Raw genomic sequence first — 64,596 nt, 5'->3', positions numbered from 1 at the left:
TATCAAATACTCTCAGAAATATACTAGGTTAAAGCACGTAAAGAATGTAGAAGCGCACGTTTTATAACCCCAAACAGAACCAGTTTAGTCTCCCTCCTTTTCATCAATCCGTAGTCATCTTATATCTTCGTTATTACGAATTAACGTTAACTGGGCAAGTATTGTCAAAATAAACAATTATGGGGATATTGGATCTCTCTGTTTGGTACGTCCTTTTAGCTCAAAAAATCAAAAGCTTTTCCATTATTAATAATACAACTATTAGAATTAGTAAGGAGTGTTTTGATAAATCTAGCAAAACCATCTCCAAAGCCGGACAAAAGATGTAAGAACAGCAAAGATGTTATGAAACAGAAGTTATGCTCAACGGAATCGAAGTCTTTCTGAAAATCTGCTGCAAGAAGAATATATAGAGATTACTTAATGGAAAATGCGCGCGTACGGTTTTTATGCACGAGTTGAGAAGTATCAGAAAACGAACGAGTGAGCGTAGTGAACGAGTGAGTTTTCTGATACGCATTAACGAGTGCATAAAAACCGTACGCGCGCATTTTCCATTCTGTAATTCATTTATCTCATAGATACTGAGATTTCAACGATCAAAACTTCTAACAATAAAACTAATATAGTTGTTGGTCTACAGGCCAGGCGACCATATTGACTGATAAGCTTATCGACTAAAAACGAACAATCAAAAACTTGGACACTACTGCACTAAAAAAAGGGTTTTAATAAATAAACTGAATTTAATTTTGTTTTATATTACATATAGTTTACAAATTCAAGTCAGAAAGTTTGACAATTGAAATAAATCTGGTCATTTTTTAAGACACAAAAACAGCATGCATGTTTACAGAATGAAATATAAAAATCTTGAAATATTTAAGTTAACTGACAATTTGAATAAAAAATTGCATACTGTGGCTACCTTAGTGATAGAAATTACTAATCATCAGAATCACTTTGAATTCTTATTCTTTTCCGCTACTTTGGAGGGTTTTCGTAGAGCGGAGTAAGTGGTAGTGACTGATTTACAGCGTTTATTGTAACTGAAAATTGTCCTCCATGAATTACGGCGTTTGAAAACAATGCCATTGCAGCTCGTTGTCCAGAGTCCATGACAGGAGAAATTTCTTAAACATTTGAAGTTGATGTGTTTGTAGTTTGGGTGAATGGAGTGACACTAGTACACGTAGTACTAATATTTGTGAGCATATGGGACATTTCCATCTGCTGTCTTTTACTTAGATGACTGTAATTCTCAATACCTTTTAGGTTTTTATGCCCAGACAGTTGAGCAATTTGAGTTGGCCCTTCTACTCTTCTTAGGCCAAAATGAAGAGAGTTATTGAGCCAAACGGTGTTCAAAATCGTTTCTGGACTTGATAAACCAAGCTGTCCTTTGTCGTATAATATCTTAATTTCGTCATCTGTAATGGCGACGGAAGCGTTAGGTTTGTTTCCCTTCCCTAGTTTCTTTAGCTGTTTCTGCTTGGAGGATAGTGTTTTTCGCGTTTTTTCAAACACAAGATCATTGATAATGCTGTTTGGATAGGACTTTGATTTAAGATGTCTTCAAAACTAGACAACATCCCTCGTAGCGACGACGGTTCGTACTCTTGGCCTTCTTTGGTTCGTACACACACGAAAAACTCACTGAGAAGTTCATTCAGCTCGGCAGGAGGAATGTCGGCTATCTCGCTGCGAGTTTCACCTTTAGTTTGAAGAAACTTGGTTAACAAGGAAACATCTCTTGTCGTCTTTTTCACAGTATTTGTATTTTCTTGTTCTTGAATAAACGACTCTACTGAATTGTCGAGTGACACAAATCTGGAGCTTTCTGCAGCCATTTTTGCTCAAGTTGCAAAGGCGCCAGTTTGTTGACACAGTGAGGCTTCGTCGATCTTATTTCTGATCGGACGAACGGTAATTTTTCACTAGTGAAAATACATCGTTCGTCCAATCAGAAATGTGAACGGTATTTTTTCACTAGTGAAAAACATCGTTCGCCTTTCTCATTTGGCTAAATTCAGCACACGAACGAGAATTTACTAAAGTAGATTTCCGTGTGTAAATCTCAGTATCTATGAGATAAATGAACGATCATCACTTCTTTCTAAATAATCAAAAACATCCGCTATTAATCTATAAATCTAAATCGAACACTGGTTAATTCAGGCCCTGATGAACCATATATAGAAAGGCCATATAGCTTAATTTTGACATAATTATGGATTTATGGATTTGACTACGTTCGATTTGAGCCCACGAAAAGCGTGCGCTCAAAAACCGCTGAATGATCTACAAGATTTTATTGAAAAACCATGTACGTTTTGGCAAAACCCTAAAAATTTCCACGGGACTCTAAGCTTATTCGAAAAAAAATTCTAAACATCTACGCAAAAATATAGAATTTTGTAGGAAATGCGGGCGCATGCTCTTTCCGTTTTGTTTTTGGCGATCAAAAGAATAAACGGAAAGTATGCACGCGCACAAGTTGATGAAGCACGAGAATGGGGTAAGGCGAAATTTAAACTGCATCCGGTTACTAAAAATAGCCCAACTGGTAAACTATTCATAGTCAACTTGAATATGTAAATTATGTCCCAGAGGAGTTGTTAATATGTATTCTCACGGACTTTATACTAATACAAAAGGAAAAGGACGCCATAAATTAATCACTCTCATTAAACCACCAACGAAGGATTGTATGTTTTTTGACCCACCCACCCGCGCACGAGCAAGACGGGTTCATCCACATTCTGTCCCATTTGTTGCTCCCCAGCCAGGATTTGTTCCAGGCCAGAGTTGCCTTTGCATACGGGCCTTAATATTAACAATAGATGTGGAAGAATATTGCACTTTCGCATGTTCAGTTCACGTACAAGAAAAGCAGTTTCGTTCGCCTCCTATCGACAAACCAAAGAAGACTTTCTTTCAATAGTGTTATATTTTTATTTATTTATTTCTATAGATAATTTAATTCAATATTGAATGAAATCAAAACATTTGCATTAATAAATCTGACTCAGTTCGTTCTTGTCAAGTTTAACTGAATGTCAATTACAACTTTATTTTTCGAAAACGTTTGTCGCTCGTAATTTCCACATCTTTTTCACACATAAAAACAGTTTAAACTGGTGAAATAGAATCTCAAAATCTAGTAAGTTTAGTTTTTAAGCTTCTCGAAGAATAGTTAAACACGCTTATATGAAAGGAATATACAATCTCTTTATGAATAGTGATAAAGAAATTATTTTCTAAACTGACACTTTTTTTTTTCGTTCAGGCTCTCGCAAATTTGAGTAGTTTAGCGAGTTATGCCTAGGGGGCAAGAGATCGATTTCAGGACGACTCTCAAGAGCACACACGTAGTTACATATTTCAACAAATAGGCTACAGGTATTTGTACAATATTACTTAAACTGATGAAATGCTTAGCTTAGATCGTGTAATTAAGATCACTTTGGGAAAAACATTAATTGCTTAAAACATGTGATTTTGCAAAGAATGGTGTTATTTTTATGTTCGACTTCCGGTTACAGCCATACCTGTAATGCTATATTTTGTCATATTTTGAGGTCATGTAACACGAAAACGAGAATGATGACCCTCCTTTTTTATTGCATATTTGAAACGTACGTGGTGCAATGAACGACTACACAAAGTTCGGGGGAAATGACATTTCTTGTATTTCAAGGGAATCACCTTAATGAAGTTTACAAATATCCACCAAACCAGTATTGAATCGTACTCTCGCCATTCGCGCTTCCTCGAGTCGCTGGGTTAAAATCAAAGCACGTCGCGCCAAAATTGTTTTCATTCTTTACTGATCCAGTGGTAGCATCATATTTACAGAGGTTCCTAGAACTGTCGGTGTGGAAAAAAAACACATCATTTTGCCAGAATGGCACTGTGATATCTTTTCCCTTGATGCCTCGGATGTCAATGTATTCTACAGTCTTACAGACTCCAGCCCCAGTAAAACTCAAGATGTCTATACTTGAAATCTTGGCTCTCAAGTAGTCTCGATAATCGACACCATGAACAGGAAAACTTGACGTCACTCTGACATATGTTGATTGGTTTGAAATGACTTCCATCCGTTCAGGACCTAAACGATAGTTTTCCCAGTTTGGATTATGAGCCTGCTTTGTTTTGTCTCTGGTAAAAGAAACCGAACAGAATGCCTTTTCCCGTCTGTTCTTGTGGGCATACGAGAGGATGAGAGTCCATGCAGAACCAGGCTCTGAGCTGAGATCGCACCAGACTTTATATTGATTACCATTTTTGGAGCGTGTAATGGTGTAGACACCGTCTTCGTTGGCTCCCATTCGAAGGTAATCAAGGCAAGACTTGGCATCCTGGAAGATAACACATTACAAGCCTAATTTAATCATTACTTGATGTCAGTGTAATATATGTGATATTATGTCCTGTAAATTGAAAAAAACGCTTTCGAGTTGGAAGGTTAAATCATTAGAGCTAAGACAAAAGGGATTATGGGTATTCAATATCTTGGACATTTTGGAGAGTGGATCTTCATAAGAACACATGCATGAAGAGTTTGTTCGGTATCCTAAATGGATGATAATTGTAGAGCTGCAAAACAGCAAAAAGCATAATATTGGTTTTATTAGTTGTATTCCCAGAATACCCTTCGGTCTTAACTTCGATGTTTTAACCTTTTGAACCCTATACTTCTTTTTCAATTTGGTTTAGTTATAGTTAATTTGAAATATACCCGCGATATGTCTAAGGAAAAAGTATTACAACCTTGCAAAGAACTTGAATAGTACAGAAGGTACAGAGTAGAAGGAGGTTTTGATTGTTGTGTCCACTAAACAGTCCCAAGATGCACTGCAATGCGAACTCCACACTTTTTTCGCGTAACCTCGGAATGGCTAATAATAAGCAATTATTGGATGAGGTTGAGCATGATATCGTAAATTATCAAGACCGAGGCTGTGTTATCTGCCGAAGCCGAGGTCTTGATAATTTACGATATCATTGGAAAAAATTGCCCATACGTTTGGAATATTTGCTCTTTTTTGTCTTTTTCCTTCTTTCCCAAAACAAAAAGTTGTTCTTAAAAGTAAGGTTATATAGCACAAGTAAACTGCGTGACAAAACATCCTAAATGACCCGTAAATCTTCTTTTCTTTCGCTAACTACCGTAGTTAGCATGTTTTCGAGGGTACGAAACCTAAGAAACCATAAGAGGCGAATGTACTGTATAGGCCAACAGATAGCATGAGCTTATAAAATCAGCAAAAATACGGTTCTAAATTTTAACAAATTCCTATGAATTATATACCAAAATGTTTAGGAAAGCCCGGGGTTTTCAAATCCACTTCTGTGTTTTTTTGTTTTGTTTTTTTTTTTTTTTTGACAGGTTCTGTTTTATTTCAAAGAGGAAACGATATTCTAGCTTGACCTCGGTTATGTCATGAATTTTCTCTTGTAAAATACATCCAATGGCGTACATTCAACTCAAAAAGTACGGTGGTTTTTCTCAATAGAATTCAATCTAAACCATATAATACAGTCCGTGAATAGTTGAAATAACTGAATCCACTTCTGTGCTTTGTCTACATAGTCATTATTTTGAGATAAGATCCAAAAACCGTGTTTTTCAGACATAGTTTGTATGGGCTCATGTGAGGGATTTTTTTCATGATGCGATAACCGAATTCAAGAATTGCTTTATTATACATTTTGTATGCTGGAAAAAAAATGACATGAACTTTAAATTATAGAGACAAGAATTATGAACGCCATGATGTCGCGTGAAAAACGCAAAATTTTAAAATCAGAATTGATTTAAAATCAAGAATTATTCATAAAATACATGAAAATAAGTTAACGATTCCTTAAATAATTTTTTTTGTACATAATTCTGGAAATAAATACACATAATAAATAAAAACAAAGCTACCTCAGCGTGACCTTGAATGAACTTGACATGATAAATGTATTATCTGTAGGAAAAACTACAGATAATACATTTATCATGTCGAGTTCACACGATATCAGGGATTGGCTGAGGGCTCTCGAACAATCCGAATTGAGATACTTACTAAAATGTATAATAATTAGTAATTATTGGACGACGATGAGGAAAATATCGTGAATCGTTAGTGGTGAGTGAGCAATTGCCGTCGATGCCGAAGGAAAACGCCTATGATTGCTTATGATGCCAATACCAATGGTAAAGTAAAGAATGCACAAATAAAAAAAAACCACTTTGAAATTCAATTTCTTCTTTCGTCTTCAATTTTTCGCTTTATTTGATCAACGACTACTTCCCCACCCCGTGGCATTTCCCCCAACGGGACTTACAATCATAGGTGTATTACTTTCTCAAATTCACCACCTGTGCGGCCGACATACAAAATCAAATACTCAAGACCCATTCCCAAGGTATCCCAGTGCAACCTGCCACAGGGTCTAGTTTAGTCTTGATTTGTCCTAAATCTCCAGATTTTCGATTTCAATTAAAGACATCCGAGGTAAATTTCACTAAACTTGATATTGTATTGGATTATCTATAGTTATCTTTGTTTTTTTTTAAGTAAAAGAGATTCAAAGCCTAAGACTGTCGGCCTTGGAAAACTTTGTTGAAGAATCTTCCAAGAACAAAACTAGCCCCTGGGGGTGGTGGTGATTTGTGTACAAAATTCCTAAGTGGGAGAGTATACTCGTGCAAAAAAAAACACAAAAAAAAAACAAAACAAAAAAAAACCAAAAAAAAACAATGTGGTGCTTTTTTGATTCGATTTCACTGCATGGTTTTTATTATGGGAGAAATTGAATATTATTTTTACTTTTCAGTTTCATTCAAATTGTTCTCCCTGTGATTTCCGTATCGGGAGCTCCGCTTTTAGGCAGTGCCTAAATACATATATTACAATTCGCGCTTCCCATCATCCCGACAACAAGCAACCGTCAAATATTGTACTCATACCAGTGACGTTTTTAAATCTATTAAATTCACCTCTGTTTGTGCATCATAGTAGTGGATGTACAGAGCATCGTCCTGATAAGATCCTGGGTCGGATTTTCTGGTAGCATTGTTCAGCTCACAGACATCCTTTTCACCAGCCCCTTTTGGTTTGTAGTTGTACGACAAGCACTGGGCATTGCTTGTACATAGAAAACTACAATCAACTGGCGATACCACGTGATGGCTTGATATCACGTGACCATTTAATACTTTACCTAAAAAGGATTAATACAGACTAGTCAATTGCCCGTGAATAAATTCGCTTTTTTAAATTTTGAGAAATACGCTAATCTTTTGTTGTGTGCACTCTGTCATGTCTTCAGGGTGAAGCATAAAATTATCGTGATTTATATGTGCAGACAACTGCCAATTTGCCTTAAAGATTAATAGATACATGTATGAGAAAACTTATACAAGATTTCTTTTAAGTTTTTTAATTCAGTATGTATATTTTTCAAGTTAGGTTAAATGAATGTCAAATTTGTTAAGAAACGACCTCATTGGCTAGAATTTGACAGAAAGTGACGGCAGTTGACGGTTTAACACTTGAAGGGGTTGCTGCAAGTCATTTCAAGTCGCTCGGTAGTCTGACGTTTGCCGTGTGTTTTCTTGTTCAAACTTCAGCATTAATTTCTTAAATAACATAACTTTTGTGACAAAGCCAAGATCCATCTTGATTGGTGTCAAATGGATCGGAGGAGCTCCAGATAATCGGATGGAGAAGTTGTTATATCAAAACAGTCAGTTTTCCTTTGGCCATGCGGGCTTTGTTGAACAGGTTTGTTTATGAAAGTGATACTTTTTTCGAATTCTGTCAAGGAATGGGGAACTGAATAAGCCTGAAGCGAGATGACATTTAACCCCCGACTCTATATCATATTAGTTTTTAAAATTCTAAAAATAAAATACTAAAATACTAACATACTATTTTTAGTAACAAAATGGCGGCTTCATGAATCATATCAGAAATGAACAAGATTTACATTTTTGAACTCCTTATGTGCAGTTCTTTCAAATGCGATAGTTAGAATTTTCCATTGAGGAGTATTTCGATTTTCCGTTAAAATTGATGACGTCATTTTCCCGCCAAAAATGTCAAAATTTAAAAAAGTAAAACGACAGAGTTGTGAGATTTGTTAGGCTATTTAACGTTACCAAGTTTCAAGAAATTTTAATGAAATACAAAAAAGTTTTGCCTAAATGAAACATTTTTTAGCCCTTCTAGCCCGACGTGAAAGTACCTTTGTTTCGAAACTACCGTCACTAGCGTATTTGCGGGTGTATAAATTGAGTCTACAGGTACGACTTCTAAACTCACAAAATCATTGAAGATTTTCTTTAAATAGTAACTCTTGTTCACAAATAGACATATGAAGACTAATTATTTGTTTTCAATATCTAATTGTTCAAACAGAATGCATTAGGAAGGTTTAATAGTGTTGAGAAACACTAAAGATCGAATGATTCGCGAAGTTGCGGCCGCCATGTTTTTTCATGTCACATGGCTTTGGGGTCATTCCCAGTCCATTTTACCGAGAATTTTGTTCAGATCGTATTTAGAATGTTTCTCCTTGGCGTTCTTTTGAAAAAAAGTTAAGAAATTTGCTTAGTTTTTGATCTTATTGTTGATATTTTTACTTCAACTTTCGTTTACGTGTTTGTTTATACTGAAGCCAAACGTTTAGACACAAACATATTTTCAATAGGTGTGATATCGCCCCTAATCGAAAACAAAAGTAATTTGCAAAAACCTCAGTATACCGGAACACCCGCTAAACCGGAAATGTTTATCGGTCCCCGCACTGTCCGGTATGAAGGTTTTTTTTTTGTTTTTTGTTTTTTTTGTTTTTTTGTTTTTTTGTAGTCAAATATGGATCAAGAAGTGTTTTTCAAAAATTCAGGTGTGTGTTTTTAAGGAAGCAATCGCATGTTGTTGCTTTTTTGTTGTTGTTATTGTTGTTTTGTTTTGTTTTGTTTTGTTTTGTTTTGCTTTGCTTTGCTTTGCTTTGCTTTGCTTTGTTTTGTTTTGTTTTGTTTTGCTTTGCTTTGCTTTGCTTTGCTTTGCTTTGTTTTGTTTTGTTTTGTTTTGTTTTGTTTAATTTTGTTTTGTTTTGTTTTGTTTTGTTTTGTTTTGTTTTGTTTTGTTTTGTTTTGTTTTGTTTTGTTTTGTTTTGTTTTGTTTTGTTTTGTTTTGTTTTGTTTTGTTTTGTTTTTTGTTTGTTTGTTTGTTTGTTTGTTTGTTTTGATAAGCATTTTTTTGGATGAATCGACAAATCAAAGACTCTCAAAACTTTTAAAACAGTTCTATAGATAAGCTTAATTGATTTTACTGCTGTAGGAAATATTACACGGAGAGCATATTAATAGCTCTTATTAACCGAGTGCGAGGTCCGTACGGTAAGTTATGGACCGAGTTTTTTTCCACTGCCTTATGGCCCAAGCGCGTAGCGCGCGGGCCATAAAAAAGTGGAAAAAACGAGGATCCATAACTTACGGTACGGACCGAGCAAACGAGGTTAATAAGATATTTATTATATGGCAAGGCATTGAGATCAAAAAGAGGTGAAGCAACAAAAAGTAAAGTTGACAGCGCATGTCAAACGATAACTGCATTGGAAGGGCTTCCTGTACTACCAAAAGTCATGTAGTGTTTTAGTCGCTCAAAAGGCGAAGTTTTAGTTTACTTTGAAAGAATTTAGCTAAAATTTAAAGTTTTCTGAAATACTAGTTAACAAAAGTGAGGCTTTATTTTGCAAAACATATAAATGCAAAGCAAAAAGGGCATCAAAAGAAAACCTCAAGAACTCAACATGAAATTGAGAAGAAAACTGCCGTACTTCAAACTTCAAGATATTCACAACCAAGATAAAAAATACTACAGCCTTCCGCTTGTAGACCTGCCTTTTATTGAGAAAAAAACTCAAAAACTGTCTCCAGAAATGAATTGAGAAGCTTTGGAAAATTACGGCTGGCTGAACATGGATAGTTTTCGTCAATTTTCAACGTTTTGACTGTTTGAAGCAGGCCGCCATATGCACAATGGCTGAAGCCATAAAGAAGGCACACTTTCGACTCAATTAAAAAAGGTACTGCCAACTCTCCTGTCTAAAAATACATTCAAATTCAAGTGGGGGTGAAATATTACTGAAATATGGAAACACTTCAAGAGCGGATGAGCCTAGAAAACTGCTTAAAACGTTTACGAAAGAAACTACTGGCTTCTTCAGTAGTATAGGGGATGGGGGTTCCAGCGCAACGACCACCGGAGGATTACCCGTCTAAAGTACCCCCCTCGATTCGTACCGCGATTACCCGCATCCCGTGTTTATGTAAAATATGTTAGTCTATATATGGAGTGCGAAGATTGTAAAGAGTTTGTTTATGATTTCTGTGTAAAGTGCTTGAAACCCAAGTTTGTACCTACTAAGCCAAATAAGTATATTTGTTGTGGTAAAAAAATGCAAATAGAAGACGACACGTCAGCACAGTGTTATGAATGTGGTAAGAATATTCGTAATGCCGTACCAAATGCTACCAAAGAGCAATATTATGCCAATGGAGGTCGTAAGAAGACCCCATACAAGAGAATAAAATACTTTAGGGACTGGATGAGTCATATCCAAGGTTATCGACCGGTATATTTAGACAACGAAGTAAAGAAGAAAATCATAGACCATTTAGAAGAGCCAACCCCACAAAGTCTACGGAAAACGTTGAAAAAATTAAAGCTAGGGAAATATTACAAAGCTATTCCTTATCTTTTATCTGAAATTACCGGTAAGTCTATTCCCGAGGTTTCTGATATGACAAAAGCCGAGTGGATGTTTTGTCGGCTGGATAAGGATATTCCTTATTACCCTGACGTAATTTACGAAATATTTCACAAAATAGACCCCAACCACCCCCTGTTAGGATGGATTCCGAGGCGACAATAACATATTACGCGTAATTCATACGATGAATTTATATTACGCGTAATAATTTGCTAAATAAGGTTATGCAAATAATTTATATTACGCGTAATAATTCGCCAAATAGTAGTATAGGGGATGGGGGTTCCAGCGCAACGACCACCGGAGGATTACCCGTCTAAAGTACCCCCCTCGATTCGTACCGCGATTACCCGCATCCCGTGTTTATGTAAAATATGTTAGTCTATATATGGAGTGCGAAGATTGTAAAGAGTTTGTTTATGATTTCTGTGTAAAGTGCTTGAAACCCAAGTTTGTACCTACTAAGCCAAATAAGTATATTTGTTGTGGTAAAAAAATGCAAATAGAAGACGACACGTCAGCACAGTGTTATGAATGTGGTAAGAATATTCGTAATGCCGTACCAAATGCTACCAAAGAGCAATATTATGCCAATGGAGGTCGTAAGAAGACCCCATACAAGAGAATAAAATACTTTAGGGACTGGATGAGTCATATCCAAGGTTATCGACCGGTATATTTAGACAACGAAGTAAAGAAGAAAATCATAGACCATTTAGAAGAGCCAACCCCACAAAGTCTACGGAAGACATTGAAAAAATTAAAACTAGGGAAATATTACAAAGCTATTCCCTATCTTTTGTCTGAAATTACCGGTAAGTCTATTCCTGAGGTTTCTGATATGACAAAAGCCGAGTGGATGTTTTGTCGGCTGGATAAGGATATTCCTTATTACCCTGACGTAATTTACGAAATATTTTACAAAATTGACCCCAACCACCCCCTGTTAGGATGGATTCCGAGGCGACAATAACATATTACGTGTATTTATATTACGCGTAATAATTTGCCAAATAAGGTTATGTAAATAATTCATATTACGCGTAATAATTCGCCAAATAATTCATATTACGCGTAATAATTCGCCAAATAATTCGTATTACGCGTAATAATTCGCCAAATAATTCGTATTACGCGTAATAATTCACTGAAATTATATTACGCGTAATAATTCACTGAATTTATATTACGCGTAATTTCTAGACTGACGTTCGATATGTAAACGAAATCCTGTCACGCTCTTTTCAAAGTAAATATTTACTGAGCAAGCTTTCTTTGAAGCTCTTCTTTTGCCTCCTGGTAGATCTTTTTGCGAGATTCCTCGGAAAGATCTTTTACGACTGTTTTTTTATTCCTTATGTCCGTCTTTAATTTCTCGTATTTGTCTTCTTCGGCCAGAATAAGCGAGAATTCTACGTCGTCTATCTTTCTGTCACGCAAAGCCTTTGAGACAAGATCGGTAATTGTATTTACTTTAGCCCTTGACAGAGCTATTGTCGTGTCATGCTTGGATATTTTGCTTGACAACTGTTTCATAATACCCGTAGCAACAACCGAAATAATACCACAAGCTGCCCCAACGCCGGCCAAAGGAACTCCAACGATTATTCCCGGCCCAGTAAGCGAAGTAGCAACGCCAGAGCCCGTTAACGCAACAGATATGGATCCTGAAGTTATCGCAATCTTATGTAGCGTACTCCGGGCTCTAACGTACTTTTTTCTAACTTTTTCATAGTGTTTTGCCTGCCCTTCCAAGTAAGCCAGGATTAAGTTCGCTTTATTCAGACGAAAGTTTTCGGCGTTTAGTTCATTAGGTGTAGTATAAGGAACATCTGGGTATAACTGAGGTGCTGATGGTATAACATCCATTATATATACTAATGTACGACGCTTTTGGGGATGATATTGAGGAGCAGCCACATCATGACAACCGGGATTACTGGAATTGGAGAGCATTTAGGAAGATGTTTCCGCATGCAGACCCTAGTAAGTTCGAAAGAAGACCCGATGGGATTTACTATAACGGCGAAAGAATGTACAGCAATACAGACTTGGAGCCGCATGAGGAGAGGAAAAAGGCACAGCATTTGTCAATAACGAAGGAGGCACCCGTGCATAAAGCACCCAATTTTCCTAGAAACTTATTGTTAACTACGGAAGATTACCCATTTTACGATGCTGAAGGTGGTGTAAACGACTTTGAAACGATGGTAACGTTCCTGAAGATTTCAGTGGGTAGGCAATCATTTGATGTAGTAGTAAGAAATATCTATGGGGATACGATGTTAAAGCATACGTCGGGTAAAGAGGCCAGGGAATGGTTAGCAGGACCCAATATGCGATATTGGCCGCAGCAGTTAAACTTTGCTGTCTGGGCCGCCACTAAGGGTTGTGGCGTTGCCGCGGACATGTTTCACATTCCAATTATGCAGTTTCACGTTGCCTTTACGGTAAGGAGGTTGTTGAAGGAGCTTAACGCACCCCTACCAGGAGATAAGGCATTTAATCCAATGAATAATCGATATAACGCCGCAGCCCTAGAAAGGTTAATTAATGAGTTCAAACCACAGCAAAGAGATTTTCGTTACAAAGAGGGTAAGACGCATGGCCTTGGCATCGTTTACGTTTGGGGTGCCAACGGTGAGAAGCCGGCCGATTATGGGCATCAGGAATACCCAAGTAATGAGTTAGAGTTCGGTGATATGGGTGGTGATAAGAGCTATAATTCATTAATTACCAGAATCCAATCGAACTACCTCGGCACTTGGGATCCATTCGTGTTGATGAAAGGAAAAGGTTTAAGGAACCTAGCCAGGATTAACCGTAGCATAGAAGCATTCGTGTACTGCATTCTAGGGGCGCAGGTAAATACCTGCAGCCCCATCGTTGGATCCCAAGGTGCTTCGCGGGAAACGCAAGAAGAATTCCTAACTTTATTTGAGTCTGCAATAATAGAAAATGACATATCTAAATCGGTGCAGAGATATCAATTAGCGGTGCAGCAGTCTAAAGTGCGACTGGATTACGCTTTGTCGCCTGGTTGTTGGTTAATGCCAAGTAATTTGGTCATCAAACACCCATTCCGTTGTGGGTTATAACAACAAGCTGCAGCGAGCTACTAAGGATATGAAGTTTGGGGTGAATGACGTGAACTCTGACACTCTTAGGAACATTCCTCACTTCGTAGAGAAGCCAAAAAAGGAACACGCAGAAAAACCTGCAGGGAAACCAAAAAACGTAATCAAGAAGAAGGTCCTGCCTACGATACCTGAGGAATATGACCATAACTTATTAAAAGCCGGCTTAGCCGCCGCAGGCGTTGGTCTGAGCTATTATATATGGCGATGAACAACCCCTACGTAGCTGGAGTAGATTGTGTTTATACGACTTACACAGGCGAGAAAAAATACAACCAGGCATCTTGGGTTGATGTCACGGGCATGTCCGTGAATTTGAACTACTCAGGAAAGAAGTTAATCCTTTGTAGTATTTGCATTGGTACGAGCAGCCATGCCAACGTGGGCTTCAGGTTCCTGGATGAGAATGGCATACTGCAGCCTATGCGCGTAAAAGATAATAACAGGGAACCTGCGCATTTCTCCGTAGAGCCCAACCCCAGCAGCCTTGAAAATCATTCCGTTTGGACTTTCCACATGGTTGCTGATTGCCATGGGAAGGTAAAGTTACAGATAAGAGTAGACGATACGGGAAAGGTTACGGTAAATAGCATAGAGGATCAAAGAGATTATGCTTATAATCACAAGACCATTAGCACTCTTACGGTGGTGAGCCTCTAGAAGGGAATTTATTCACTACCCCTTCTAACGAAGGGGACTTGTTCCCTGTAATATATGAACCCACACGCGAAGGAAGATTGGTTTTTTCATTACCTGGAGGAAAAGGAATACACAGGTGATGAGTGGTACAACACCGGCTTACAGGTAAGCGTTGGGGGGCTAGGGCTGATTATGTGTACTATTAGCGTTAACGGGTGGTATAGCTGTAATGCTGGGTTTAGGATTGTTGATGAAAACGACTGTCCATTACTACCCTACAGAAAAAAAGATAATAAAAGGCATTTGACTCATTTCACGTTTGAGCTCACGTCGACGAGCGGGGAGAATCTAACGTCGGTGACTTTTCACATGGTAGTCAATTGTCAATACGCGAGGCTTCAAGTGCGCCCCAGCGATGTCGCTAACAGTAAAAAAGGTATTGTTGTGATTAATGCTGTTTGGGATGACGGCCCAACGGATGCTGTTTGGAATCATAAGCCCATTAGCACCATGAGTGTGCTGCCGCTAGTTCCGCATTATCAAGGCGGCGCGAATACTATCTTTACTTATCCCCAGTCGAGAACACCTCGGATGCCCGACGACGATAAGCCACCAGTAATATATAAAGACAAGATTAAGCCTTCATCTTCTTCAGGAGTACCACTCCAATAGCGACAACCAAGATCCAAATGTTATTCCCTACAAACTTCAACAGTTCGCCGCCGGCCCTAAGTGCCAAGGAAACAACTGAACCCAGCAGCCCAGGAAGACCGGCTGCCATCTTTTTTCCCAAGTCCGTCAGCCCACTGCCTAATTTCTTTACGCCCGCGCCCGTAGCCTTAAGCGTGGATAGGATGACTCCTACTACGCTCGAAATAGCAACCGCAAATGCCAGCGGAATACCATACTTTAAAAGGGCTCTTTTTACCTTTTCCTTGGTGGTAAGCCCCAATTTTTTTTCCAGGTTGTCCTTTTGCGCCTGTAATTCCGCGACTCTTTCCTGAAGGGTTTCTACTTCCCTTTGGGCTGCCTCCCTTTCTTCTTCGGGACGAGTTTGGTCATTGATTATTTCCTGCTGCCGCTCTATTTGCCCCTCCAGGTCTTCAATAGCCTGATCTCTTTGTCGGATTCGTTCCTCCGCCACTGCCTTGTCCAGCATTACTTGCCTTTCTCTGTCAACAGACTCCATTAATTCTTGTCCTAAGCGCTGTAGTTCCGTGTCTTTCCCCGCCGCTTCATTTACCGCAGTCTGTAACCTTTTTACCACACCGCTTTTTTCATCCAGCAACTTAGTCACCCTAGCTCTAAAGTCTGCAATTTCGGCGGCATGACTCTCAGAGGTTAATCTACTTTCTTTCATGAATTCATCTTCCAATTCTTCTATGCGCCCCTGTAATGCTTGGTTTTCCTCCTGGAAGGCTTCGAATTGACTATCGATGCCGTCCCCCTTCTTGGCTGCTTCGTCGAGTTGTCGCCTAAGGTCGTCGATGGTTGCCTGGTTTTCCTGCATTTCCTTTTGACGTGCTTCCTTTTCAGCTCTTACCTTTTGCAAGTAACTCACCAAGCCTCCAGTCGCGTCACTATTTTTGGGAAGTTCTTCGAGTTCTTTGCTCTTTTCCTTTTCAGTGGTTTCTAATTGTTGAATTTTTTCTCGCTGATTACTAAGTAATGCATTCATAGATTCAAGGCTTTCTTTAGCACTTGGCATCTTGACGCTTTTAAGAAATTCTTCTTGAACCCTCGCAGTTTCTTTTTTGCTTAGAACAGACAACATTGTTAGGTTAGGATTTCCCAATGCTACCGTTATTTCTTTCGAAAGAGCGTTGTTAAGTAAGGTAGACTCCTTTCTTTGATAAAAGTCATACCATTTTTGTCTATTTGCGTATCGAACTTGGATTTGACCTTTATCTCCCACTCCGAACTCTAAGAGAGCTAAATTTACGCTAGGATATCGCTGCCTTACGGTGTTGATGACTTCTTTTGACATTTCGGTTCTTACACCCAAGTCTTCCATTTGCAGATACACTGGGATGGGTTCGTGGGGGTTCTTAGACATAAATTTATCTCTTAAGGAACGCATAGCATCGCGGGCCCTGTCACCATATTTGCGTCTTAGCTTATCAAAGAGACCTCGGGAGTCTACGTTGTCATCGGGAAGCAAAGACTCGTATTCTTCGTCGTTAATGTCTACTTGACCTTCTTCGGTGGTGGGGTCAAAATCCGTTCCTTCTACTTCCATTATATATGATAAGCTCAAAGTTAAATCCTAACGTATTACCTAAGCAGGTCGGTGGACTGAAAGCAGAACGCACCTTTCACCGGGTCACCTTTACCCCCAGCAGCGCTAAGCCAGGGGAAACCCTGTACGTAGGCGTGCCCCGCCTAACGGATAACCTAGTGTTGGTTCCTGGCACCCTGGCGCTAAGGTTTGATTTGGCGGTGCAACCTACCACCGCAGATGAAAGGATTATCGTTAACAACGTGGGTCGCAACATCGTTTCAAAGATGCGAGTAAAGTTCGCCGGGGAATCCCTCTTAGACTTAAACAACTATGACCTGTACACCACCTACAAAGATCTGTGGCTGACTGCATTCGAAAGGACACAAAAAATAGAGCAGGGTATCGGTAGCGTAATATTACGTAAGGTTAGGACTCCCACCAAGACACAACCTACCGATTCTGGCGACGCAACTGACGTGGCAGATGCAAAGGCCATCAAGACAGCCTATGGTACTAAATACGTAATACCATTGGACTTTGAGGCTATTACCAGCCACGGGGTTTATTATCCTAGACAGTTGAGTGAGTTGCAGTTTGAAGTGACCTTAGCCAACATGACTAACATCATTGGCGGGTTAAGCACTGCGTTGTCGGGAAGTATTCATCCATACGCCATTACCAACCTGGAATTGCAGTATGAAACCATACACTCCGAAGATCTAGCACGTAGCGCTGGCATGGAATACAGCGCTGGAAAGGCTTTCTTGTACGACCACGCGGTAATGTACAAAACCTTTAGTTTCCTGGATAAGACAGACGCGGTAATTACTCAGAGCATTAATTTACCACGTCGTAGTCTTACGGGGCTGATGTTGGTATTTATTAAGCCTTATGAAGCCGGTAAGCGCGACTCTGAAGCCTTTCATAACCCCGGCATCACCAACGTCGGGATTAGCATCAATGGAGTTCCAAATAAGGTGTATTCGCAGGGAATGAAGCCCTCAGACATCTACAGGGAAATAAAAAGAAAGTTTGGGGATCAAGTTGCACCCGGTGAGTTCTTTACCGATAAGTATGCACTGTGGATTGACATGCGAACCACCAACGACGAGGATTTACATGGGCAGGGATTGCGTCTGGTAAATACCCAGGACGGCATTACCCTGGAAATCAAGCGTGACTTAAACGCTAGCGCAGGCGACTCAGACAAGATCAACGCATACATCTTCGTCGTGTCTGACGCGCAACTGAGCGTAGAAATGAATCAGCTAAAGAGCATTGCGTATTGATTCGCGCGCTGCGCTCCCTCATCCAAGAAAGGATAAAAATATCCCTTACGTATATAATGCTTCGCGTATTCGAAAACAACAACACCAAACTGCAATGCATAGTGCAAGGCGATAAACTTTACTTCAAAGCGAAGTCCGTGGCGTTGGCGTTGGGTTACGTAAATTCCAGAAAAGCGGCGTCTGATCACGTCTCAGAGGAAAACAAGGTAACTTTGAGGTCTATAAAGGGTGTAAATCTGACTGACACCCTTAATGCGCAACCACATTCCGTTTACATCACTGAAATGGGTCTTTATGAGTTAATATTCGGATCTGAAAAGTCCGTAGCTAAGGAGTTCAGAAAATGGGTGTTAGGTGACGTTCTCCCTACCCTCAGGAAAACAGGTAAGTATGAAATAGAGCGGCGCTTTGACAGTCCTAACAAGTTGGTATTCAAAATAGAAAATGAATTTGACCTGCATAAGAAGGTCGTAAACTACATACGTCGATTCCACCCTATCCTACTGCTCGCACCAGGTCTTGGAGAACTACAGGACTCGGCTAGCAAAAGAATAGTATGTTGGCAGAAAGGTTACCAGGCGGGGCAACCCGACATCTTAGTTCTCAATGCACATAAAAAGTATAATGGGTTATGCCTGGAGTTGAAGACGCCTAAGGGTAACGGCGTATTATCCTCAAAACAAGAGGCGTTACTCACACAATACGAGGCAAATGGTTACCTAACCATGGTGTGTAATGATTACGACCTTATATGCAGGGAGATCGACTATTACGCGGAAGGCATTCGTGTACCTTGTCCTTGGTGTGTTAAGGCTTTTAAGACGCAGGAGGCGTTAAGGACTCACCAAAGAATATTTCATAGATATAATGATAGTTGAACAGACACACTGGCGTGAATTAGTTCAAGGTCGTACATACAAAATAAAAAATTACGTCGTTTTCGAAGACATCAGCCGTTTAAGACTGGTCTTGGAATGCGACGGTAAAGAGTGCACGCTATGGGCACCGGACTGCGTGAGGTACGTCCTTCAAGGTGAGGAATTCACGCACATACGCAGCTATGGTAAGGTCAGCGGTCGATGGAAGTTCGACGTTGAAAGGAAGGTAGATGCTAATCCTCTTTGTGATTAGAAGTGATTAAACATTGGTCTGCTACGGCGGACCTCATTTTTTCTGTCATGTGGTAAACGGATATGGTAATTAAGGCACCACCTATGAACGCTGCGATTTGAGGTATCATATATCTTTATCATTTTTCCAAGCCTTTCGTACCGCCAGGTAATGGTCTAAAGGTCGTGGTCCGTCGTATAGATAGCACCAAATATGTTGTCCACTCCGTTGACAGCCGCAGCGATCGCAAATAGCCTCCCAGTGTTCCCTGTCCTCCCATTTAACGCCCTCAACATCGTCAAAGCCTACAAAGGTTTGGTCAATTTCCTTCTTACGCTTTGTCAGCACCCGGGAGGTTTCAAGGGGGCAACAGCGTTCGGCTATGTCACCGTGGGTTTCGCAGGCAATACCTTCGAGGTGGTAACGGCGGCAGCGGTACTTATGCCAGTTCTCTTCAAAGAAGGGCTCATCACAGCGGCGGCAGCAGTTCTTAAGACAGACCCTGTTGTCGCGGTGATATTGTAAGGCTTGGAGGGTGGACAGCTCTCGACCGCAGTCACCGCAAAGGGTGCTTACGGTCTTTTGACAAACCTTTTTGGAAAGATGGTATTGCAGTCGCTGCTTACTGCTGAAAGATTTATTACATTGCATGCACTCCATTATACATACCTTATTTTTTATTGTTATTTTGTTAAACCCTGCAAGAGGGTTTTAGGATAGGGTCTATTATTTCTTGTTGTTTTGTTAAATGCCTGCGAGAAGGTCTTAACAATAATTATTAAGACTCTTTTGAAACCTCTTATCTTACTTTAACAAATTAACAATAAATAAGAAGACCTTATTTGAAACCACCTTGCAGATCCTCTTTGTAGGTGTCAGCTAAAGTTCGCTGTGCTTTAGGATCCGCGGGACACCAATGCCCAACAAAGGATTCTTCGGGGAATACCTTATTACAATGAAGGCAGGTGTATTCTTTACACGGTTTGGGTATCGGTGTTTTAGGAGGGGTAATGCAGTCGGCAGGTAGTTCACACGTAATACAGTCCATATATCTATGGAGGATATCGCACGAAGTCCTTAACGGACTCCTTAGCCCACGTTGCCATCGTTATCAGCGCGCCAAACCGTTCCGCGCGCTTCAGACCGCACATTTCATCGTACAACTCCTGCACGCGCTCCTTTAACCGATCGATCTCCTCCCTTTGCATTTCTATGGTGTCTCTTTTATCTTTTGCGTCGGTGGCAATCCTTCTAACTGCGTCCACTGGGTCCATCGTATATATAATGGATCCGAACCATATTCCCTGCAATGCTCTGATAGTAGGACCCACCGGCTGCGGAAAGACCCAGTTCGTCGTGGAGCAGCTATTAGGGTCCTTTAGATACCGCTTCGACTACATCGTGCTGCTTTGCCCCACCTACGTGAATAACCGCACCTGGACGGGTATAGGAGTGAACGATGACGACTTCTTTGTGGACATCTTAGACCCTAATGAGTTATCCGGTCATTTGAAGTTCTGGCACAAGCAATTCCCTAAAGATACACAGACGCTCCTCATATTGGATGACATTGCCTGTGGGGATGACGTAAAAAGACGCACCTCCGAATTAGTGAAGCTCGCCTTTAGCGGCAGACATGACAATATCAGCGTTTGGTTGCTCTCGCAGCAGCTTACCAGCGTCTCTAAGCCCTTCAGGGAAAACATAGGCTCCCTGGTTGTATTTTATACTCCGAGTCGGAGTGACCTGGAAACCATCTTAAGCGACTACGGCGGTGAGATAAGCAAGGAACAGTTGCATGAATACATGCGGCATTTAAAAACGCACCAACATTCCAAGATGATCTTCTCTTTGAGGTTTCCGTATTCCATAAAGATCTCCGATCTTTAACTCCTAATGTATATGGACATTGAGCAGCTCTTAAATGAAGTCCCCACGCAGCTAGATGAAAGTAACCTCAAGGAACAACTTAACATCCTTGTGTCTTCTGGGAAGTGCAAAGAAATGATTGGTAAGGAACTTACCCATGAGCAGGTTAATAAGTTGTCGGAAGAGGAAGTCAAGAAATTCCATAAGAGGTACGAGGCCGCCCTTGCAAGTAAGACCACGGACGCCGTAGCAGACTCCGCTATCCGACTTGCCACTAAATTGCTTGGACTTGCGCTGCCCATAGACGACGTGGAGCAACTGCGGAAGGACATTAGTGAGGACTATGTCATATCCCAAGAACTTAAGATAACCTGCGGGTGGTTGTCTTTGAAGTGCGGTAAGTTAATGGCAGTCGCCTCTGCGGCACTTCACGTAGCTCAGCATGTCGACTTGAAGGAGGTACTGGTGTCTTGGAAGGACTTCAAGAAGGACAGAGACGTTGAAAAGGTCTTCCAGGCGGCACTTGCCGAGGTACCTGATCAAGTCGCCTCAAGTCCTCCTTAAGTACTTACCCAAGTCATCCTCAAGTACCTAGTTAAGTCATCCTTAAGTACTTAGTCAAGTCGTTGTCAAGTCACCTCAAGTACTTAGTCAAGTCATTGCCAAGTCATTGTCAAGTCGTCATCAAGTTACTTGTCAAGTCCTTCAAGTCCTTAGATATAAATGAGTGAACCAGAGTTGAAGGTAGAGCAGCCCCAAGAGGAGCAGAAGATTACCAAGGCTAAATCTCCAGGCAGAGTTGCTGCCGGAAAGAAGCTCGCGGAGATGAATAAAAAGAACAAAGCAAAGAAAGAAGAAAAGGTGGAGGAAAGAGAAGAGGAATCCTTTATCAATCCTGGGTACGTCATTGGCGCGTTAGGAGTAATCATAGCAGCAGGTAGCCTTTACTTACAATGGCGGGCAGCAAAGCCAAAAGTAAAATTGGAACCAGCACATTACGCACCTGTGGAGCCGGCTGTTAGAAAAAGTAAGATCCCTGAAATGGAATAACCTTCTCGCTTTGTAATATAATGTCGACCGCGTTGCTGAAAACTGTTGAAGAAGCAGCTATTATTACTTCTATTGTTGCGGGTATTGGTTGGGTAGGTAAGAAAGTACTCAAAGAAGACTTTACTGAAGACCCAAGCAAGAGCTTCGCTAATTTTGCTAAGATGACCGCTGCCGTAGGCGGGGCTATCATGCTAAAGGATTACCTACGAAAGGAAAAGTACCTACCTAACATATAATGGTTAGCTTAGTCGCAGGCGGAGTTATTGCAGCTTTAGCATTTACAGGGGCTAATTATGGTGGTAGATATCTGGATAGATTAGTTAGCGGTGATAAAAACGCAGAATCTAACGCCGAAAGGAAAAGACACGACTTAGCGCTGGAGAAATATCAAAGGGACGTGGAGGCTTGGAATAAGAAGAGACAAGCCTACAGGGATTGGTTGGACAAGAACTACCAAGACAAAATGCAGGCGGATAAGAACTTCGAAAACACAGACTACGCCTTCAAACTTTATGCGCAAGCGCATCCCACAGTGGCGTTAAAGAAGCCTGACTTTAAGAATTACTACCAGCCTTCTAAGAAACAAAAAGATAGTGAGTTGGTCTTCGTAGGAGTCGCAGGGCTGGCGGGAGGCGTAGCTTTGGCGTATCTAATATAATGATCGTCTTTTTGGAAAGCAACAAGAATAACTTTACCACTTATCTGAATCCTCCCATCCGCGCGGAAAGGGTCCGGCTGGTTAGTTGTTCTTTGTACAATTCTTGGTATAATTTAATTAATGGCTTTGTCATCGGAACTTCCGGCACCAAACCAAAAATACCAGATTCCCATTACACCCCCATAACACTGGCTAAGGAGCTAGCAAAGCATGGATATACTCTTACCACAGGATTACCCCATGAAATGAAATTCAAGAAAAATAGTGGGAGCGCTAATTTAAAGGACAGTTCATTGGTAGAACTCCTAGGTCTTACTAGTACCACGATCAATGGTCAACTTGACGTGAAATGGAAAGTCGCATCCTCTTACGAAGTCTATTGCGACTTGGTTCATAGTTACAACAATGGAGAAAAGTCTTCTCTTATGTCCAAATTCCTACCTAAGGGTAATCCATTTGACCTGGTAGAATACACTCCCATTTCTTTAAGCTATGATTTGTCTAATTTGGTAGAAAGCATAAACATCACCATTAAGGTGGACGGAAAGACGCTGGATTTCAACGGACGCAATATCAATCTCGTCCTGGAATTCATATAATGGGTCGAACTGAGGACAAACTTAAAAGGATTTACTATGGGCCGGAAGGCTATTGGAGAGGAGCGTCAGCTATCAAGAAACTCGCGACCGCGGCCAGGGTATCAGAAGAAACGGCTAAGAACTGGCTAAGAAAACAAACCCTCTGGCAGGTCTATCTTCCCGTGCCCAAGTACATTCCCAGGCCCAGCTTCACCGTAAATACCCCCAATGAAGTTCATCAGGCGGATTTGCTTTTCTTACCGCACGACAAGGTGCGAAGAAAGACCTATAGATACGCTTTGACCGTAGTTGATATCGCAAGCAGATACAAGGACGCCGAACCCATAACCAGCAAGGATTCTGGGGAAGTCGCAGAAGCCCTAGATAGGATTTATAAGCGCGTCTTGAAATGGCCTAAGCTGCTGCAAGTGGATGCGGGGACAGAGTTCATGGGCGTGGTTACCAAAACCCTGAAAGACCACAGCACCAAAATTAGGAGAGCCGAGGCAGAGTACCACAGGGGTCAGAGCATCGTTGAAAGATTCAATAAAACCCTGGCTGAGCGTCTCTTTGGGTACCAGTATTGGAAAGAGCTGGAAGATCCCTCCAAACGCAACAGGGAATGGACTCAGAGGCTCCCCCAGGTCGTCGCGGCTTTGAACAACGAGGCGGCCAGGGCTACGGGAATGAAACCCAAGGATGCCATAAAAAAGAAACACGTGGAACACAAATCCTTCGTCAGAAGTTCGAGGGCGGTCTTCCCCCATGAAAAAAGATTAGGTAATGTCACGGTTCGATATCTCTATGAGCCGGGTGAATTAGAAGGAGGATCCAAAAGAGCTACGGATCCTAATTGGTCTTTTGAAACTTACCAGATCCGAAGTGCGATAGCTAAGAAGGGTCAACCCATCTTATATTATCTTCATGATGGTCCCACGCGTGGGTTCGTCAAAGAAGAACTGCTTATCGTGTGATGTCCGAATGCTATCGTATGGATACCATCATCGCACATCCACCTCTTACCGTCAAATGCAGACAGTGACACCTTCTCCTGTGTAACGTTGTGTATTTGATGTCCGTAGCTGCGCAGGCTGTTCATTTTATGTCGCTGTTCCTTACGCGTACGCAGGACCTTTAAGTATGAATCGTGGGTTATGTCCTTCTTAACCACGTATTTTTTTACGCCTTTAGCTTTCTTTTCTACACCGTCCAGCTTTAGCACGCTGTACATCTTGGGTTTCAGACCCACGTATTCCACGATGGGTTTTCCTTTCATCTCGTCCTTCATTTTCCCGATTACTTTCTTGTTTTTAGGGGAGTAAAGAAAGTGGTCGCGTGGGTAATCGCTGGTGTCGTATTCATCAATGTCGGGAACACAGTCTTCGTAAATGTCTTCCGTCTGCACCTCTAGTATCAAGGAATCGGTGTCGGTGTATAAGAGGCGACACTTATCACCGTATTTCGGTTTTAGCTTGTCGTAGTAAAACTCATACATGAGCAGCTTTGATAGGTCTAACACTGTAAACCCCGTGTATACGGGTTTATCCAGGAATAAATTCGCTTTCTTCATGTGAATCACGTAGAAGTTTAACATTTCTACGTATCTAACGAATCCAGGCTGTGATACGTATGCTTCTGCTTCCTCTCTGGTGCTGGCTATCTTTATGCTTACGCGCTTGCGGATGTTCTCCATTGTCTTTCCGAACACGCTATTGTTCATCAGTTTAAACAGGTTCTTTTCGAAGTCATTCTTTGCCTGTGTACGCTTTTGCGTGTTAAAGTCAATGTAGGAGCGCATCCATGGTTCCTGCGTGAACTTCAAAACGCGATGGATCTTCTTCACGCGTAAGCCGTGGCGCACATAGAACTGCAGGTTGCGGTAATGCACCACATACTTCTTCTTATCCATCAGGTTCATAGTTAGTTTCCTGTACGGTTTGTAACCAGGGCACATTTCCCTCTGCAACGGACTTAGCTGCTTAAATGGTATCTCTATCGCTTCTGGTGCTAAGGGGAACTCATTGTGTTCGTCGTGCAAGTGCTCTGGGTACTCCAGATCCACCTCCAGCACGTAACCTTTGTCGTCTTCTTTACCTACATTTAGGTAAAACTCTATGGGCTTTATGTTGTCCCATTCGAAGTCGCGTACAGGTAAGTACTGTGACATTGCCCAACCGTAGAGGTTGTTTGCGTCTAAGTAGAAGATGTATGTGGTTGGCTTCTCCGGGTCATACTCCACCGTGGGATTGTTCGCTTTTGCGTATCGTCTGCTGGGTCCGCAAACACCGCCGCGGATACCGTCTTCCATAAAGCGGTACATGTCGTATTCCGTTAGGAAATCCAGTTGCGCGTTTGTCTTCTTTAGCAGCGCACTCCAACTAAGCCCAGGAGCCGTGTAGAAGTTCGCTGGATCCAACCCGTAGTATTCCATTGCCATCTTTCGAAAGCTTTGGAAAACATCTGCGAGCAGCACTACGTCTGAACGTAGGTAGATGTCGTGGTATTCTCCCATATTCTCACAGGAGTACTTTTTCCACACATCTAACGCATGCTGGTACTCCTCGTCCTTTATACCGGACTCGTTTAGGGTGCTGTAGAATCTCTCTTTGGGTGGTAGGGGTTCTTCGAATCGCTCCCAGGAATCCATGTATTCGTATGGGTAGACTCCTTTACTTTCCGCGCCGTATTGACTGGAAATGGGGAACTCCGTGTTGTATTTAACCAAGTTTGCTAAGGAGTCCGCCATGAACTGCTGCGAGTCTAAGAACTTCAGCTTGCCTACGGTTACGGACATGTACCTTTCTTTGTTGTTGGGTATGCACTTTACTTCGGAGCCGTCTGTTCCTTGTAGTAGCAAATGGGAGTCGTAACCCCTTAAATTGTGAAAGAATACGGGTATTTCCATTTCTGGGTCTACTTTGAAGTTTATATTGCATTTCCAATGAGCCGCACCTCTGTATTTACCCGTGATGTGGCAGTGATCTCTAACCTTATCCACATAGAAATCCTCAACGAATGCTTTGTGGCAGTGAATGCAATGCGTGGAGGGCTTTCCCGGCTTTTCCCCCTTCTTAGCATACTTCCCGCATTTAAAATGAGCTTCTCCTAAATACTTTCCATCTTCATCCCACGCTTTCTTGGCTCGTCTTCCAAACTGGAGAAGCGTATGTTGACAAATGTGGCATTTCTTTGCCTTGGTAAAAGCCTCCTGGTTCTCTTTGGTAAATACCATCTTCTTTGGGTGTCTTAATTGTTCTCTTATCTCTTCCTCCTCTTCTCGCAATGCTTCTAGGAACTCATTAGCTGCGTTCTTACCTCGGTAAATTACAGGAGGGTCGGCCTTACCATCTGATCTGACTACTATGTAACCAAAGGAGCAGATCTCGTGTAATCCCACCTTATCCGTGGCACCACTTTTCTGCTCTTCCTTAGTTATCAACGCTTCAAAGTCTGCATATATCACGTAAGGCACATGCATCTGCTTTTGATGGTCTGAGTAGGATAGGTTCTTATCTGTAGGCATCTGGATCCGTTGCGCCACTTCTTCGACTCCGCGACATATTTCGTCGTGATCCTTTAGAGCTTTAACGCTGGTAAAGGATAATAAGCAGCAATCGCAGAAGTATTTCTTACCTTTGTGTTTGGTGTGTCTGTAAAATAGTCTGCTAATATGTTTAACCCACGAATAATGTCCGCCGTGGTAGAAAAGGTGTATTCGTTCTCCTTTACTCTTTGACAACACTAGTGGTACTATCGTTTGGTCTCTGACTCCGTAAACGTTAATGGCTAGGTCATTTTCCTGCTCAAATATCGGTATGTCTATCAACTGCATTGGGAACTCTACGCCATCCCACTCCAAATCATCTGTTGGGTACTTGCTTGGTCTACATGGATCCTTATCTACTGGATACAGTGCGGATCGTATTGCCCACATAAAGCATCCGTTGTCATCATTTTTTACGTTGACTATGGCTTTCTTCCTTTCTACCCACGTTGGTAGGGGCACGTAACTTCCTCCTCGTATTGGCACGTACCTTGCCATGCTAACCTCCATACCTTCTACCTCCTCCACTGTCCAACCTGATCCTTCTTTCGTGTAGTTAGACAGCGACTCCATTATTGCTTCTAAGGCTTCGCTGAGTGACCTATCCAGATTCGTGGACTCTAATATCACTAACGACTTTGATCGCAGCATTGCTGTCGTCGTTACCTCATCTTTTGACAAACTTACTTCTACCATTATACTAGATTTCAGGGCTCCTAATTCTTCTATGCCTTTTCGAAGCGTTCTCTTGACCTTCCTTTCTGACTGACGCCAAAACTGTCTAACGTCAATCTCACCGTTACCGGGTATTAACACCGTTTCGAAATTGCTTTGGGATTCCATCTATATAATAGGAAATATCTTATACCTAATTCCAGACCCTTTTCAGATCGTCGTAGTCATACTCACAATCCTGACAATGCCAAAACAATTTAACCTTAGTCTCAAACTTCTTACCACATCCACAATTATAGCTGCTCATACATTTCGTCTTCATCTTCAAATGCTTCTTCAAGTCCACTTCTTTCTTAAAAGTTCTCTTACAATCTTCGCACTCCATATATAGACTAACATATTTTACATAAAGACGGGATGCGGGTAATCGCGGTACGAATCGAGGGGGGTACTTTAGACGGGTAATCCTTCGGTGGTCGTTGCGCTGGAACCCCCATCCCCTATACTACTCCAAATAATTCGTATTACGCGTAATAATTCGCCAAATAATTCATATTACGCGTAATAATTCACTGAATTCATATTACGCGTAATAATTCACTGAATTTATATTACGCGTAATTTCTAGACTGACGTTCGATATGTAAATAGAATCCCGTCACGCTCTTTTCAAAGCCGATGTTTACTGAGCAAGCTTTCTTTGAAGCTCTTCTTTTGCCTCCTGGTAGATCTTTTTGCGAGATTCCTCGGAAAGATCTTTTACGACTGTTTTTTTATTCCTTATGTCCGACTTTAATTTCTCGTATTTGTCTTCTTCGGTCAGAATAAGCGAGAATTCTACGTCGTCTATCTTTCTGTCACGCAAAGCCTTTGAGACAAGGTCAGTGATAGTATTTACTTTAGCCCTTGACAGAGCTATTGTCGTGTCATGCTTGGATATTTTGCTTGACAACTGTTTCATAATGCCCGTAGCAACAGCAGAAATAATACCACAGGCTGCCCCAACGCCGGCCAAAGGAACTCCAACAATTATTCCCGGTCCAGTAAGCGAAGTAGCAACGCCGGAGCCCGTTAACACAACAGATATGGATCCTGAAGTTATCGCAATCTTATGTAGCGTACTCCGGGCTCTGACGTACTTTTTTCGGACTTTTTCGTAGTGTTTTGCCTGCCCTTCCAAGTAAGCCAAGATTAAGTTCGCTTTGTTGAGGCTAAAGTTTTCAGCGTTTAATTCGTTAGGTCCCTCCCTAGGTAAATCAGGATAAAGTGGAGGTGCTGAAGGTATAACATCCATTATATATACTAATGTACGACGCTTTTGGGGATGCTATTGAGGAGCAGCCACATCACGACAACCGGGATTATGCCAACTGGAGGGCCTTTAGGAAGATGTTTCCGCATGCAGACCCTAGTAAGTTCGAAAGAAGACCCGATGGGATTTACTATAACGGCGAAAGAATGTACAGCAATACAGACTTGGAGCCGCATGAGGAGAGGAAAAAGGCACAGCATTTGCCAATAACGAAGGAGGCACCCGTGCATAAAGCACCTAATTTTCCTAGAAACTTATTGTTAACCACGGAAGATTACCCATTTTACGATGCTGAAGGTGGTGTAAACAACTTCGAAAAGCTGGTAACGCACCTGAAGATTTCAGTGGGTAAACAATCATTTAACGTAATACTAAGAAATATCTATAAGAATACGATGTTGAAGCATACGTCGGGTAAAGAGGCCAGGGAATGGTTAGCAGGGCCCAATATGCGGTATTGGCCGCAGCAGTTAGACTTTGCTATTTGGGCTGCCACTAAAGGTTGTGGTGTTGCCGCGGACATGTTTCACATTCCAATTATGCAGTTTCACGTTGCCTTTACGGTAAGGAGGTTGTTGAAGGAGCTTAACGCACCCCTACCAGGAGATGGAGCATTTAATCCAATGAATAACCGATATGACGCCGCAGCCCTGGAAAGGTTAATTAATGAGTTCAAACCACAGCAAAGAGATTTTCGTTATAAGGAGGGTAAGACGCATGGCCTTGGCATCGTTTACGTTTGGGGTGACAATGGTGAGAAGCCGGCTGACTACGGACATCAGGAATACCCAAGTAATTAGTTAGAGTTCAGTTATATGGGTGGTAATAAGGGTAATAATTCATTAATTACTAGAATTCAAACGAACTACCCCGGCACTTGGGATCCATTTGTGTTAATGAAAGGAAAAGGTTTAAGGAACCTAGCCAGGATTAACCGTAGCATTGAAGCATTCGTGTACTGCATCCTGGGAGCGCAGGTAAATACCCGCAACCCCATTGTTGGATCCCAAGGCGCTTCACAGGAAACGCAACAAGAATTCCTAACTTTATTTGAGTCTGCAATAATAGAAAATGACATATCTAAATCGGTGCAGAGATATCAATTAGCGGTGCAGCAGTCTAAAGTGCGACTGGATTACGCTTTGTCGCCTGGTTGTTGGTTAATGCCAAGTAATTTGGTTATTAACACCAATTCCGTTGTGGGTTATAACAACAAGCTGCAGCGAGCTACTAAGGATATGAAGTTTGGGGTGAATGACGTGAACTCTGACATGACCAAGGGCATTACTCACTTCGTAGAGAAACCAAAAAAAGAGGTAGAAAAACCATCGAAGAAGGCGCATGTAGGAAAACCCGAACCAAAGAAACCAGTAAAGAAGGTTACCGAGGAATATGACCATGACTTACTAAAAGCCGGCTTAGCAGCTGCAAGCATTGGTCTGAGTTATTATATATGGCGATGAACAACCCCTACGTAGCTGGAGTAGATTGTGTCTATACGACTTACACAGGTGAGAAAAAATACAACCAGGCATCTTGGGTTGATGTCACGGGCATGTCCGTGAATTTGAACTACTCAGGAAAGAAGTTGATAATATGCAGTATTTGCATTGGTACGGCGAGTGATGCAAACGTAGGATTTCGTTTCTGTGACGACAATGGAGTATTACAGCCCATGCGCGCGAAGACAAACAACAGAGAGCCTACACATTTCTCGGTAGAGCCGCCCGACACCAGCACCGAAAATCTCTCGGTTTGGACTTTTCACATGGTTGCTGATTGCCATGGGAAGGTAAAGTTGCAAATACGCGTAGATGACACGGCGTCGGCGTGCATAAATAGCATAGAAGATCAAAGAGATCGACCTTATAATCACGCGACCATCAGCACTCTTACAGTGTTAAGCCTGTGAGAATCTGTGATTCTTAAATTATATGAATCCGCATTTAAGTGAAACGCATTACGTTCACTACTTAGACGTAAAGGAGTACGCAAGGCATGAGTGGTTTGATATGGGAATGTGGGTTGAAGTTGGAGGTCCTGCGTTAGTCATTTGCACCATTAGCATTAACACGGGAGTGAGCGCGAATGTGGGGTTTAGGCTTGTCGATGAGAATGACGAGCCTTTGCTCCCCTATCGAACTTCCCCGAACAGCAGAAGAGCGGCCCACTTTTCGATGGAGCCAAACAAATTTAGCGGAGAAGATCTGACGCCGGTCACGTTTCATATGGTAATTAATTGTAAATATGCTAAGTTACAAATATTTCCTGATGACGGTAGCAACGATGGGTCGACGCCGGGCAGCGCAAGGATAAACAGCATTGGCGTGGGTAGCAATATTATCGATGCGGTTTGGAGTCATAAACCCATTTCCACTATGAGCGTGCTGCCGCTAGCCCCAAATTATCAGGGCGGCGCAAATACTATCTTTCATCATCCTCAATCAAGGACGCGGAAAGAGCGCAGCAATTCTAAGGACAGGAAATCCAAGGTCCCTTCATCGACCTAGCTTCTTCAGGAGTACCACCCCAATAGCTACGACTAATATCCAAATGTTGTTGCCCACGAACTTCAACAGTTCTCCGCCGGCCCTAAGTGCCAAGGAAACAACTGAACCCAGCAGCCCAGGAAGACCGGCTGCCATCTTTTTTCCCAAGTCCGTCAGCCCACTGCCTAATTTCTTTACGCCCGCGCCCGTAGCCTTAAGCGTGGATAGGATGACTCCTACTACGCTCGAAATAGCAACCGCAAATGCCAGCGGAATACCATACTTCACCAGAGCTCTTTTTACCTTTTCCTTGGTGGTAAGCCCCAGCTCTTTTTTCAGGTTGTCCTTTTGCGCCTGTAATTCCGCGACTCTTTCCTGAAGGATTTCTACTTCCCTTTGAGCTGCCTCCCTTTCTTCCTCGGTACGAGTTTGGTCCTCGATTACTTCTTGCTGCCGCTCTATTTGTCCCTCCAGGTCTTCAATAGCCTGATCTCTTTGCCGGATTTGTTCCTCCTTAGTATTGATTTCAGCCATTAACCGTCGCCGTTCCTCTAAAGAGCCAGCTATGGTGGTACGTAAGTTCTTAGCTTCTTCCTTGCTTATGTCCAGGTCTTGCAGGGCGAGCTCGAAGGCTTTTTGGGCTTGGTTCCTATCGCGCAGGGCTTTGTCTGTTTGTTCTCTCATTTCTATCATTCTTTGGTTTTTGTCGTCAAGTTCTCTTTTTTGAGCATCGAGGAGTAGTCGGTTTTGTCTCATGTAATCTACCTCCCTTTCCTCCATTGTCTCCTTTAGTTCTTCAACTTCCCTTATCGCTTCGATGTCTTTTTGTTGCCGCTGCATTAGGGTCTTGAACTTTTCAAAGGCTTCGCTGGTGTTTTCATCGTTTTCTCTTAGTCTTTCCACCAAATTAGGTTTCCCTAATGCGTCTTGGATTTCTTTTGGGAGATTACTGGCGAGCTTGTTGGAGTCTGTCCTTTGGTAGAGATTATACCACGTATCCCTTCCTTGATGCTGGATTTGAATTTGCCCCTTATCCCCGGTTTGGAAATTAAGGTGGGCCAAGTCCACATTTGGAAATTTCTCCCTTACGTCGTCTAAAAGCCCCCTTAGCATTTCGGTTCTTAGGTCCGTGGAATCCAAGTTTTGCAATTCTAAATATTCTGGAATAGATCTCCCTGGGTTCCTCGATTGCCACTTGTCCTTTAAGGAACGCCAGGCCTCGCGGGCCCTACTTCCGAACCTATTTCGAAGCCTATCCCAAATATACTCGCGGGACACGTTGTCATTTGGGATTAACGTATCGTATTCTTCGTCGTTAATATCGACTTGACCTTCTTCGGTAAGGGGATCAAAATCCGTTCCTTCTACTTCCATTATATATGATAAGCTCGAAGTTAAACCCCAACATATTACCTAAGCAGGTCGGCGGACTGAAAGCAGAACGCACCTTTCACCGGGTTACATTCACACCTTCTAGCGCAAAGCCGGGGGAGACGCTGTACGTAGGCGTACCCCGCCTAACGGATAACCTAGTCCTAGTACCCGGTACCTTGGCTTTGAGGTTTGACCTAGCAATACAGCCAGATACCGCAGACGCGCGTCACGTCGTCAATAATGCGGGTAGAAACCTCGTTTCCAAAATGCGTGTAAAGTTCGCCGGGGAATCCTTGCTGGACTTAAACAGGTATGATTTGTATACCACGTACAAAGACTTATGGTTGACTGCATTTGACCGTGCGCAAAGGATAGAGCAGGGAATAGCAAGCGTAGCCATACGCAAGGTAAGAAGCGCAACCTCTGGCGCCTCAAGAGAAGACGAAATAAAGACAGCTTATGGTACTAAATATGTTATTCCATTAGATTTCGAAATTATCACGAACCACGGCGCATACTACCCAAGGCAGCTAAGCGAACTGCAGTTCGAAGTAACCCTAGAAGACACTACAAACATCCTGCAGGGAAAAGACGTAAGTTCAGCAGCCGTCCACCCATACTCGGTTACTAACTTGGAGCTGCAGTACGAAACGGTATACAGCGAAGAGCTGGCCCGTAGCGCTGGCATGGAATACAGCGCCGGGAGGGCTTTCCTTTACGATCACGTCGTGATGTACAAGACGTTCAGCTTTACGAACAACGTCGAAGAGGTTATCAACCAAAGCATTAACCTTCCCAGGCGCAGCCTTACAGGGATAATGTTACTGTTTGCAAAGAAATACGTAGCAGGATTGCGCGACTCGGAGGCATTCTTTAATCCTAACATCACTAACGTAGGCGTTAGCATTAACGGAGTGCCTAATAAGGTTTACTCACAAGGGATAAAGCCCGAGGACATGTACCGGGAAGTCGCGCGTAAGTTTGGCGACCAAATTAGCCCCGAGGAATTCTTTAAGGATAAGTATGCGCTGTGGATCGACATGCGCACGACGAACGACGAAGACCTACATGGTCAGGGTTTACGCCTGGTAAATACTCAGGACGGCATTACGTTGGAGATCAAGCGCACCAAACATGCTAGCGACACTACTAAGATAAACGCGTATATCTTCGTGGTGTCTGACGCGCAACTAAGCGTAGAAATGAATCAGCTAAAGAGCGTTGCCTATTGATTCGTGCTCATTCATCCTTTTGATAAAAAATATCGTTGGTATATAATGCTTCGCGTATTCGAAAACAACGAAACCAAACTGCAATGCATAGTGCAAGGCGATAAACTTTACTTCAAAGCGAAGTCCGTGGCGTTGGCGTTGGGTTACGTAAATTCCAGAAAAGCGGCGTCTGATCACGTATCAGAGGAAAATAAGGTGCTTCTTAGGTCTTTAAAGGGTGTAACTCAGCGTGACACCCTTAACGCACAACCCAATGCCGTGTATTTGACGGAGGAAGGTCTTTACGAATTGATATTCGGATCTGAAAAGGCTGAAGCAAAAAAGTTCAGGAAATGGGTGTTAGGTGACGTTCTTCCTACGCTAAGGAAAACGGGTAAGTATGAAATAATGAAATAGAAAGGCGGTTCGATGGTCCTAACAAGTTAGTCTTTAAGATCGAGAATGAGTTTGACCTGCATAAGAAAGTCGTGGACTACATACGTCGGTTCCACCCTATCCTATTGCTTGCACCAGGTCTTGGAGAATTACAGGACTCGGCCTCCAAAAGGATAGTATGTTGGCAGAAAGGTTACCAGGCAGGTCAGCCTGACATCTTAGTTCTTAATGCACATAAAAAATACAATGGACTATGCTTGGAGTTGAAGACACCTAAGGGTAACGGCGTATTATCCCCCAAACAAGAGGCGTTACTAGCGCAATACGAGGTAAATGGCTACCTAACTATGGTGTGCAACGACTATGACCTTATCTGCAGGGAGATTGACTATTACGCGGAAGGTATTCGCGTGCCTTGCCCTTGGTGTGTTAAGGCTTTCAAGACGCAGGCGACGCTGCAGACCCACCAAAGAATATTTCATAGATATAATGATCATTGAACAGACACACTGGCGTGAATTAGTCCAAGGCATCACATACAAAATAAAAAATTATGTCGTCTTCGAAGACATCAGCCGTTTAAGGTTGGTCCTCGAATACGAAGGTAGGGAGTGCTCCTTATGGGCGCCCGACTGCGTGCGGTATGTAATCCAAGGCGAGGAATTTACACACATACGCAGCTTTGGTAAGGTTAACGGTCGATGGAAGTTCGACGTCGAAAGGAAGGTAGATGCTAATCCTCTGTGTGATTAGATAAGTATTGGTCTGCTTCGGCGGACCTCATTTTTTCGGTAATATCAAAGACTGACACGGTAATTAATGCGCCACCTACGAATGCTGCGATTTGAGCTATCATTATATCTTACTCATTTTTCTTCCCTCCAGGCCTTTCGTACCGCCAGGTAATGGTCTAAAGGTCGTGGTCCGTCGTATAGACAGCACCAAATATGTTGTCCACTCCGTTGACAGCCGCAGCGATCGCAAATAGCCTCCCAGTGTTCCCTGTCCTCCCATTTAACGCCCTCAACATCGTCAAAGCCTACAAAGGTTTGGTCAATTTCCTTCTTACGCTTTGTCAGCACCCGGGAGGTTTCAAGGGGGCAACAGCGTTCGGCTATGTCACCGTGGGTTTCGCAGGCAATACCTTCGAGGTGGTAACGGCGGCAGCGGTACTTATGCCAGTTCTCTTCAAAGAAGGGCTCATCACAGCGGCGGCAGCAGTTCTTAAGACAGACCCTGTTGTCGCGGTGATATTGTAAGGCTTGGAGGGTGGACAGCTCTCGACCGCAGTCACCGCAAAGGGTGCTTACGGTCTTTTGACAAACCTTTTTGGAAAGATGGTATTGCAGTCGCTGCTTACTGCTGAAAGATTTATTACATTGCATGCACTCCATTATACATACCTTATTTTTTTATTGTTATTTTGTTAAACCCTGCAAGAGGGTTTTTAGGATAGGGTCTATTATTTCTTGTTGTTTTGTTAAATGCCTGCGAGAAGGTCTTAACAATAATTATTAAGACTCTTTTGAAACCTCTTATCTTACTTTAACAAATTAACAATAAATAAGAAGACCTTATTTGAAACCACCTTGCAGATCCTCTTTGTAGGTGTCAGCTAAAGTTCGCTGTGCTTTAGGATCCGCGGGACACCAATGCCCAACAAAGGATTCTTCGGGGAATACCTTATTACAATGAAGGCAGGTGTATTTTTTACACGGTTTGGGTATCGGTGTTTTGGGAGGGGTAATGCAGTCGGCAGGTAGTTCACACGTAATGCAGTCCATATATTGATACCCTATGGAGGATATCGCACGAAGTCCTTAATGGACTCCTTAGCCCACGTTGCCATCGTTATCAGCGCGCCAAACCTTTCTGCACGCTTCAGACCGCACATTTCATCGTACAACTCCTGCACGCGATCTTTTAACCGGTCTACCTCCTCCCTTTGCATTTCTATGGTGTCTCTTTTATCTTTTGCGTCGGCGACAATTCTTTGCACTGCTTCCACTGGCTCCATCTATATATGAACCCAGATCACATGCCTTGTAACGCTCTGATAGTAGGACCCACCGGCTGCGGAAAGACCCAGTTCATCGTGGAGCAGCTATTAGGACCCTTTAGATACCGCATTGACTATATCGTGCTATTATGCCCCACCTACGTGAATAACCGCACCTGGACGGGCATAGGCGCGAAAGACGACGACTTCTTTGTAGATATCTTAGACCCTAACGAGTTATCTGGACATCTTAAGTTTTGGCACAAACAATTCCCTAAAGATACGCAAACCTTGCTCATACTGGATGACATCGCCTGCGGGGACGACGTAAAAAGACGCACCTCCGAATTAGTGAAGCTCGCTTTCAGCGGCAGACACGACAATATCAGCGTTTGGTTGCTCTCGCAGCAGCTTACCAGCGTCTCTAAGCCCTTCAGGGAAAACATAGGCTCTCTCGTAGTATTTTATACGCCCAGTAAGTCTGACCTGGAAACCATCTTAAGCGACTACGGTGGCGAGATATCCAAGGAACAGTTGCATGAATACATGCGGCATTTAAAAACGCACCAACATTCCAAAATGATTTTCTCTTTGAGGTTTCCGTATTCCATTAACATATATGGACATTGAGCAGCTCTTAGATGAAGTCCCCACACAGTTAGATGAAAGTAACCTCAAGGAACAACTTAACATACTCGTGTCTTCTGGGAAGTGTAAAGAAATGATAGGCAAGGAACTTACCCATGAACAGGTTAATAAGTTGTCGGAAGAGGAGGTTAAGAAGTTCCATAAGAGGTACGAGGCTGCCCTTGCAAGTAAGACCACGGACGCCGTAGCAGACTCCGCTATCCGACTTGCGACTAAATTGCTTGGACTTGCGCTGCCCATAGACGACGTGGAGCAACTGCGGAAGGACATAAGCGAGGACTATGTCATCGCCCAAGAACTTAAGATAACCTGCGGCTGGTTGTCTTTGAAGTGCGGTAAGTTAATGGCAGTCGCCTCTGCGGCACTTCAAGTAGCTCAGCATGTCGACTTGAAGGAGGTACTGGTGTCTTGGAAGGACTTCAAGAAGGACAGAGACGTTGAAAAGGTCTTCCAGGCGGCACTTGCCGAGGTACCTGATCAAGTCGCCTCAAGTCCTCCTTAAGTACTTACCCAAGTCATCCTCAAGTACCTAGTTAAGTCATCCTTAAGTACTTAGTCAAGTCGTTGTCAAGTCATTGCCAAGTCATTGTCAAGTCGTCCTTAAGTCATTCCCAAGTACTTACCCAGGTCATCTTAAGTTACCTGTCAAGTCCTTCAAGTCCTTAGATATAAATGAGTGAACCAGAGTCGAAGGTAGAGCAGCCCCAAGAGGAGCAGAAGATTACCAAGGCTAAATCTCCAGGCAGAGTTGCTGCCGGAAAGAAGCTCGCGGAGATGAATAAAAAGAACAAAGCAAAGAAAGAAGAAAAGGTGGAGGAAAGAGAAGAGGAATCCTTTATCAATCCTGGGTACGTCATTGGCGCGTTAGGAGTAATCATAGCAGCAGGTAGCCTTTACTTACAATGGCGGGCAGCAAAGCCAAAAGTAAAATTGGAACCAGCACATTACGCACCTGTGGAGCCGGCTGTTAGAAAAAGTAAGATCCCTGAAATGGAATAACCTTCTCGCTTTGTAATATAATGTCGACCGCGTTGCTGAAAACTGTTGAAGAAGCAGCTATTATTACTTCTATTGTTGCGGGTATTGGTTGGGTAGGTAAGAAAGTACTCAAAGAAGACTTTACTGAAGACCCAAGCAAGAGCTTCGCTAATTTTGCTAAGATGACCGCTGCCGTAGGCGGGGCTATCATGCTAAAGGATTACCTACGAAAGGAAAAGTACCTACCTAACATATAATGGTTAGCTTAGTCGCAGGCGGAGTTATTGCAGCTTTAGCATTTACAGGGGCTAATTATGGTGGTAGATATCTGGATAGATTAGTTAGCGGTGATAAAAACGCAGAATCTAACGCCGAAAGGAAAAGACACGACTTAGCGCTGGAGAAATATCAAAGGGACGTGGAGGCTTGGAATAAGAAGAGACAAGCCTACAGGGATTGGTTGGACAAGAACTACCAAGACAAAATGCAGGCGGATAAGAACTTCGAAAACACAGACTACGCCTTCAAACTTTATGCGCAAGCGCATCCCACAGTGGCGTTAAAGAAGCCTGACTTTAAGAATTACTACCAGCCTTCTAAGAAACAAAAAGATAGTGAGTTGGTCTTCGTAGGAGTCGCAGGGCTGGCGGGAGGCGTAGCTTTGGCGTATCTAATATAATGATCGTCTTTTTGGAAAGCAACAAGAATAACTTTACCACTTATCTGAATCCTCCCATCCGCGCGGAAAGGGTCCGGCTGGTTAGTTGTTCTTTGTACAATTCTTGGTATAATTTAATTAATGGCTTTGTCATCGGAACTTCCGGCACCAAACCAAAAATACCAGATTCCCATTACACCCCCATAACACTGGCTAAGGAGCTAGCAAAGCATGGATATACTCTTACCACAGGATTACCCCATGAAATGAAATTCAAGAAAAATAGTGGGAGCGCTAATTTAAAGGACAGTTCATTGGTAGAACTCCTAGGTCTTACTAGTACCACGATCAATGGTCAACTTGACGTGAAATGGAAAGTCGCATCCTCTTACGAAGTCTATTGCGACTTGGTTCATAGTTACAACAATGGAGAAAAGTCTTCTCTTATGTCCAAATTCCTACCTAAGGGTAATCCATTTGACCTGGTAGAATACACTCCCATTTCTTTAAGCTATGATTTGTCTAATTTGGTAGAAAGCATAAACATCGCCATTAAGGTGGACGGAAAGACGGTGGATTGTAACGGACGCAAGATCAATCTTGTTTTATCCTTCGCTTGAATCAAGCGAAGCGCGATTCTATTCATATAATGGGCCGCGTAGAGGACAAACTCAAAAGGATTTACTATGGGCCTGAAGGATATTGGAAAGGAGCGTCGGCCATCAAGAAACTCGCGACCGCGGCCAGGGTATCAGAAGAAACGGCTAAGAACTGGCTAAGAAAACAAACCCTCTGGCAGGTTTATCTTCCCGTGCCCAAGTACATTCCCAGGCCCAGCTTTACCGTAAATGCCCCCAATGAAGTTCATCAGGCGGATTTGCTTTTCTTACCGCACGACAAGGTGAGAAGAAAGACCTATAGGTACGCTTTGACCGTAGTTGATATCGCAAGCAGATATAAGGACGCCGAACCCATAACCAGCAAGGATTCTGGGGAAGTCGCAGAAGCCCTAGATAGGATTTATAAGCGCGTCTTGAAATGGCCTAAGCTGCTGCAAGTGGATGCGGGGACGGAGTTCATGGGCGTGGTTACTAAGACCCTGAAAGACCACAGCACTAAGATTAGGAGAGCTGAAGCTGAGTACCACAGGGGTCAGAGCATTGTCGGAAGATTCAATAAGACCCTGGCCGAGCGTCTCTTTGGATACCAGTATTGGAACGAGCTGGAAGATCCCTCCAAACGCAACAGGGAATGGACTCAGAGGCTCCCCCAGGTCGTCGCGGCTTTGAACAACGAGGCGGCCAGGGCTACGGGGATAAAACCCAAGGATGCCATAAAAAAGAAATACGTGGAACACAAGTCCTTCGTCAGAAGTTCGAGGGCGGTCTTCCCCCAGGAAAAGAAATTAGGCGATGTCACGGTTCGATATCTCTATGAGCCGGGTGAATTAGAAGGAGGATCCAAAAGAGCTACGGATCCTAATTGGTCTTTTGAAACTTACCAGATCCGAAGTGCGATAGCTAAGAAGGGTCAACCCATCTTATATTATCTTCATGATGGTCCCACTCGTGGGTTCGTCAAAGAAGAACTGCTTATCGTGTGATGTCCGAATGCTATCGTATGGATACCATCATCGCACATCCACCTCTTACCGTCAAATGCAGACAGTGACACCTTCTCCTGTGTAACGTTGTGTATTTGATGTCCGTAGCTGCGCAGGCTGTTCATCTTATGTCGCTGTTCCTTACGCGTACGCAGGACCTTTAAGTAGGACTCGTGGGTTATGTCCTTCTTAACCACGTATTTTTTTACGCCTTTAGCTTTCTTTTCTACACCGTCCAGCTTTAGCACGCTGTACATATTGGGTTTCAGACCCACGTATTCCACGATGGGTTTTCCTTTCATCTCGTCCTTCATTTTCCCGATTACTTTCTTGTTTTTAGGGGAGTAAAGAAAGTGGTCGCGTGGGTAATCGCTGGTGTCGTATTCATCGATGTCGGGAACACAGTCTTCGTAAATGTCTTCCGTCTGCACCTCTAGTATCAAGGAATCGGTGTCGGTGTATAAGAGGCGACACTTATCACCGTATTTCGGTTTTAGCTTGTCGTAGTAAAACTCATACATGAGCAGCTTTGATAGGTCTAACACTGTAAACCCCGTGTATACGGGTTTATTCAGGAATAAATTCGCTTTCTTCATGTGAATCACGTAGAAGTTTAACATTTCTACGTATCTAACGAATCCAGGCTGTGATACGTATGCTTCTGCTTCCTCTCTGGTGCTGGCTATCTTTATGCTTACGCGCTTGCGGATGTTCTCCATTGTCTTACCAAATACGCTATTGTTCATTAGTTTAAACAGGTTCTTTTCGAAGTCATTCTTTGCGTTCGTACGCTTTTGTGTGTTAAAGGCAATGTAGGGGCGCATCCATGGTTCCTGCGTGAACTTCAAAACGCGATGGATCTTCTTCACGCGTAAGCCGTGGCGCACATAGAACTGCAGGTTGCGGTAATGCACCACATACTTCTTCTTATCCATCAGGTTCATAGTTAGTTTCCTGTACGGTTTGTAACCAGGGCACATTTCCCTCTGCAACGGACTTAGCTGCTTAAATGGTATCTCTATCGCTTCTGGTGCTAAGGGGAACTCATTGTGTTCGTCGTGCAAGTGCTCTGGGTACTCCAGATCCACTTCTAAAACGTAACCCTTGTCTTCCTCCTTTCCTACCTGCATGTAGAAGTCTATCGGCTTCACTGGATCCCATTCGAAGTCGCGTACAGGTAAGTACTGTGACATTGCCCAACCGTAGAGGTTGTTTGCGTCTAAGTAGAAGATGTATGTGGTTGGCTTCTCCGGGTCGTACTCCACCGTGGGATTGTTCGCTTTTGCGTATCGTCTGCTGGGTCCGCAAACACCGCCGCGGATACCGTCTTCCATAAAGCGGTACATGTCGTATTCCGTTAGGAAATCCAGTTGCGCATTTGTCTTCTTTAGCAGCGCACTCCAACTAAGCCCAGGAGCCGTGTAGAAGTTCGCTGGATCCAACCCGTAGTATTCCATTGCCATCTTTCGAAAGCTTTGGAAAACATCTGCGAGCAGCACTACGTCTGAACGTAGGTAGATGTCGTGGTATTCTCCCATATTCTCACAGGAGTACTTTTCCCACACATCTAACGCATGCTGGTACTCCTCGTCCTTTATACCAGACTCGTTTAGGGTGCTGTAGAATCTCTCTTTGGGTGGTAGGGGCTCTTCGAATGGCTCCCAGGAGTCCATGTATTCGTATGGGTAGACTCCTTTCCTTTCCGCACCATATTGACTGGAAATGGGAAAGTTGGTGTTATACTTTACGAGGTTTGCCAAGGAGTCCGCCATAAACTGCTGCGAATCTAAGAACTTTAGCTTACCCACAGTTACGGACATGTAGCGCTCTTTGTTGTTGGGTATGCATTTGACGTCGGAGCCGTCTGTTCCTTGTAGTAGCAAATGGGAGTCGTACCCGCGGAGGTTGTGAAAGAACACCGGAATCTCCATATCTGGATTTACTTTGAAGTTTATATTGCATTTCCAATGAGCCGCTCCTCTGTATTTACCAGTGATGTGGCAGTGATCCCTAACCTTATCCACATAGAAATCCTCAACAAATGCTTTGTGGCAGTGAATGCAGTGCGTGGAGGGCTTTCCCGGCTTCTCACCTTTCTTAGCATACTTCCCGCATTTAAAATGAGCTTCTCCTAAATACTTTCCATCTTCATCCCACGCTTTCTTGGCTCGTCTTCCAAACTGGAGAAGCGTATGTTGACAAATGTGGCATTTCTTTGCCTTGGTAAAAGCCTCCTGGTTCTCTTTGGTAAATTCCATCTTCTTTGGACGTCTTAATTGTTCTCTTATCTCCCCCTCCTCTTCTCGCAATGCTTCTAGAAACTCATTAGCTGCGTTCTTACCTCGGTAAATCACAGGAGGGTTTGCTTTACCATCTGATCTGACTACTATGTAACCAAAGGAGCAGATCTCGTGTAATCCCACCTTATCCGTGGCACCACTTTTCTGCTCTTCCTTAGTTATCAACGCTTCAAAGTCTGCATATATCACGTAAGGCACCTGCATCTGCTTTTGATGGTCTGAGTAGGATAGGTTCTTATCTGTAGGCATCTGGATCCGTTGCGCCACTTCTTCGACTCCGCGACATATTTCGTCGTGATCCTTTAGAGCTTTAATGCTGGTAAAGGATAATAAGCAGCAGTCGCAGAAGTACTTTTTGCCTTTGTGCTTAGTATGTCTGTAGAATAGTCTGCTAATGTGTTTAACCCATGAGTAGTGTCCGCCGTGGTAGAAAAGGTGTATTCGTTCTCCTTTACTCTTTGACAACACTAGTGGTACTATCGTTTGGTCTCTGACTCCGTAAACGTTAATTGCTAAATCGTTTATTTCCTCAAATATGGGGATGTCTATCAACTGCATGGGAAATTCCACACCATCCCACTCTAAATCGTCTGTGGGATACTTACTTGTCCTACATGGATCCTTATCTACTGGATACAGTGCGGATCGTATTGCCCACATAAAGCAGCGGTTGTCGTCATTCTTTACGTTAACGATTGCCTTCTTCCTTTCTACCCACACCGGCAGGGGCACGTAACTCCCCCCTCGTATGGGTACGTACCTGGCCATACTTATCTCTATTCCTTCAACCTCCTCTACTGTCCAACCCGATCCTTCTTTCGTGTAGTTAGACAGCGACTCCATTATTGCTTCTAAGGCTTCACTGAGTGACCTATGCAGATTCGTGGATTCTAATATCACTAACGACTTTGATCGCAACATTGCTGTCGTCATTACCTCGTCTTTTGACAAACTTACTTCTACCATTATGCTCGCTTTCAGGGCTCCTAATTCTTCTATACCTTTTCGGAGAGTCCTTTTAACCTTCCTTTCTGACTGACGCCAAAACTGTCTAACGTCAATCTCACCGTTACCGGGTATTGACACCGTGCTGAAGTTGCTTTGGGATTCCATCTATATAATAGGAAATATTTTATACCTAATACCAAGCACTTTTTAGGTCGTCGTAGTCGTACTCACAGTCCTGACAATGCCAAAACAATTTAACCTTAGTCTCAAACTTCTTACCACATCCACAATCATAACTGCTCATACACTTCGTCTTCATTTTCAAATGCTTTTTCAAATCCGCTTCTTTCTTAAAAATTCTCTTACAATCTTCGCACTCCATATATAGACTAACATATTTTACATAAACACGGGATGCGGGTAATCGCGGTACGAATCGAGGGGGGTACTTTAGACGGGTAATCCTCCGGTGGTCGTTGCGCTGGAACCCCCATCCCCTATACTACTTCTTCACCCGATCGATTCAGATAAGTTCAAACTGGACGTTGTTAGCTCACTGAAATAACAAATTTACGTTAATTCTACTTGTAAAACTATCTTTATTTCATTTACTGAATTAGCCGCTGTTCACCACCCTTTAGTTCGTAGTTTGACATAGTTTTAGCTTTAGCATAGTTAGTTTTTCTAGTTTTTTCTAGTCGTACAAAATCGCTCAACTAGTGCCGTGTAGAGCCTTGATCGAAAGAGTTTCGCTTGTATGAAAGAGTTGTCGCTTGTTTGATAAGTTTTATATTAAATGCCAGTGACTTTCAGTTATCTTTAATTATTTATTGAAGGTTTTCCGACGATTTTCATCCAGAAATATATTTTTTTGATAAAGATTTGAATGTTTTAAAAGATCATAAGTACGTACACTCAGTGAACCATTTCATTTTACGGTCCGTACCGTAAGTTATGGACCGCAAATTGACCAATCATAGCGCGTGAAATTACCTTGCCATATAATAACAACAAATATTCCGCCTTTATTTAGATTTGCAGATCTTTGACAATTCGGTTGTTATTAAACAACTATCGTATGTTTTTCGTTTCGCTTTGTTCGCCTCCTTTGTTCGCTTTGTTCGCGGGGACCCATCGGCAAGCCAAAGAAGACTTTAATAATTTTATATCAAATATCAACTGTTTATTAAGATATTCCAGCTAGGATGATTATACAAATGAACTTAAATTTGTGTTGTTGAGAGATATTATTGTATAAAGACCTACAATTTCACTTTAAAAAGCTAAAAAATATTCAAAAACATTTACAAATGCCAATTTACTGACAAAGAATTTCGGCGTCATTTTGTATTTTTCTTGAAGAATCGACAAATCAAAGACTTTCTCTCAAAACTTTTAAAATAGTTTTATAGATAAGCTTAATTTATTTCAATGCAGGAGAAAACTATAACACGGAGACCATATTTATACGACAACAAATATTCGTCCTTTATTTAGCTTTGTAAATCTTCTTAAAGATTAAACAATTCGGTTGTTTTCAACCAACTATCGTATGTTTTTCGTTCAAGAAAAATGCAGCTTTTTTCGCCTCCTATCGCAGGGTCCCATCGGCAAAACAAAGAAGACTTTCATTCAATGAATTTACATCTTTCTACAGATAATTCATTTAAATACTGAATGAATATGAATTACTCCAAATATTCAACTGTTTATTAAGCTGTTCAAGCTATTATAATTATACAAATGAGCTAATAAATTTGTGCTGTTGAGAAAAAAATATGAAAAAAATAAACTTAAAAACATTTACAAATGCCAATTTGCTGACAAAGAAATTAGTCATTTTGCAATGCATTTTGCATTATTTTCTATTTTGTCTCAGTTGTTTAACAAGTTTAACTGAATGTAAACTTTGTTTTTCGAAAACTTTTAGATCGTTCGTGGTTTCCGTATCATTCTCGTGCATGAAAACAGATGCAAAATCTAGTATTTACAGCTTATGTTTTCAAGTAGTTAAGGCTTATATAAAAGGAATAAAATATTTTAATGAAGAATTAGGATCAGAAAACTATTTTTTCCCGATCTTATTTTTATCTTTCTGATTCATTCAAATTGGGCTACCTGTGACTTTCGTATCGGGAGCTCCGCTTTTAGGCAGTGCCTAAATATATATATTTTTTTCATAGAAGCGAGGGGCCTGGTCATGGCGGACGCGCGTTTGTTCTGAATGAAAACGGAAATAGTTTTGTCGATTGTTAAAAGTGCAATATTTTAAAATCTTATACTCATTAAGTATTAATGAGCTCATCGACCAACCAGTGTTTCTTATTTAAACCACGTGTAGTAGTTTAAATAATTTCAGTGTTCTAGTACTTTGAAATATTTCAAAGTCCTACTACTCGGACTTTGAAATATTTCAAACTGCTAGAACTTTGAAATAAAAAAAAGCATAACAATAAGAGTATAAGATGTTGTAGACGACAATTATTTGATTTCCTAATTAGAGTAGGTTATTAATATTCATAAGTTGAAATTATGGGATGTAAGCCGGGACAGGCAACAAGGCGATCGTAATACGTACACCATATGGTATGTTAAGATTATATTTGATTTTCCGTAAGATATAGGCTTTTAATTTGTAACTTTTTATTTCTAGTGAACCTCGTAATTATAAATCTGTCTATTGTGAATGAAATAACTGAAGAACATCAAGATTATTGAGAATTAAATCGCTGATATAATCGACGAGCGTTTTGCATTGTGTACCCCTTACTGAGTCGATGTCCCAACCGAATTCAAGATGTCCGCAACAGGTGTCGTGTCAAATACTCGTCACTGTATTCTAATGGGGTTTCGAAATACTCTCTAAAACACTACAAAACAAGAGAATATTAATTTAGCTCCGCGCGCAAGGCTGAGCTATTTTCAGCATGCGATTCCTGATTGCTTAGAGTTGTAGTGACTTCCATGCGAGCGAAAAATGTTTAGTTTTCGACGAGAAAAATGCCTCCAAAATCAGAAAGTTGAAATAACTAAGGTATCATGTGTTCTTTATAGACAAATTAAACATTAAACTTAACAATTGATGTAAAAGAACATCGAAAAAGATCAAATCAGGATGGTTTTCAGTATACGAACAAGCTAAAAACAGCGAAGACGCCATGGGGAAGGAAACCGAGATAAAAAAATGCAATGAAAATAGCGAAAAACCTACAGTGAAGATAGCCAAAAAAGCATTTATCGTAGTGTTTTCTATAATAAATATAGTTTAAGTTAAAGTGATTAAGAAAACGATGTACAAGACCAGTCTTTTGTTTCACACACGAATCAGAACAAACTTGCACCGCAATGTGCCGAGGAAAAATTCCTTTTTTCACAGGGGAAAAAACTACAAGAGGCAATGAAATAACATTTCACAATTATTTTTAAATTCACCTTTTCTCAATGGGTAATGTCTTTTGCATAAAGTGGCATATCGTATTTTGACAAGCTTAACATATTTTAATATGTTTAGTTAACGGTTTGAGAAAAGGTGAATTAATGAAAATTTTCGACTATTATATAAAACTAGAACTTGCTTTTATATTTTGCACCATGGATTTTCGCTCCGCCTCAATGTTCAGGTATTGAAAGTCCCCAACAGACAATAGAAATACAATCACGATATCGGCCAAGTACAAAAAGTGAATCAAACTTGAGGATTTGAAGATTCAAACTAATGAAAAAGAGATTATTTTTACCTGATTGAAGGGCATTTTACTTGAGAATTTTTCCGCCAGATGCTCTCAGTTCGGCGTATTTCTGCCTTCATGTTTAATTCTTCCATTCCAAGTACCTTGATTGTTTTCAGCTATCTTAAAAACTTTTTTTTTTACTGGTAAACAACTGATTCCAACAGTTAATGCTAAATTTTCTCTCAAGATTAAAGTTTTTTAAACTTTTGACTCAGTGAATTCAACAAGTTTGTTCATCGAAAATCCGGCTCTTTCGTAAACCAGTCCAATCTACCTTCATTTTAGATGTCCATTAGATCACTTGTCATTTTGAAAACACTAAAGTTCAGGTGAGAAGTACGTGCTCTTGGAATACAGCAATATTAACTGTATTTCAGTTTAGATGGAGAATTGTGGAATAACTTACAGTCTCATCTATAACTGCAGTCAACTCCAAAATGAATGAGTCTCAATCGAGCGACCATTGTTTTGATTTATAAACAAGCTTGAATGATGTTGTCTCAGCTGAGTATTTTTTACATATGCTGTTTATTTATTCCTTCAAAAACCTTTCAGAATTTCTCAAGGAATTCCTCTAAACACATTTTCTCGTCAAATTGAATAAAGTTTAGTTTGTCAACTGCATGAAGCTTGTTTTGTCACTACCGCGCTATCATTTGTTTTGATTTAAAAACAAGCTTGAATAATGTTGTCTCATGCAAGTATTTTTTACATATGCTGTTTATCTATTCTTTCAAAAGCTTTCAGTATTTCTCAAGGAATTCCTCTAAACACATTTTCTCGTCAAATGGAAGAGTTTCCAGTAATTTGATCTTGCGTTTCGTGCAATGCATCTATGGATTGCCAGGGGCAAACAAAGCAAGTCGTCACAAGAGATTTATGCGGACGATTCATATTTTCCACTAAAATCCGTGATTTGGTGGTGAATATTGTACTTTATCTCTCTAATTTTATTGTATATGAAGTCGAGGAATGTGTTATCATCAAATACGTAATTTTTTTTGTTTGAACATCGTGATATTACAGTCGGAAAACTCGATTTTCTTACGTAAGCTAGATCGTGAAAGTACATAGAGACACTTCGACTAATTGTCTCAAAATAGTAAGATTTTTGAACGGAATTACTCAATAAAGTATTTTCTTATTGATACATCAGTGTGTGTCAAGTGTTTCTTGTATGATATGAAGTGCATCCTATGCTTTTCCTCGGACATGCGAAATCTAAAGATATTTTACAAAATCTATGTGGATGTTAGTTTTTGCTGTGGTACCGTTGATTCAGTTTAGTTTGTCAACTGCATGAAGCTTGTTTTGTCACTGCCGATCTCCTGTGTACCCCTGACATCACTACAATCTGACCAATCAGGAATCGCATGCTAAAAATAGCTCAGGCTTACCTGTTTCAAAACAGCTGGAACAGTAATCCGGCTTAAACACAGAGATGATGTTGAAGAACAACAGTTATTAATTTACCGAATTTAATTTGCTTATATCCTTATTCTTATTTCTGTTTCAATCATATACCGACGAAACTGTGAAACTCATTTATTCGAGCTTATGATTATTTGGGTGTTGTGGACAATTTTGTGGACGTTAATTAGTCTAATACTGTAACTTTAACTTTTGATATCAATTGGTAATTGAATTCATTATCAGTTGTAAGACTTTATATAAGCTTTGCCTTAATTCAAAATGGACAAAAATATGCAAAAGATGTTCCTAGCTATATTACAAGAAGAAGTACTATTTTAGTCAAAAACAAGAATATTAAGTTTAATTTAACAAGAAAGTTCGTCAGTCCTAAGGAACGTACCAAACACTTAGAATAATCAATACATGAGTAATCATTGTACTGGCCAAAAGAGTAGCAACTTAATTGAAACAGATGTTTTGGGAGTTTAGTATTTTTTGGCAGGATTGAGCATCAGCTACTGGTTTTAGGATCGGTTTTCCTAATATTTTTTACGGACGTGAATAGTATGCGCTGTATGACAACTTTATCTTATTAATGTTCCGTTTCCTCATTCACACACAAATCAACAAACAGGTATTAGTTGGTTTGAACATTCAGCGCATTTCTTCACATACAACAACTTCTGTTGGTGTACTACGTTCATTTAGTAGAGTATCCACTAGCCCTCAGCCAAACAGTTACGGTACTCCTTACCTTTTTCAGGGCGAAATCGGGCTGATCTAAAACTTTCTTCTCTGATGGTGGCCAAGGCAAACGAGTTAAGAAGGAAAGAAGAGATGGAGAAAAGGAACATCGCCTTCATTTCTGGCATCTTGAACCTAATTATGTTGTTTCAAGAGGAGATGAATTAAGCTTCAGAAAGCTGTCTTTATTGTATGACCATACGCCTAGTTGTGTATGGCTTTATTGCAACTACATAACTGACTTTAATTATTAAAGCTGTTTAATTATTTGTGTGGGATGGTTGCACGTGCCATGACTTTTGAAGTCTAATAATATAAAATACGTTTCCAAGTTGCAATATCATTTACAAAATGGTATAGAACAAAATAAATAACTTCAATGTTTTTGTAAGACAGCAGCGTGTTATCGAGAATTACGGAATCCCGTATTTTTTTTCTGTATAATTCCTTGAGTTGTTTTGGTTTTGAGCCATATCTATTTTCGTACTATTTAATCACTTGAATTTACATTTCTCGGAGATTGTTCGGTAGTAATTTCATGTGTTTAATGATATACAAGTTCAATGGAATGTTCAACATGTGAAGTTTTAAAAACAAAAGCGCTGCATAACAAAACAAACAAAGGAAACCCCGAAAATCTGGCTCTATTCAAGGCGATACAGATATGTATTGCGTGCAATGTTATTTTTCGTATTTGAAGGGCTTCTAAAAATTCCACTCACTTGAAATTTCAGGAGCAATAAGTACAATGCCTAAACTAATCATAATGTCGCGCAGAAAAAAATTCTTCGTCGATTTGGTTTTTTATGGCACCGTGAATAGACACAATATGATATGTAATAAAAGCGAAAAATGCTTACTTTTCTAATTTTGTAATTAATTGCAATCAGGCCAACCGATTGATCTCGATTTCTCGTCATCACTGGTTACTACATTGATAAGCGAAAATATCGTAAAAATAGTTTGTCAGAGAACGAAATTAATGCATTTTGTGGATATTACGGGACTCCGTTGATATTTCATAGTTTCACGATCCAAAAATATTAAAACTCGAATAATTTTAAAACTGAACAATGAAAATCTCTGAAACTTTCTGACCTTGAAGACTACCATATTATGTTTCAGATAGTGAACTCCGTTTCTCCGGGTCTGGTCAAATTATGCCAAAAAATAGATTTAAGAAATAATCACATGACGTCACTGTGCCTTCAGGGCGCGTCCGATGGTCACGAAATATACACGATTTAAAACTTCCATCTATCCCTACACTTAGTATAAACTCATATTTGGCCAAGGTATATCTGGTGCCGCGCAGTTTGCATTACAAGTAGAGGAGTCGTGCTTCAAAATTATTGTATCGAGCCACCTTAATGTCACCAACGTTCCCCCGAGAGGCCGCGATGACGTAACGTGAAATCGAAGAATTAGGGGCATTCAAATGGGGCATTACAAAAAAACTTTGATAGATGTTTTCATGCTCAAAAACGTATTAAGCCTTTGGAGAGACTCGAACTCTCGACCCCTGGTTTACTAGACCAGTGATCTAACCACTGAGCTAAAAAGGCACTGATTATGAATTAATAAGCAAAGATGTGCTAGGAGAATGATAGAAAGTATTGTTGATAACTTCGTAAAAGCAAAGAAGGATTAGTTAGGATTGGACGGATGGATATCATGAACGAGAGAGTCATGGGTCGAGCTGGACATACAAAGACGACGAGATTGAGAGTGTGTAGACGAGTAAACCTGTGACGGGAATAAATTAATGAAATATTTGCTTGCGGATAGTGTCTTTATGTTTTCATTTATTCCCTTTATTTTATTTGTGGTAAGCAATATGGTAATGTGGTGGGGTCAGGAGGAAGACCATTTAATGCAACCCCATTGAATAATAAATAGGAACAAATAAATATGGTCAAATATGATCAAATATTATACATGCAACAAAAAGCTCCAAAAATACCTTTTAGTTAAAGTAGATGGATCAGCTAGATTACTTGAAAAGGCAATCAGGCATTTAAATAGAATTAAGAACAGTTAATGCAAGAGTTTTATGAACTTGGAGAATCCGGGTATCGATCCCGATACCTCTCGCATGCTAAGCGAGCGCTTTACCATTTCGGCTAATTCCCTTGTTCTTTTTAACACATTAAACATACTAATTACGCTATCACTACTTTATTCAATCAAAGGATTCGATGTTTCACAAAAGGTTTGTCAATATCACTAGAGAGGATGCTCAAATATAGAGATACAAACATCTGTAGGTAAAAAAGACATCAGATCGGTTGTTACAACGTAAGACCTTCAACCACATACTAAACACAATTTTGAACAGTAACGAACCTAATGGCTTAGAGTGCTCACACTAAATCCGTGAAACAAATAATAAATTATTAGCACTAAATAGTGATAATTAAACAATAGAAAACAAAGGATTCTGTATGAAATAGTACTAATTAGTACTATTGAATGTTCACGGTTTTAGTGTGTGCACTCTATTTGTTTTTATTGCTTACGATAAAAATAATTTATCAAAAAAGACTTCCCACACCGGGAATCGAACCCGGGCCACGGCGGTGAGAGCGCCGGATCCTAACCACTAGACCATGTGGGAATTTAATCTATATTTTAATGAAAAACGTTCTTATAACTTTTCCTGTGCTATGAACCAAGGCCCAGTTGTACGAAGGGTTCATAGCGCTATTGGATAAATTTTATGCAGCGGATTCCTTATTCGATAACCTCATCGACTTATCCACTGGATAAGATTTATCCATCTGATAGCACTATCCACCCCTTGTACAACCGGACCCACAGGTGAAGAAAAAAAAAAGATATAGCAAAAAGAGCTTGAAATTGTCTAATCTTAATCTTTTGGCAGCATCTCATAGTCGAGCCCAAAAAATCCTCGAGCCCGAATGAGCTATTGACTCATAGGACATTGTTTTAGTCACATCCAGCTAGTCTGTCAAATATATAGATGCTACAAAGTTTTGATACTAAAGTAAAATTCAATGTTTTGGTTTTCAAAGCCGGCACTTTATCGCTACTATTAGGTTATAGCTTATAGCCTAGCTTGCGCTCATGCAATCACGCAGCATTGATGATAGACCACTGATCTGGATTTGACCAAAGTCTTTGGAAGAATAGACCGGAAAGATTGAAAGTTGGTAAACCAATGGTATGTGTTATTCTGATCGGAAAGTTCCGCAAAACTCGGTCTCTTCCGATTGAGGGAATCCACTTTTTTTTCGTGCCACCTAAACCAGACCATTTCAGACCAGAGCGATTTGCATTGGTAGTACGATGGACGGAGCCATGACCATGGTTAGGGTTAAGCAATTTCAACAAATTGACGTTAACCAGATTGTATACGTAGTGTCGAGAGATCGAGTAGACACTTGGAGATGTCGAAGGGTTGTCGGTAGGACAGTTTTTTTAAAGAAAGTTTTTTTGCTGAAATCTTTTTTGTTCTTTATTGATTGAGTAGGACCATACCTCCAAACATCCAGTGCTGAAGCGCAGTATGGCAGCGCGAAGCATTTACGGCTATGCCGGAGATTTCGGCCCCGACACCGCTATCCAGTGACTAATCAGGAAGCTCGGCCGAAGCCTAAGGGAGAGGTTAGTCGGCCCCTAGACCGTAGATGATTAACCCCTTTTTGTTTTAGCTTCGCACCAGTGTCCCAAGATGTGCAAAAGGGACAGCATGGTGGTCTTTAGCAAGGGGGGGTCCTACATGGACGCCAGAGACACGCCGGGGTAATGAGCCCCGCCCCCCATGTAGACCTACACACTACAGATTACTACAATAAACACTAATACAAAAAGATAATCAAAACATCATTTACATATAGAGTATCATCCTGGTCTACCTAGGATTATACTCATCAAAACACTTCATAGGTATATTCAAGCGAACACAACGTTTTCCCTTGCATAAACGTTACACAAGTACAAGTGAAAAGAAGACAAAGAAAACTACTCTTAGGCTGACCAGGTTATAACAGTTATATCCGGAGAAAACTTTCCCAAAACATTCCAGGATCTATTGAAAAAACGCCTTGATTTTCGACTAATCGAACGTTTAGAGTAACAGAGCAGATGGATATTAAGTCGTTTCACAAGCTTTGCTTTAACCACAGAGGCAACAGGGAGAGTACCTTCAAAGCAATACTCATTCCTACCCAACCACACAAAGTACTTCAACAGATTAAGAAAATAGGAAAAAACAGGTGGAATAATCTGCCGTTCATGATTGTCATATCCAAATAGCATATGACGAGATTGAAGGGATGGCGACAAGGGAGTAACACGCAGAAATAAGGTCTGAGCCCATAGTAACAGTTCTTGCATGAGGTTACATTCAAAGAATAAATGAACTGGAGTTTCCAAAGGATGTCCACAAAAGCATGAAGGATCAGCAATGTTCATACCAAACTTGACAAGTCGATCACAGGTATAGAGCACTCCATGGCAAATCTTCCACGATAGATCACGAACTTGACGATCCAAAGGCATAATGTTCACTTGTGACCATGTGTCTGTCCAATAGAGCTCGCAAAAGATTGGGCGAAATTTCAGAACGCAATTAGGAAGCATAACATTCCTTTCAATGATATTTGAATAAACAGATTTTGTAGTAAGAGATGAGATAGACAATGCACTACCATCAGAGGACCGCAGAATAGCAAAAGTTTTCAATTGAACTGAGAAATGGCCACCGACGTATGCCCAAGCATCTAAAAGTGAGGCATAAAAATCCGGTAGTAAATGAGAAGGATAATATGCAGGATATGAAAGAACAGAACGTAAATCATCACCAAATACTTTCTCCACAAAAAAGGAGAAGAAAGCACACCATTTCGATGGGGACAGGGCCCACCGCTTTATCCACTGACAATGAAGTGCGCGCACCTTTGATTGTATATCAATTAAACCAAACCCACCTTGAGTGGTGGATTGGAAAAGAACGTTTTGTGACACCAAATGCTTTTTCCCCGACCAAAAAAATCCAAAGTACACTTGGAAGCTTGCGCCAAGACCCAGTTTAAGCTTAGGTTCTAGGATGACAGTGCCTCCAAATGTCAATCAAGCGATTTTCATGGAATAAGATGGGAAGGACATTAACACTGTCATAACTAGCAGGTAGTACAGAATTAAAGGATCGACGATCCAGAATAGGTGTAAAAACCGTATTGAAATCCCCTAAGAGGAGAATGTCAGACGTAGGATCAAGCCTATCATTTACTTGTGTCAAAAAACCATCTCTTTCAGGATTGTGATTGGGAGCATACAGGGAGACGATAGAAACTTTGCAAGAGTCATATTGGACATCTAAATAAGTGAAGCGGCCATTGATACCCGAGTACTGTTTAAGTACAGAAGAGGGAGAGGCACACTTTAACAAAATTGCAGTACCACCAGAATGCTTTGTGTTGAAATCTCCAAAAGCTAGATAAGGAGAATTATCAAACCAATTATTGAGTTCTTGTTGTGAAATACAGTGAGTTTCTTGGATGCTCACAATATCAGGCGGGCGAGATAAGGAAGACAGCCAAAAAATAAATGTTGTTCTTTTCACATACTCTCGCAGACCATTTATGTTTATAGTGAGAGCCCTCATTTTAAACAAAAATCAACAAGTATTTATGATAGTTTCAATATTCTGAATAACTGCTTATTAATAAACCATCAATTTCAACATTTTCAATAATCATAACATTATTTGTAACATTATTCATATAACACATGACATTACGTAAACAATTCATACTTCAATACAAATCCTTCAATATATGATTAGAAATATAGATAACTATATAAATACGCAAGAAAAATTAGGGTTTCTTTTTAGAACGTTGAGTAATAACCTCCTTTGGATCCACAGATCTTTTGAGGTTACGTAAATTAGTAAAGCAAATGTCCATCCCTTCAGCAGGTTTTTCCTTCGTCGTGTTTTGTTTGACCATATGACTAAATGAAGGAGAGGACAAAGATGTTCCCAAGGAAATTGAAGAGTTAGAATCACACGACAGAGATAGTACTTCACCATTTTGAAGAGAATCCTGAGAAGAAGGATTAGGAAAAAGCGGTTGCGAAGAAATAACTTCTGAGGAGGAATCCTTTTGCAAAGAAGAACGCAAATCTGTAGGTTCCTGTACAACTTCAGTGATCACACCTGACTGAGATATATTTTCTGTCAACTCTTGAGACTCCTCTGGGAGAGAAAGAGCAGGATGTTGCGGAAAGTCCTGTCCTTCAGGACGATCTATAGCGTAACGAGGGGGTTCAATAAGATCCTTCGAGCAAGCATAAGAATGGTGACCTTGCGCACCACAGCGGTTGCAGACACCTTTTAGGGGACATCTTGTATTTGAATGTCCCCACCAGTTGCATGAGAAACGACATAATGGCTGACTACGGTATCTAATAAGAGCAATAAACGGGTCCAAAAGAACACTCGTAGGAATATGCTCATTTAATGTCACAAAAAGCCGTCTATCTCCAGTTTCAAAGCCAAATTTGTCTAAATTTCTCACCACTTGATTTACGCTCCCATATTTTTCAAAGTATTCCTTGATGTCGTCATCCTCCACCTCACAAGGGAGGTTTGAAACCGTCACAACTTGTTGAGGTGATTCAACCCCATTGAAAAAGCAAAAACAGCCCCTAATATAGATTCCTTTCGTAAATAACTGTTCCCTTTGTCTATGAGATTCCTCCTTAAACGTTTCTCTACAAGAATAACCTGTATTAGACACCTGAACACATTTTATGGCAGTACGCAATTCGTTTCCAAGAACTTTTCCAATGGCCGCAATAATTTCATCCCTAGTGACCGGCTGTCTAAGCCTCTGTAATTGACGTGGAAGCCCTAATTCTAAAGTATTTGGCCTATGTACAGAGAACATATTTGACCAAAAAATAATATACCAAAAATATTAATAATCAGTGCCCTTGAAGGAAATATTCCTAGGTTGTCGAAGTAGGACAAACCTAGGGAATAATCCAACAGTGGGAGGAGGATACAACTCCAGCTCTTGACTTCAGAAATCTTGATTCTTGAGTCTTGAGAATCTTGAGCCTTGAATCTTGAACTGTGAATCTCAGATCTTGGACTTGAATTTCTACACCGACTTGTAAAGAAAAGCTTCACCAACTATCGGCAATCGTGAGCTTACTTGCAAAAGATGATGAACCCCTTGCTATGATTAGCACTGTATGCTAAGTCTATCTGGTGGCTACCTTCCTAATGCTTCCTTAGTCCGTGTGGGAGGTGTTTTGAAATCTTACTAGGAAAAATAGACATGCGCAAAAGCTAACAATCGATTTTGGATCTTTTATCATCATAAACCGTAACCTAGAACCGACATGAAGAACGAACGAAGCCTATCGGGAGTGACGTCACAGGTCATTGAACCAAGACTATCTATGGCAGTGAACGTCTTGTTAGCTACTCCATGTTATTTTGGATTTTCATTCGTACTTTGAGGTAAGTATTTTCGTTTCTCTTCCAGGAAAACAACAGGGTGAAGTGACTCTGCTAGAGGCACATTCTATAAAATATTAGAAACGTTCACCCGAATGACCTTGTAGAGGTGTTCACATAGAACCACGTGACGACGCCATGTTAACCTTATTTATGGGTCATTCTGACATTTATTTCGTTCTCTGTTAGATTATGTCTGGCAATGAAGCTGGTGACACCGCAGAGGGCAAAAATGCACAAATAAACAAAGCTATTTTGGACAGTATTGAGCGCCTAAATGTAAATATGGCTCAATTAGGCGACCATATGTACGGCCGAGACGAAGAGCTCGAAGAACCCGACGACAGAGAGAGCGAAATTTACGAACCTGATGATGTTGCTTCGTTTATAAGCATCCAACAAGACTTGGATACGGTAGCGAAGACTAACAACAGCGCTAAGATAAGCGAAGATGTCGATAAAGGTGGTGTGTTGTCCAGCTGGAACTAGACCTTGAGACTAAAGCACCGAAGGTCAACGATGAAATTGCTGGTGTGGTAAACAAACTTCATCTGCACAGAGACACAGCACGCCGGAAAATGTTAAAGTTCGCTTACCGAAGAGTGAAAATAGTATCTGGACTCAGTTGCCGACTCGTACTCGAGCGACTGATGCAAAATTGCAAACTACACAACAGATACTGTTAGCCACCATTAACTGTCAATTGGAGGTGACGAATAAATTGCTAAATTCCAAAGCGTCGAAGGATTTGTTGACCTCCGCCTTAGATGGGTTAACATTGGCTATGACTGCCAACTACGAGATTAATCAAAGACGTCGAGATGTGGTTAGACCGCAGTTCAAGATAGAATTCGCCAAAGGGTTATGCAGTTCTACTAACCCTGCCGACGAGTTCCTCTTTGGAGGGGACACTTCAAAACGAGTGAAGAAAATTGCAGATTTGCAAAGGAGCAAAGTGTGCAAAGGACAGCCCACTTATACAAGTACTCGTGGGCGAAACCGATTTGCCCCCTACTCACGAGGTTATCGCAGAGGTCGAGGCAGATCAGGGGCACGTACCTCGACATATACGTCGCCGAACAGTTATTAACAATCTGATAAGAAGCCATCTAAGGCATCAAATTGGTATGTAAATAATTCAAAGTTATCATGTATTATCAATGATCAACAACCCTTTTTTGCTGGCAGAACAAACCAGTATTTTTCTGAGTGGGTAAAACTAACAACAGACCCGGAGGTCCTAGATATTGTGAAACATTATCACACTGAATTTACTGAGGATCCATGTTTGTTCAGTATCCATGGCCAGAGGAATTTTAATGCCCAAGAATCTAATATTATAAATAATGAGGTTCACAAGTTGCTTGATTTAGGGGTGGTTAGCCCCTCTAGTTATGAGCAGGGCGAATGTTTATCCCCTATTTTTGTCACTCCTAAACGAGATGGATCCTATAGATTAATTTTTAATTTTAAAAATTGCAATCAAGCTGTCCTCTATAGGCACTACAAAATGGATAATTTAAATTCTGTTATTAGTATGATTTCCCCAGGGGCCTACTTTGCTTCTTTAGATTTGAACATGCTTATTATACAATTCCTATTGCTGTGGAACAAAGAAAATTTATTATATGAATTTAATGCTTTGCCCATGGGGTTGTCCAGCTCTCCTAGAATTTTCACCAAGGTCATGAAACCCCCACTAGCCTATTTAAGACAGAAAGGATGTACTATTGCAGGATATATCGATGAGTTCTTCATTCAAGGGAATGATGCCCAGGATTGTTGTTCAAACCTAGGAGAAGCAGTGTGCCTTTTTCTCCGCCTGGGTTTTTATGTCCATCCTGAAAAGTCTGTACTTATTCCTTCGCAGTCATTGACATTCTTAGGTCTTATTTTGAATTCAGTGTCAATGACTGTTTCTTTAACTCGGGAAAAGAAGGAAAAAATAAAATCTCTATGTACAGATGTATTGGAGGGAGTTTTCTTTCCAATTGGCTTTTTGCATCAGTACTGAACCACCGTTTATCACGTTATGTTTTTATGTTTCATCCTTTAGTAGATCATGGAAAGGTGAAAGGTATTATGCTTTCCCGCCCTTTAGCTTGATTCCTCGCTGCTTAAACAAGGTAATCAACGAGCAAGCGGAAGGATTGCTAGTGGTGCCAGCCTGATCCACAAAGACGTGGTTCACCAAAATCTTACAGATGCTAACCAGCCAACCGGTAGTGATGGTGTGGAAGAGAGGGTCCCATCTGTTAGTTCACCCATCAGGCCCAAAGACACACAGCATGCAAGGTTGCTTGACGCTGATGGCGTGCCCAGTATCAGGGAATACTACCAAAAGCAGGGCTTTTCTGGACACGTTACCAATGTACTAGTCAATTCATGGAGACCTGCCACTCAGAAGCAGTACACAGTCTATATTAAAAAATGGACTCTATTCTGTAGTGCAAGGAAAGTTGATCCATTTTCACCCAATTTAAATGAGGTGTTGGAGTTCTTGCATACATTACTTAGTTTATCCTACTCTGCCTTAAATACTGCTAGTTCAGCTTTGTCTTGTTTTGTGATGATTGACAAAACACCCGTAGGGCAGCACCCAGTGGGTTGCCGTTTTCTTAAAGGGGCCTTTGAACAAAAACCCCCTTCTACTAAATATTATGGAATTTGGGATGTCAACCAAGTCTTGCTCTACTTGAAGGCTTTCTCACCTAATAAGGGTTTGTCACTTAAAGAGCTTACTTATAAGTTAGCTACTCTTTTGGCTTTAGTAACCATCCAAAGGAAACAAACATTATTGCAGCTTGATATTAATAATGAGTATTTAAGGAAATCTAAAGATGAATACATTTTCATTCTTATTAAGCATGTGAAGCAAAGTAGGCCTAATTACCCGGTTTCACCAGTTATAATACCTAAGTATACTCCTGATATAGATATTTGTCCTTTTTATGTTTAGAGGAATATATTGAAAGAACAAAGGAGCTAAGACAGGATAATGTTTTGTTTATTTCTAATATTAAACCCTATAAATCTGTGGGAGCACAGACAATGTCCAGATGGATAAAGACAGTTCTAGAAGGGGCGTCCTCGTTTCTCCTCTTTATAACTCTATTGTTTATGGTCAGCAACCGACTTTGTGTTGAAGAAATGACCCGTGACGTCGCTCCCAATAGGCTTTGTTCGTTCTTCATGTCAGTCCTCGGTTACTACTCTTTATGAGATAGAATTCAAGTCAAACTTCAACTTACAGGTAAGTCTCGTTTAACTCTCTAATTCATTACTATCATTACTTTACTCAATTACAGAGTTCAATGTTATGCGACACTTTTAGCGTTACGCACAGTGTTCCCATGCGATGACCAAGAAAACCGAGTTGAATAGTTTACCACATTCTATACCTATGGTGCTCCGCTCGCTACTAATTGCGCTATCATTACTATACTCAATTAAAGGGTTCAATGTTAAACAAATGTTTTAGCAATATCACTAGAGAAGATGTTCAAATATACAAATGGGACGATCTGTAGTAGAGGCCGTAAAAATGAAAAGAGATGGGTTGTTAAAAGGTAGGAACTTCGACCACATACTTAATAGAACGTTGAACAGCAAGGACCCAATGGATTATTTGTTTTTATTGTTTAGCGATAACATTGTACCAAAAAAAATTCCCACACCGGGAATCGAACCCGGGCAACGGCGGTGAGAGCGCCGGATCCTAACCACTAGACCATGTGGGAATTTGAGTTATGAATTAATGAAAAACGTTACGTTACCTTAAGAACCTTACACCTTTTCCATGCTATAAACCAGGGCCCAGGCCCCTTTTTAACAGTCGTTTTTCTTGGCCGATATAACATCATATGATATTCATATATTAAACATTATATATTAGGCCCCGTCCACACGTATCCGGAAATTTGTGTACCCGGAAATTTTTTTTGCAGAAACGGGTTGCGTCCACACGTGTCTGGAAATTTTTGTATCCGTATCCGGAAATTTTCGAAAACGGTCTCCAGAGTGGAAATTTTCGAATACCCTCCGAATACGGATACGTGTGGACGGTCGTATCCGCAAATTTTCGAATACGCTGATGTACACACGATTTTGCGCATGCTCAATAAGAAAAACTATCCGTCAAAGAGACTAGGCACTAGCGGGCATCAGGTCGGATCAAGAAATTTCCGGATTCGTGTGGACAGTGAAAACGATTCGAAAACGATTCGAATACGCTGCGTGTGGACGCGAACATTTTCCTATCCGCAAAAAAAAATTGCGGATACAAAAATTTGCGGATACGCGTGGACGGGGCCTTATACATATATCAAACCTTGTGCTGTTATACTTTTTTTTTTTCCCTTTTCCTGTGTTTTCTTTGTGGTTTCTCACTGGCTTTGCTTGGAGAATAAAATAGGAACATATTAATTCTTTAAGAGAGAATTCTTTTTGTATTCAAGAAGTGAGCGCCAAAAACTATTTTCTTGAAGAAAGGCTGTTGTACAAGGCAAAAAACCTGTTATTCAGAAAGTTTGACTTGTTTGGAAGTGGAGATGACCGATGAAAATGGAATCAAAGTGTTAACCCAAAGCAAAAATTTGAATAGACATTTCTGATTTAGCGACATATGAGCGGAATAGGCATATACTAGCGGAATTAGCATAAACCAGCGGAATAAGGCTAGAATCATCGTTATGACCAGAAAACTCAATAAAATAATGAAACAGCTTTCAGTAGACCTGTTTTATTTAACTTAAGGTATTGCACAATTAATATCGTTAACACTACCTGTTTTATTAAGTAGTATAGGGGATGGGGGTTCCAGCGCAACGACCACCGGAGGATTACCCGTCTAAAGTACCCCCCTCGATTCGTACCGCGATTACCCGCATCCCGTGTTTATGTAAAATATGTTAGTCTATATATGGAGTGCGAAGATTGTAAAGAGTTTATCTACGACTTCTATATAAAGTGCTTGAAACCCAGATTCGTACCTAGTAAACCAAATAAGTATATTTGTTGTGGTACAAAAATGCAAATAGAAGATGACACGTCAGCACAGTGTTACGAGTGTGGTAAGAACATTCGTAATGCCGTACCTTGTGCTACCAGGGAACAATATTACGCCAATGGAGGTCGTAAGAAAACACCTTATAAGAGAATAAAATACTTTAGGGACTGGATGAGTCATATCCAAGGTCTTCGGCCGGTATATTTAGACAACGAAGTAAAGAAGAAAATCATAGACCACTTGGAAGAGCCAACCCCACGAAGTCTACGGAAAACGCTGAAAAAATTAAAACTAGGGAAATATTACAAAGCTATTCCTTATCTTTTGTCTGAAATTACCGGTAAGTCTATTCCCGAGGTTTCTGATATGAGCAGAGCCGAGTGGATGTTTTGTCGGCTGGATAAGGATATTCCTTATTATCCTGACGTAATTTACGAAATATTTTACAAAATAGACCCCAACCACCCCCTGTTAGGATGGATTCCGAGAAAATAAAAATGCAAAACTGGCGTTTATTTTGCCAGAAACCCCACTGGGGAATGCATCGCGCAGAACACCAAGCTATCCCCAGTGGGGTTTTTTGCATTTTGGGCTTACGGGGCTTATTTCATCCCGCGCCAGAGGCCCTCTAGTACATACACATATATCTTTCGGCTCGAACTCGGGACTTTAGGCCTCCCCAGCCCCAAAGTCCACGATCACAAGCGAACGCCAGACACATCTGGACGCTTATGTATGTGAAAATTATTATATTTATGTCTTACACTCTAATTTGCATATTTTCTAGACTGACGTTCGATATGTAAATAGAATCCCGTCACGCTCTTTTCAAAGTAGATGTTTACTGAGCAAGCTTTCTTTGAAGCTCTTCTTTTGCTTCTTGGTAGATCTTTTTGCGAGATTCCTCGGAAAGATCTTTTACGACTGTTTTTTTATTCCTTATGTCCGACTTTAGTTTCTCGTACTTTTCCTCTTCGGCTAAGATAAGCGAGAATTCTACGTCGTCTATCTTTCTGTCACGCAAAGCCTTTGAGACAAGGTCAGTGATCGTATTTACTTTAGCCCTTGACAGAGCTATTGTCGTGTCATGCTTGTATATTTTGCTTGACAACTGTTTCATAATGCCCGTAGCAACAGCCGAAATAATACCACAGGCTGCCCCAACGCCGGCCAAAGGAACTCCAACGATTATTCCCTGCCCAGTAAGCGAAGTAGCAACGCCGGAGCCCGTTAACACAACGGATATGGATCCTGAAGTTATCGCAATCTTATGTAGCGTACTCCGGGCTCTGACGTATTTCTTCCTAACTTTTTCGTAGTGTTTTGTTTGGCCTTCCAAGTAAGCCAAGATTAAGTTTGCTTTATTCAGACGAAAGTTTTCAACGTTTAATTCGTTAGGACCCTCCTTAGGAAGTTCAGGATAAAGTGGAGGCGCTGATGGTATAACATCCATTATATATACTAATGTACGACGCTTTTGGGAATGATATTGAGGAGCAGCCACATCACGACAACCGGGATTATGCGAACTGGAGGGCCTTTAGGAAGATGTTTCCACATGCAGACCCTAGTAAGTTTGAAAGAAGACCCGATGGGATTTACTACAATGGATCTAGGGCGTACAGTAATGCGGACTTGGAGCCAAAGGCGACCGCCAAGGCGACCGTTGAGCATTCTAAGATGGTAGAAAAGAAGCCAAACTTCCCAAAGAATCTATTAATAACCGACGAGAATTACCCATTTTACAACAACAAAGACGGAGCGGATGACTTTGCTAAGATGGTTACCTCTTTGGAGATTCCCGTGGGTTCTGCGACTTTCAAGGTAAAGGTTAAAGACATCTTTAGAGAGACGAGAATAAAACATACCTCAGGGAAAGAATCCAGAGAATGGTTATCAGGCCCCAACATGCGGTATTGGCCGCAGCAGTTAAACTTTGCTGTCTGGGCTGCTACTAAAGGATGTGGTATAGCCGCAGACATGTTCCATATTCCTTTTCTGCCATTTCATGTTGCTTTTACTATTCGTAGGATATTGTTTGAGTTAGGAGCGCCGCTTCCTAATTCACATATCTTTAACGCAAAGGATAACAAATACGATAAAGATGCATGGGAGAAATTAAGGAATGAGTTTAACCTTACCAACCCCGATTTTCGTAACAAAGAGGGTGCCGCCCATGGTTTAGGAGAGACTTACACCTATGCTTCGTATGTTGGCGCCAGCATAGAAACGCCGGGTATGGGGTATCCTAGTAGGTGGGAATTATCGGACTTAGGAGGTAGTGAATCGAAGGGTACTTTAATTTACTACATAGAAAGTAAAGAAAAGTATTCTTGGGCCCCTTTCTTTGCCGCAAAAGGCATTGGACTGACAAACCTAGCAAGGATCAATCGAAGCATCGAAGCCTTTGTTTACTGTATTTTCGGAGCCCAGGCTGGAACTCTCAACCCTATCGTAGGTGCCGGCGGCGCGTCGCAGGAAACACAAGACGTATTTCTTGTTGACTTCGAAAACTCTATTAAGGAGAATACGATTTCTAAGTCGGTACCAAGATATCAACTTGCACTGCGGCAGGCTAGAGCGCGACTGGATTACGCTTTGGCGCCTGGTTGTTGGTTGATGCCAAGCAATTTGGTTATCAACACTGATTCCGTCGTGGGTTACAACAACAAGCTTCAACGTGTTACTAAGGATATGAAGTTTGGGGTAAACGACGTGAACTTTGACACTTTTAGGAGCA

The 64,596-nt window shown here is 41.2% G+C and overlaps 3 non-coding genes and 3 pseudogenes across 3 annotated transcripts; 2 read left to right on the top strand and 4 right to left on the bottom strand.

The window, feature by feature from the left end:
- Positions 1 to 1,134: 1,134 nt before the first annotated feature.
- On the bottom strand, positions 1,135 to 1,850 carry LOC116289368 (uncharacterized protein KIAA1958-like; annotated as a pseudogene).
- Positions 1,851 to 50,845: 48,995 nt separating this feature from the next.
- Positions 50,846 to 50,918, bottom strand: Trnat-agu (transfer RNA threonine (anticodon AGU)). Its single transcript has one exon. It is a non-coding gene; the product is annotated as a tRNA-Thr (tRNA).
- A 980-nt stretch (positions 50,919 to 51,898) lies between these two features.
- On the bottom strand, positions 51,899 to 51,970 carry Trnae-cuc (transfer RNA glutamic acid (anticodon CUC)). The gene has a single exon. It is a non-coding gene; the product is annotated as a tRNA-Glu (tRNA).
- Positions 51,971 to 57,040: 5,070 nt separating this feature from the next.
- On the top strand, positions 57,041 to 57,938 carry LOC148906378 (uncharacterized; annotated as a pseudogene).
- Positions 57,939 to 58,496: 558 nt separating this feature from the next.
- Positions 58,497 to 60,070, top strand: LOC148906377 (uncharacterized; annotated as a pseudogene).
- A 446-nt stretch (positions 60,071 to 60,516) lies between these two features.
- Positions 60,517 to 60,588, bottom strand: Trnae-cuc (transfer RNA glutamic acid (anticodon CUC)). The gene has a single exon. It is a non-coding gene; the product is annotated as a tRNA-Glu (tRNA).
- Positions 60,589 to 64,596: the final 4,008 nt, after the last annotated feature.

The sequence above is a fragment of the Actinia tenebrosa genome, unplaced genomic scaffold (genome assembly GCF_029948245.1).
Source record: "Actinia tenebrosa isolate PJP-AT-01 unplaced genomic scaffold, QUT_ActTen_1.0 PGA_scaffold5__44_contigs__length_20552954, whole genome shotgun sequence".
NCBI lineage: Eukaryota > Metazoa > Cnidaria > Anthozoa > Actiniaria > Actiniidae > Actinia > Actinia tenebrosa.
The sequence above is the reverse complement of the archived record's forward strand: the minus strand, read 5'-3'. Positions and strand labels throughout refer to the sequence as shown.